At 31.3% G+C, this 60,431-nt stretch overlaps 8 protein-coding genes across 8 annotated transcripts in view; 1 reads left to right on the forward strand and 7 right to left on the reverse strand.

The window, feature by feature from the left end:
• TRIADDRAFT_61608 (uncharacterized protein) overlaps positions 1-397 on the reverse strand; it is a gene marked incomplete at both ends in the record, with an annotated part of 8,829 nt that extends 8,432 nt beyond the window's left edge. Inside the window, one exon of the mRNA XM_002117551.1 lies at positions 1-397. This exon is cut by the window's left edge and continues 1,305 nt beyond it. Coding sequence (XP_002117587.1) covers positions 1-397 — 397 coding nt within the window.
• A 2,686-nt stretch (positions 398-3,083) lies between these two features.
• On the reverse strand, positions 3,084-14,608 carry TRIADDRAFT_61609 (uncharacterized protein; the record flags this gene model as incomplete). The annotated part of the gene is made up of 9 exons (XM_002117552.1): positions 3,084-3,409; positions 4,360-4,566; positions 5,153-5,329; positions 6,559-6,687; positions 7,279-9,441; positions 9,792-9,887; positions 9,973-10,119; positions 12,118-12,204; positions 12,847-14,608. The coding sequence occupies 9 exons, from the start codon at positions 14,606-14,608 to the stop codon at positions 3,084-3,086; spliced, it is 5,094 nt and encodes a 1,697-aa protein (XP_002117588.1).
• A 2,823-nt stretch (positions 14,609-17,431) lies between these two features.
• On the reverse strand, positions 17,432-19,572 carry TRIADDRAFT_61610 (uncharacterized protein; the record flags this gene model as incomplete). Its single annotated transcript, XM_002117553.1, has 2 exons — positions 17,432-17,460; positions 17,967-19,572. 2 exons carry the CDS (start codon positions 19,570-19,572, stop codon positions 17,432-17,434), a joined length of 1,635 nt encoding a protein of 544 aa, XP_002117589.1.
• A 1,346-nt stretch (positions 19,573-20,918) lies between these two features.
• On the reverse strand, positions 20,919-21,323 carry TRIADDRAFT_32635 (uncharacterized protein; the record flags this gene model as incomplete). The annotated part of the gene is made up of 2 exons (XM_002117554.1): positions 20,919-21,094; positions 21,203-21,323. Coding segments are annotated over 2 exons (297 nt in total), but the record flags the coding sequence as incomplete, so codon positions are not given.
• A 6,425-nt stretch (positions 21,324-27,748) lies between these two features.
• On the reverse strand, positions 27,749-29,993 carry TRIADDRAFT_61611 (uncharacterized protein; the record flags this gene model as incomplete). Its single annotated transcript, XM_002117555.1, has 4 exons — positions 27,749-28,101; positions 28,777-28,854; positions 29,447-29,650; positions 29,972-29,993. 4 exons carry the CDS (start codon positions 29,991-29,993, stop codon positions 27,749-27,751), a joined length of 657 nt encoding a protein of 218 aa, XP_002117591.1.
• A 413-nt stretch (positions 29,994-30,406) lies between these two features.
• TRIADDRAFT_61612 (uncharacterized protein) lies at positions 30,407-36,596 on the reverse strand (the record flags this gene model as incomplete). Its single annotated transcript, XM_002117556.1, has 11 exons — positions 30,407-30,522; positions 30,829-31,914; positions 32,260-32,355; positions 32,510-32,620; positions 32,916-32,975; positions 33,047-33,110; positions 33,321-33,349; positions 34,135-34,245; positions 34,861-34,950; positions 35,559-35,762; positions 35,912-36,596. The coding sequence occupies 11 exons, from the start codon at positions 36,594-36,596 to the stop codon at positions 30,407-30,409; spliced, it is 2,652 nt and encodes an 883-aa protein (XP_002117592.1).
• A 1,556-nt stretch (positions 36,597-38,152) lies between these two features.
• Positions 38,153-40,365, forward strand: TRIADDRAFT_61613 (uncharacterized protein; the record flags this gene model as incomplete). Its single annotated transcript, XM_002117507.1, has 3 exons — positions 38,153-38,465; positions 40,125-40,316; positions 40,352-40,365. The coding sequence occupies 3 exons, from the start codon at positions 38,153-38,155 to the stop codon at positions 40,363-40,365; spliced, it is 519 nt and encodes a 172-aa protein (XP_002117543.1).
• A 9,060-nt stretch (positions 40,366-49,425) lies between these two features.
• TRIADDRAFT_61614 (uncharacterized protein) lies at positions 49,426-59,673 on the reverse strand (the record flags this gene model as incomplete). Its single annotated transcript, XM_002117557.1, has 8 exons — positions 49,426-49,841; positions 50,262-50,411; positions 50,683-50,755; positions 51,541-51,689; positions 53,158-55,317; positions 55,668-55,763; positions 55,849-55,995; positions 57,906-59,673. The coding sequence occupies 8 exons, from the start codon at positions 59,671-59,673 to the stop codon at positions 49,426-49,428; spliced, it is 4,959 nt and encodes a 1,652-aa protein (XP_002117593.1).
• Between the last annotated feature and the right edge of the window lie 758 nt (positions 59,674-60,431).

Here is a 60,431-nt window from a genome sequence, read left to right on the forward strand (position 1 = left end):
GGTCACAATCTAAATGTTCAATCGCATCTTTAAATTCTCTTATAGCTTCATTATGCTGTTCCTTTTTTAAGAAAACATTACCCATTATATAAGAGGATTCAGCACGTAGAGACCGCGAAAGATTGGTATTTGGAGGCAATATATCTCTCAAATCTTTGAAAAGGTTTATGACTTCATGAAGTTTATGCAGCTGAAATTTAGACTTCATTAAACCAATTAGACTTCTGTATGTAAGAGTCATGAATTTGTCAATATTCCTAACTTCCAATCTACCCTTGATACACTCGCCTACATCATCATAATTCTTTATGGCATGATCATAGCTTCCATTGTCATAGAATTTGTCTCCTTCGTCAAGTTTTTTTATCAATTCTTCGTGTAGTAAATTATCCGCCATTTTGGCTGTTTTATCTTGCATAAATTAAAACAATTTCTTAATTTAGCAAGAAGAATATGCGATAGTACTGTATGTATGATAGGATTCCTTACCAAACATACTAAATCATTCAATCATAATTTAGTCCTAGCACCCCCCCCCCTTTCAATTTGGCTGTATACGCTAAGAGCAATGTAGACATACTCGCTACAGGATAACGGAAATCAATTTTTTCCTTTAACTATAAGCATGCTTCCCGCCTTTTATTTATTTAATTAATTAATAACGGAAGAGCCCACAACAGCACAATCTACGCGTGCGTCACCCTTTTGTGTTAAGGTTTGGATCGAAATTGAACTTTGTATTGTAGCAATGTAATTTTCTAACTCAATTTTAACTCTCAATTCACTTTTTTAATGATTTTGATTGCAATATTTCAATTCTAATTCATCTAAGGCATCGATTGATAGCGAATTGATATCTCATCAAGTTGAAAAGTTAGGTTTTGATATCTTATTTTCAAATGCCAGGAAATACAGTACTGTACTTTCAGTATTCACATTACAGTGGAATACTGTATACCGTACGCTACAATATACTGTACTGTACTGTACTGTACTCAGTGTACAGTACTGTACTGTATATCGTCAAACAAGAAACCTTGTCAGATGGACGGACGTTTCTTACCAACTGAGGCCATCTAGAGCGATAAATGTCTACTTACAAAGTTGCAGTAGTATGGATATTCTGTGCCTGTCCTTTAAATCACGGCACTAATTGAAATCACATCGAATAATCTTATATAACTGTTTCCAAGCGGAAATTGGTGACGAATAATGAGATTCAACGTAGTATTACTTAATTTAGTAAAAAATTAGTCAATTTAAAATCGACAGTGCATAACCAAAGAACTTTCATAACGAAATTGTTCAGTCGGGTGTTCTTCTAGTAGTCCATGACTATATATACTATAAAATGGCATGGATTACTAGATACTATACCTACAGTGGTGGTCTTTGACCGAGGTTAGTTCTAGTGCATGGTAGATCACTTTATTAAATATGCATGCGAAAATAATATGGCGGCGTATTTACTTCTTTAGTATAGCGTTTATAGATTTTCATGGAATAAGTTGTTAATATCAAGACTTTCGCACGTCTAAAGGCGATGATGACCTTATAAATTTACTGCTTGCGCTAAGTAATTCTTTTTGTCCGATATACCGTATGACATACAATTTTACACGTTTTAGAGAAGCTACTCGTTTGAATTCGATAGACGACGGCCAGAACGATTTATGTTAAATTATATTTGATTATTCTGCTCGCGTACATGCAAGTGTAAAAAAACAAGTGTAATTTGCAATAGAGGACGCAGCAATAGTTCTTATGCAATCAAAAAATCACTGGATGTTACTTAGTGACATGTGAGGACTAAAAATATAATTTCTAGATGTCAGAGAGGTTTATTCGCTACTTTTTATCTAGCATTATAAGAATACAGTATGTGTCGAATCAAATGCATCATTTGCTAACATCGTACCTCATAAATAGCTAGTTATATTTAACAACTCTAACTGAATCACCAAACTGTACAACTTCATAAAATAATTGGTCATGCCATCCATCACTTCAGTACTAAATCCTAAGGTGCTATAGAGTAAGCAATAATTAAAACATTTCCACTAATTGCACTAATTCAGATCGATTCTACCTTATTATTCACTTTGGTTAACAAAAATTTATCTGATTATTTATGTCACTATTAAGATGATATCCAGTAATATCATATTAACCGAATATTTAAAAGAATGTGTACATTAAGTATGTGAGACATGTATAATTGCACCGTATGTGCCGAAAACAAAGATCAAGTAACATTATTAAATCCATACTCGGATATGGTGGTATTGCGATCTAAATTTGTTACGTGAGAAAAAATTACTACGGCAAACTAACACTACAACTTTACCATCAGGCTTGTCTTTCCCGACATCTACGTATATTATGATTCTAAATGACGACGATAGCTGATTTTTAGGAGGCACAGTAGCGCCTTTATTCTCTTTAGGCAAAACGGAATCGAACTTTATCGATAAAACAGTCAATTTTAAGTTCAATTTCATCAATTTACGTATCTATGCACTTATCTATTAAAAACACGCAAGACGTCATAGATAAATTAATGCCAACATAATCCTAGATGAGCAACCTTATCGAAAATATATTACAGAAGCCATGATCAAGTTACTTCGTAACAGGTTATCGAGTTCACTTTACGCATCCATTTAATTATAAGTTATTTTCCTCCGTAATCAAGAAAAAAAACAGACTATGGCTGCAATTATTACACAAATCCAAAGTTATTAACTTCATCATGGCATCATTCAAGTAACGTAGATGAAATTTTCTGCTACGTAACTTATGTAGATGAATTCTAAGAGCTAACCTTCATTAAGCTACATAGGTACTGTTGTGTATTACTATCTAGAGTTAATACTAACAACCGTATTGAATGTTCGTACTACTCTCAATAAGCATCGAAGACAAGAGGTTGTACAGTGTACATGTAGTTGAAGTTATTGTAAAATTAACAACTAACTCCTATTCTCTCTTTATTGTACTGAAAAGCGACGACTTATATACCTACGCCGTTCACACTTACAAGGCATTATAATTACAGGTTTGAATAAGCAGGTAATATTATTTCAACACTTGAATTCTTCGAACTTACGTTTCATTCTTTTTCCTAAAGTGTTTAATGAACGTGCAGGGGATATTTCTAATGCGTCACAAACTACTAAAAAATCGTAATCGTCACGAGTTAAAAGGATTTCCATTAAAGCTACAGATCGATCAGCTGGATTTTGCATTCCATTTATATTCTCAATTTTTGCCGATGTTAAGACACTCTCGCGTCGTAAAATTTGCTTGATTTCGTCATATGGATTTTTTCTCTCAAAATCTTTACGACAATACTCTAGTGCAAGCCGAGTTGCGCCGCAAAAAGAGTGTGGACTATAAGGATTTTCATCTAGAAATATTACAGTAGACTAGTAAGATGAATTTTATACATGCCTTGTGAGAATTTAGCTAGTAACTTTAGCTATCAGCTCAACTATAAAAATGTAACTATTGCTAATCGTAATTTTTTAAGACTTGGAGAAAGAGAATGACCGCACCAGCTAGTTTGCTTATAAAGGTGTGAATAAATGTCTTACGTCATTATATACTGTGTCACAAATCCCACTTGTGATTTGGTTAGGTCAGGTGCTATAGTAATTGTGTATGTCTTCCACTAACTTGGAAGTCTTCTTCTCAGGGAAAACTAACTCTTTCCTCACAGTCACACAACTACTCAGGTTTCTTTCAGACCACTAGCACTTTTTATTCACCAGTCATTTGGTTCCTAGTCTCTACTAGTTCGTCCTAGCCCGGAGCGACTACTGCCGGCAGATGGCAATTCGCTCGGCCTTTTATACAATCCCCACTCGTTTGTGGGGCATACTAGTAAATTGCTCCTTCCACAAATTGTATAAGTTACTATAGGGAATTATTCCCAGACAATTAACATGACTTAGTAGGAGCTTGGATAGTAAACAACACTAATGAAAAACAGCCAATTAGCGAGCCTGAGCTCAGCACCAATACAAGTAATTAATTATTGGAGCAGTTATAACAACTACCATAACGATCGAAAAGAAAAAAAAGCTCTGATCTTGATTTAGTCTATAACAATCGCTGTAACTAATCTATAACTATCACATATAGAATTATTGAAATAAAGGCAATGTACTATCTAAACTAAAAAATTAATGTCGTAAAGTTCTGGACTGATATCAATAAGATGCATATTTAATTTCCGTTGTAATTCAGAATATTGGATATGGAATAACAACAGAAATTAAACTCATTTTTTTAGCACTAAAACGTATCCTAGCTTTTACGGACTGCGATCAAAACGTTTGTAGCAACTGCACTAACCATTCGTGGAATCTAATCGTTCAAGAGATGGCTTGGAATCCTTTAGAAATCTCCAACAATCCTCCCTTAAAGCCTCAGATCGATAAGTTGTATTTTGTTTTCCATTTATATTCTCAGCTTCTGCCGGAATTAAGACAAACTCGCGTCGCAAAGTTTGCCTTGTTTCGTCATATGAATTTTTTCTTTCAAATTCTGCACGACAATACTCTAATGCAAGAGGTGTTACGTTGCTTATAAGAGGGTGGGCTATCTCAATTTTCATCTAGAAATATTACAGTAGACGGATAAGATATATCTTATACATGCCCTATGAGAATTTAGCTTGCAATTTTAGCTATCAGCTTCATCTACAAAAATGTGACTATTGCAAATCATAATTCTTTAAGACTTGTAGAAAGAGAATGACAGTACCAGCTAGTTCGCTCAAAAAAAAGTATAAACAAATGTCTTACGTTAATATACACCGATAAAATACTTCTTTATAACAACTACCATAACGATCGAAAAAAAAAACACAAAGCGGTAATCTTGACTTAGTCTATAACAATCGCTGTAAAATATGTAGGACCACCACATATAAAATTATGGAAATGAAGGCAATGTACTATCTAAATTGAAAAATTAAAGTCGTAAATTTCGCTATTTATATCAATAAGATGCTTTTTTAATTTCTGTTGTAATTCATAATGTTGGACATGGAATAACAACAGAAATTAAACTCATTTTTTTAGCACTAAAACGTATCCTAACTATTATGGGCCGCGATCAAAACGTTTGTGGTAACTGTACTAACCATTCGTGGAGTCTAATCGTCCACGAGCTGCCTTGGAATCCTCTGATGAAGAATCAAGCTGATTTCGCTTCCTTTTAGTACCACAAAATGGTGATGTTGATTTTAAATTTTCGCCGCTATTTTGCTGTAAAGAGCTGTCAGCGATGGAATCGTAATCAGACTGATTTTCGTCTTCTCCTGTAATACAGGTTCATTTAGATATTATTATATTATCATTATCCCCGTAATTATTAAATAAAATTAAAGACGAAAGAATAGTTGAAACGAACATACGTCTATGAAAGCAAACAATAAATAGTATTTGTTACGGAGTTAGACTCATACGAATATAGAATATATGACTTTCACTTTCATATATTTGGCTCTCTAGCAATTAGGCGTTTATTATGATGTATTCAGTAAATATTTAATTCATAAATGAATTAGATATTATTTTAATGATCTATGGAGTATTAGATAATGATACTTTATAAAGAAAAGGTTGAGAGATTGAAACATGTAGTAGAAAATAGCTAGAAATTTCTTCCGATTTTTATCCAAACAAAAATAACTCTTTGTTGAATGAAATTACCGATTCATATCAAATTGCGACCAATTATTAGAAAGCGTTTAATTACAGTTATGACATACGCGTATGTGTAAATTTGTAATAATTGGTGAGAGTTGTGACGTATAAGTGAACTTGCAAATAATTGTAACTGTAGTGCAGCCCCAAATGTAACTTAGATACTATTATAAGACTGTACGAGAATAACTTAACTTGTAAGCTAGAGTGTAAGATTGTGTAATAGTCTATTTGTAGAAGATGTTTACAGTATGTATTGTAGCGAATCTATTAAGATGTTTATATAAAGATCTGAGATATAAATAGATTTGCGCTAAGTATGTTAGTACTGTAAGTATTGTATTGTAATGCTTAAAATAGACGCGCGAATTATGAATAGATTGCGCGATAGTAAATTTAGATCTAATCTTGCGACTTAATGGGCAAGATAAGATTTGTTACAGTAAAAGCATTCTGCAACTAATCGTATATAAATCGTGAATTTTGCTGTAATAAGTAGATTGTCAGATAGTCAGATAGTCCTTGGTACTTAGACGAACCTAACTTCTGTAATAAAGTGAAATTTGCAAGAAACTGTAGTTCTTGATTTATTGTTTTGAAGATCACTTTATCACAGTAACTGATGAGAGTTATGATATACGAGTAAATTTATAAAACTCATAACTGATGAAAGTTATCATGTATGAGTAAATTTGCAATAATTATAACTAACGATATTCATGATATTATCTCAATACTCTATATCTGATTGCATGGTTTCAAGAATTAAGCTATGTTCATTCTATTATTGAGGTGCTATTGCTGTTAGAAGAATAATGGATATTGAGTTTTTTGTACATACTATCAGCCGACGATTTAGCAGTATCTTCTGCATCACATGTTGATAATGTTGATGGATCAGGAGAAGTGCTTTCTTGATTCAATAAAGTTGATTTGATGTCGTTACAAGGCAAACGCGACGAAAATAATACTACAGAAAGGTATAGAAATTATAATTAGACATTGTAGATTGGATTCTTCTTGAACTATAAAGCGCCAATTAGCTTAAATATTAACCTTGCAATAGTATCTCATAAGTATATAGTAGAAACTTTTATATTTAATTTTAGTTGCACGATATTGTTTTTGGCTCTGTCTGTAATGTCTAGGTACCAACTGCCTTGATAAAGCATTAGCAATTTGCTAGCTGATACAGGCATTTAATTACAAATAGCACCGAAAACGTACTATTGTCTATGAAGTTATCACACGGCAGCCTAACATACTGCTATAATACACCTACTTCAATATTATTCGGTATGCAGTTTAAAGTAAGTAATAAATTGCCAATTATATTAATTCTCTAAACAGCTACAAACTGATCCTGCAACTTTTCAACCTTCAATCATATTTCATAGAGAAATCGTTTTAAGAAAGAACTTATCAAATTTAGTCTTAATCAAGAACTATAGCACTGCTAGCGATGACCATCTTAATGACTGACAAAAATTTCTTACTATATGAAGGATTTATTATTGAAACCTTCCGTTAACAAAGTTAGGAAACCATTATACGAAATTACCTGAATTCCAGGCTTTCATATCGGCTAACTTAGGTTTGGCAAGGCATTTAACGTTAGTGCATGTGATTATTTGCTCTTCAACATAAATAGGAAAAGGGATCAATTGATCACATTTTAGGCAAGGAAAAAAATATCCACAGTCAATTTCTTGTCGTTCAGGGTGAACATCTTTCACAATTTTCGATAACATTGTTTTAAAATAAACATGTAATTGATCGTTACTTAATAGTTTTGAAATTTCTTCCAGTGTAATCTGGTCATCTTCTTTCGATTCATCTACAGTTTCATAGTAATACTGAATTCTAATATGTGATCCGCTCTTTTCCACTATAATAGTATAATTACGATGTTTTGGTAAATACTTAGCACTATGATAATATAATTCAACATCCAATTCTGATTGGGATGACAGTAAAAACTGATGAAAGATTTGATCTGTAATATATAGAGGTGAGTTTTTATCGAAACCGAGATAAAGCCAAGGTGATTGAAATCCGTATCTTAATTCGCTGTCTGCTTCTTTCTTACGTGATGATAACAAATGAGGAAAAAAATACTGTTCATTCATACTAGCTTTTATGTCCTCCAGATTTCTTGAAGCTTTGTAAATTAAACGATTTCGTTCCATTACTTGTAGCAGAGAATCAATATCTTCTTCCATTAATGCTTCATGACTTATTGCACACTTTACTGAGGCTTTAGTAACGATTCCATAATCCCTAGCCCATTTGCAATATTCCCTGCTCTTGCTACTACTGGCAAGATGACGTTGCTTATAATTATCGACCAATGTAGAAATTTTGCGAAAGTTATCGTAAAACCAACTTAATTCTGTAACTATAAGACTATCAGTCTCACAGTATTGACTAAATATTATTTCTCCTATGCCGTGTAAAAATTTTAGAACGTTTATAATCTCACTCTGCTCCATCCGGTTTCTAGCTTTAGCGTAAACTTGTTCTAGTGTCTGAATATATTGCATACCGGTGGAATTCTGCTTATCTTGAGAATGGCTAATAATCCTATCAGATACTAGTATAGGATTATCGAATAATTCCGCCATTATGTACCATTTAAGTTTAATTTTCTGTTTGAAGAACGGAACGTCTAGGATACAATTTTGAATTTTTTCGCATAATTTGTTCCAGCTACTGCTATTGACCGTCTCCTCTAAATCTTTACTCTGATTTCCACCAACTGTATTGATTATTATTTCCGGAGAATAAAAGTGTGATTTATACTGTGGCATTTTCATATCCAACTCATCCATAAATTGACTTCGTCTAGTCCACTGCGCTTCTTCTGTTAATTTATCATCGCTATTAGTGGCAACAAATAGAATGATTGGCAATGGAATTTCGTCCTCTTGACTATCAATGCTAATATATAACTGATTCTCTTTTGTATTCCAATCAATTGCATTAATCAGCCATTCCTGAAATGAAGTCATATAATCATGGCGACCAACACCGTAATCACTACTGACAATTTTATCCAGTTTGATGCTGACATCAAAAGGAGCAATGTAAACATTATGCTGAAATTTGAAGGGTTGATAGTAAGCGTGATTGTTAAAATTCCAAATTTTAGCAAACTGATTATCATGGTAATATTTACGACTCTGATGGAATTTCTGGAAACATCGCGAGAAAGACGGTGAAGATAAACTTTTAGTAGTTTCATTAAGCAGGCTGATAATATTGTCACTAGCTGTGGTGATTTCGTTATCATTATTATTAACGGGATAGTCTATATCGATGTTGTCAACTATAATTTTATTACTACTAGAAATGGCAATTCTACTTTTATCACTAGGCTGATTGTTGCCTATTTCAAGAGTAGAAGAAAAAATTCTTTGTAATTCAGGGTTTGGTGATATATTCCCCTGCTTTTCTATGACTGATAATACTTTACTATCGATGAAAGATTGTCTGTCCAAAATAATTTTTTCGTCCGAATTACTTGCTTGTTTTATGGTATCCAAGTTGATTAACACCGGAGTAGCATTAGGAGAACTTTCAGGTTGTTTAGTTAGTAATTTATATATAAAAGATTTGTCTTCATGATTTGGTCCAATAAGCATTATATTCGCAAAGTTATTTGAAAATTCACCACGATCAAGCGCTGTTTCAAAGGCTTCTTTAAATTCTCTTATCGCTGTCCCTGATTTGAAATTTCAATATTAGTCAAGAAATAAACGGGCTATCAAAATCGAAGCCCAAGTAGTTGTCTATTTTAGATTTTTAATTAGATTAGCAGTTTATCTAATTTCATTTGAATAATACTGAATAGTATCGCACTTTATTTGATCAGCTAATCATTTAATTAAACAAACTATCATTATTAATGATATTTCTACCGTATTTAAAATTATAACAAGCAGGAATGAAGCTATTTCTATATCAGCCACTTGTATGCTGAACAAAAATTTGTTATATCAAATCAACATGTTGCAAGACCCAATAATTAGTCCATGAACAAAGTGAAATGCGATGAATTGACTTTGTACTCACTAGCTATGATTAAAATAGAGCTTTTGTCCCTAACTTCCACATTGGCGGATTTCCTTGCAGTAGTTTTTTGCTCGGATAATTCACTCTGGCTATGATCTATTGATTAGATAATAAAATACTGATTAACTTTCGTCATAAAATTATACAACCTTCATTAAGTAGTATTAATGAGTTGTATTACCTGATGATGATGAAGTTGCCAATTGTTCAGGTACCTTACTAGGATGGTATTTGCCTTTTGTCTTTAATGATATAAATGTTATACGATTTGCCATTTGCTGCGAATAGCCTTTGTCTTCACTTTCCCTATACGCTTGAATTTTTGTACCTAAATTAAATTTCATTATTTCTAGTTAAATCTTTATACTCGTCATATAAATGCAGATATTTGGCCGGAACTATGAACGGCCAGTTAATAAACATTAGCTATTCTAAATAGTATTTTGAAGTCTCGGCCTCAAATACGTCAGCATATATCGGCAATTATGTCTAATGCATTCGATTAAGTAATATCACTTATTAGCCGTACTATTTTTGTTATTCATAGGTAAAATATCAACTGTGGTATCTTCTATATTAAAACTTTTATTATTTGTTACACTAGTGCTACCTTGCAATTAAAATATTGGTGAGTCATTGTTACAGTGTTATACACTGCAATATCGAGGTAATAGCAGAAACAATTATGTTAGGATAATTTTGTTGATTTACCCTTATATGAAGAGTTTCTAATTTAGATATGTGATATTTAAATGTAGCACTTGCTTTTATGGTGATATATACAGCCTACTGAAATTATTAGTTTTTAATTAGGGAATCGAGAATAATCTTCTTACAATTCAAATCACTGTGATTTTAATTTACTTATGGTAGATTGTAGATTATCGTAGAAATGTTCCGTAATAGGACATTCTGACAATTTTTTATTAGTCATTGGATGTCTACGTTCGCATATACTGTTGTCTTCATTCGGTAGTAGTAGATAAAATTAACCTTTGATTCATTATCAGGTTTAAACGTCAATATGACTAACTAGGATGTCTTTGCGATTGTAAAAGAGTATATAAATGCGATAAATCGTATAATAAAGAGAGTTCTTATGATTAGTGTTTAACGTAAGATACGAGGCGTCTAAGTCTTTTTGTAATCTATTAGTATAGTAAAAGAGTTCATGAAAGAGTAGATACTGCTCCCTGATATGTGGTTCAGGGAATCGACTGATTGATCGTGCATTACGTTATCTTGTAGCAAAGCTGTTTTGTAACAGTAATGACATTCTTTTGAAACATTTTTTCAATTCAAAGAATAGAAATAAGAGAGTTTCTAAAATAATTATATGGAACAAAAATATCCTACAATTAAGCCAAAAAATATTTGTAAGAAAGTTCGCTTCTTCGACTGTATATAATTCTTATCTGAAAATGATGCGGAATATACCTCCTTTCATTTAATGATCGTCGTCAATTTGAGCTACAGAAATTACTGCTAACTCTAGCAGACAAAGTATTCTATTATAGAATTAAACGCTATTTAATTATCTTTGTATATTTATAATCTAGACATCATAAACAAGAGAATTTGAATTATTTCTGCTCGTATTACAATCTATAAGACTTGGTATTCATTTGAAAATTCTAATCTTATGTTTCTGCTTGATGGGAAATATAGACACTTGCTACATCAATATGTTTTAAACGTAAACTCTATTACTAATATAAATATAATTATTTTAATACGTAATTTTACTATCACAATACATTTGAAAGCAATTATTAGTGCTGTAATCTATTGCTACAGCTACCCTTGCAGCACATGAAGCAGCACAGTACTTATAATAAATTTTACTTTAATCTGTAATACTAATTCCTCAGCCTATGGTACAGCAACTAGAATCTTTAGGTTAATACACTAACGAATTGCTAGATATAACGTAACTCTCATACTTTCTATTGTTCACTATCCAAGTTATACACCTATCAGTGGTTATAAATATATTTGTTACGCTATCAGTATTTCTTTGAAAACAATGATATTATTACGATTAAGTTATCATTTACGGATATCTAAAGTAATAAATAATCTCATTCATGTGTTTATCTCGATTACGAGCTCTATCAACTTTATAAATTTCCAATACCTACATGAAACAAATTACTATTCCGCCGTAATATCATAAAGATTTGCTTTATTTTTAACAGAAATGGCTATATAGGCTTTATATTTCTAATAAGTTCGAAGAAAATTTTATCGTAAACTGTAAATTTGTACGTGAGTTATTTTCATGAAGGTGACGTCTATTAAGCAGTGTCGTTAACATTTTACGTACCGTTAGCCATGGAATCTTCTATGATTTTTCCGTCATTTGCATTATTACTATCTATCGCTCTGTTAGTTAGTCTTGTCGATGATAGTGCTAAAAATAATTATGCAATTAAAAAATAGCAGAAAAAGTGGGTTAGGCTACTAAATTATTTTAACCTTTCAAATGAGCGTAAAATAACATAATTTAGAAAGATACGAGTACACTTGTAATTAAAATTTTTAGTTAAGATACTTTTTAGCCTCAGTATATTTATTTAGATCACGATAATAACAATTAAATCTAATCAACTATAGCTTTTATACTGAAATTAGTTACTCATCTATTACTAAATCTCAATTAATATATGTTCATTTAGATTGATCAAAATTTGATATATAATTAGAGTATCTAGCTATTGAATAAGTACCGATTATATTTTATTATTGTAGCCATCTATCATTAAACATAATGTTACTGATGATGCAACGTGGGAATTATTATTGTTAACAGATAATTTTTAATTTCTGACTATAGTTTCGTTAAATTGCTATTCTGATATGTATTGGAAGATCTAAAGGGCAGTTAATTTACTGAGAGCATGACTGACAGATTTTGGTTTAATGTTTTAGTCGTACGAATAATAACCTAAGTAACAAACGTAAACTTAGCTCTAACGCTAATTACTAGTGAAAGTCAAATATGCTACAGAATAATGAACTATACCTTTTAGAATAAGTATCAATTATATATTACCTGGTTGATATGGCGGGTTCTCTGGCTGTTCATTGCAATGATTAAGGGTCCTGCAATTGTTATTTGCCTCACATTTTAACTTTTCTGCTATTTTATCGATTAGTCTTGTCAATCTAGAAACATTTATTTGATTTTTTTCACTTAAACTATTTTGCATATCTAAAGCCTTTTGGTACATTTTCTGTGAACTAAGATAGTCTGAAAATAATCCTAACATTTTGCCAATTTGTTCGTAAATTCTGGCTTGATCTTGTCGTAAAGAATCTTTTTCTGTCATATACTTTTCTGAGCCTAACATTTTATCATCGCTACGTCGATATTTTTCTAGCCTTGTCTCACTATAATAAGAGCTTACAAGGTCTAAATTATTCGATTGGCAAACTCTTTCCCGAAGAATAAAACTCGTCTCGTACCATTCTTGAGCTTCTTCTAATTGATTTTGTTTCTCGTATACTTCTGCTATGCTATCCATAGTATCCGCCCCAAGTATACCGCGATGTCCAGAGATGGTAATTTGAATTTTCAAGGATTTTTCAAACATACTCAAGGCTTGCTTAAATTCCCCTTTTGCTAGATAAACTCTACCAATCCCATACAAAGTTTTACTTAATTCAACTTCATGCTCAGATCTATCGGAAGATGAGTAAAATGTTTTGCTATATTCATAATACGATATTGAAGTGTCATATTCACCTTTCTTGAAACATATTTCCCCTAATACATTTTTTAATTTTGCCTTAAATCTTTCACAGTAATCATTTCTTCCTTTGCAATTTTCTTCAGGTGTTAAGAACTTGTAATGCTTCTCAGCATCATCTAATTGATCAGAAGCAAAGTAAGCCTTGCTTAAATATTCGTTGGAGATTAGTAATAAATAATCTTGACTTTTGAGTATCTTCTCTTTTATTCTGTATGATTTTAGGTATTGGATTATAGCTACTCGATAATTACTCTGCAAATAAAATATATTGCCAGCAGTATCGTACAACAAAGCCAGAAATAGTCTTTTTTTTTCTTTCTCTCGTAGACAATTTTCCACTTTGTTCAATTGATTACTTAGATTCTTTTCACTTATAAGCTGATCTGAATGGACTAAATCAAGACATTCGCTACGCTTAGAGTCTTTCTTCATGAGAGGTGATATGCTTTTTAGCTGGGATTGAAGAGATTGTATATATATATTCCAAGCCTGCTCATATTTATGTTGCAAAATAAGTACTTTAGCCGCATCATGTTCGATTATAGTATACAACGTCAATCCCTCTTTTTGATCTAAGTAAGTAATTGCTTTATCACAATAGTTTAAAGCTTCATCGTACTTTTCTTCTCTTATGCAGATGTTAGCTTTTATATTATAACATTTAGCAATTAAAGATCTTTCACAAATATCTTCAGCATATGACACGGCAGTAGTAAAATATTTATTCGCCTTATCTAATTCATATAATTGAAAGTGGCACGCCATCATACCAGCTGTAGTCCTGAATTTAACTTCCATCAAGTCGTTTTTATCAATAAGGTTTTCCTTTCTGTTATCGATTTGATCCACTTGTGTGTACTCATCTATTGCTTTGATATAACTTCCATTCTCATAGAATTTATCTGCTCTATTGAGCATAGCTTCCAATTTCTTAATCTGAAAATCTCTCTTTCCAACTTCAGATGACAATTTCTTATTTCGTGAATTATTAGCCAAGTTGAACTTCTCACGATAGTGGCTACTTCCTATACAGTCAGATGAAGATATAATTAAGTATGCCATATTATTGTATAATATTGTCACGATATGAACCACCGTGAAGAGTAAATGACTAGATATGAACTAAATTTCATGAAGAGTTATGACTCATCCATGATAGCAGCTGCCGTAGGGTATTTAAGCTCGGCAGATAAGTGAATAAAAGATGAGTTCTATAGTTGTTTAATGTAGAAGCAATGGCGTCTAAATTCTTGTGAGATAGTTAAGAGATACTGAATCCCGGAGACTATGGTAATTTCGAGATTTGTTTTACGTTATCTTTATCACGAAGATGGTTGTGACAAATATGTACTTCAGTATCAATCATACCATATGCAATATTTTACAAAAGTTTGAAATTAGAAGTGCAAGTTCATAACGGATCAAATATAGTATATGACTACCGTTAGTATGCTTACATGAACGTTGTTAGAATTCAACGACATCAAAATAGCATACAACAATTCTCAATCAATTGTCAAACTCTACGGATCAGAAATACTTTTGTTTATTTACTGCTAGGTAATAATATCAAATTTAACTGCGATTTTGCAATCTCATTGGAAGACTCCGTAGGATTGCTTTGCTAAAGTGTTGAAAGTTGTACATGTACAACTTGTGGATTCTAGAGATTTTAATCAATGGCTCATACTGTATTATAATTTACGATTTATCAAATTAATTTCTCATTAAAACGTATATACGAGCCAGTATAATGCTCAAAGATTATTTTTGAAATCTATTTTAATAAAACCATGAACTTGATTTAATCTGTAAATTAACGTTTCAAATTATCTCAAAAGACATATTTGGCAAGAGCTTCGATTCCTCATTTTCTCCGCTTCATAAACGAATTGACTATTCTACTGAAGAGCATAAGTACCTACCTTTGCTGTCATGATTCTGAACTATTTGAAGACCTAATTATCATTATAACTGCGAGTCCTCCAATCACCACTAATAGCCTAAACATTTTTTCTAGTAACAGCCCACTATCACTATTACTAACAATTTTCACTTATCTATTGTATATACAAGATGCACTATATTCATTCCTGCTGAGACGAATATTGGGTGCATCATGTCATTGTGGATCAATGAAGCTATAATAACTTCTTCGTGGCATGTCGATACTACCGGCAGATTAGAATTACTATTTCTTTAAATCTTTAGAAGAAAACATATTTCCTCTATGTTAATAAAAATGGTAGATGTAATGCTATGAAAAGACATAAAAAAAAACTAATTAATCAATTATTCAGCGTGAAGTAGGTCATTCTAGAAATAGTAGATGGTTGCAATATAAAATATGATTCATGCCGCACAACACTTATAAACCCATTGCAGAAAATTTTATATTCTGGTTAGAATTTTACTATCGCCCACTCGGTCTTAGCTATAGAGACTCGGCACGAATTGTTGTGATGAAGTCTTAGACAATTGCTAATTGATATAGGTAATTATCAAATAGTATATTGATTAGTGGTGTTACTTCTTAAGACTCTTTGTGACAGTTTCAAAGCAACCTTACCATACTAGTAACGATAGGATGAATTACAAATGTAATGAAAGTTAATTTTCAGAATTCTTCTAGAAGATTTGCATTCTAATAAAATTATGTAAGCATCGCAATTTTTTTAATTTAACTGATTTAGCTTACTTACAGTACATTTCATTTGCCTCTTCCTAAATTATGAATCCAATTGTAAGTACTTAATTGGGGTTATTATACATGGATACTAGAGAGTATAAACATTGTAATTATTAATTGTTAAAAAAACTGTAATTTAGCCAAATTAATTCGGTTTTTATTAATAACACATTTCCTCTAATGTGATATTTCGCGTACTCGATTTACTGAGTATGTTGTTTCAGTCTATACTGTGCAGTGTATGCCAGTGTAATTCAATGTTCTATAGATCATGTTTTAAACTATGATAAAGTCTTAAACTTGTATAGCCCAAAAAAAAATTTCAAAAAACTATATTACTTCATCATCAATTACGACGGGAATCCGAATATTTCGATCTGAGCTCTACTTTAAGCATGGAAACCTGTGTTAGTGATATTTAGTTAAGTGGTGTATACTGTCGAACGGTAAGGAATTGATATGATCTGTAGAATGTTAATTATATCACGAGAGAATCACTTTTTGACGGCGTGATTGACTTAAAGAGTTTCTCTACCCTTTTAGTAATTCTTTTAGTTGATTTGCAAGTGTGCTGTTAAAGTTATAATATGTCGCGACTGCGAGATAACTGCTGACAGATAATATTGTTGTTAAAGATTGATACCTACAGAAATGCTCAAGTTCGTTTAGCAAGTTATCTTGAAAGTACGATAACGTATCAATGATGTTACTGGAAAGTTTATAAGGTAGTTATAAGAGGTATTCGTGATACGGTATTGCAAGAATGTTACAATTGTTAAAGGTTAAAATAAAGGTATCGGTATTGGTACCAATGGTTTTTAGTATTTAAGGAGAGTTTTTTCTCAACGAGATTATGAGAGAAACATAGTAGATAGATTCTTGCGCTCGTTGTGAGTTGAAGGAAAATAAAGAAAACATTTGCTCGCATACCCCGTGAAGAAATTAATCTGTCGCTGACTCAGGATATCCCTCCGCACGCTTCCCTCCATAATCAGGACTGAATCAGCACATAATAAACTATCATCTTTTCTATGTTTTAGCTCAAGTTGAATTCAAAGCAGTGATTAGTTACAAAAAATACTCATTCATTACAGTAATTATTACTCCTATGCAAAAATTTATTCTATTACCAATAAAATGCGAATGAAAGTTTAAAAATTGGATTGATTGAATCACGAATGATTTATACTATATTATCAATGAATAGATTTATGTGGATTTGGCTCTGATGAATTGACATAATATTTCGTATTAAAATCTTACATCCTGTACTTCGATAATACTTTTAGAAGTATCCTTCTACTAATAACTATCGTAGTGCTTATTCTTGGATTTTTCTGAAATTTTGTATGATCCTGAAATCGCTCTTCTAAACATTTTGTAATTCGTATTGAAATATCCATAATATACGATACAGTAGACTCTTGATTTTCAAAGATATTCCTCATAAAAGCTTTATACACTACAATCACTGATTTTCTCATAACTAAAATACGATTGTTCTAAAATATGATTCGTTCTTTTACTATCGTACGTCTTCATCTCTTAATATTCGTTATTAATCTGTGATAATTATTTTTTCGAAGTTAAAAATTTTAAATCTAGTTTCTGATTGATGTCATAAATCATTAGGCTAATCTTATTAATACGAATAACTCGCACCTGGTTGGTCATATGAATTATTTGACGGAATATAGGTATTTATATTTGTAATATTCGCGTTATCATTACCTAATGATCTTTTCTTAGCTGCGTCTATCTTATCAATTTCGTCATTCAGCCATTTAAAATTTTCCATATTTTGTCCTTTTAAACATTTTTGGTGATGTGCAGCGGTTTGGTGATTCTCAAATGATTTTGTATGATTGGAAAATAAGTTATACATCTTGTTAAGTTTAGCATAAACTTCATCTATTTCATTGCATAGCTTTTTCTTGTTTAAGTCTATTAAAATTCTATCATTCCTGGATATATATTTTTCCCATCTTGTCTCACTGTAATAGGATCTCACGAAATCGATATCATATTCATCACAGATATCTTTCCTAAACTGTAAACTTTCCTTGTACTCCTTTATAGAGGTATCAATTTCTTGACGAAGCCAATACAACTCTGCAATTTGATCTCGAATATCTGCAATCAACAGGCGGTGATGGCTTGATATTCCCTTTAGAATTTTCATGGACGCTTCCAAATGTTTCTTTGCTGCTTCAAATTGCGAACTTCCTAATTTTGCTTTTCCAATCCCGTAATAGGCTTTACTCAATTCAATTTTATCTCCTTTCTTATCTTTGGCAAATTTGACAGCTTCTTCGAAATATTTTATTGACTCCTTTAAAGGATCTTTCTTGTCATTTCTAAGCGTAGTTTTTCTAGTTCTGAAACAAATTTCACCCAAAATGTTGTTAATTTTCGCTTGTAATTGATAATCTACGAATCCTGTATTCTTTATGATTTTTTGTATTATTTTGAAATATTTCTTAGCATTATCTAATTGATCTGAAGCAAAGTATGCATTTCCTAAATATTCCACCGAATCTGCTCTATGCCAACTGTTTTCTTTGAATCTATTCTTTTTGATATTATATGACTTCATGAAGTAGTTTATAGCTCCTAGATAATCACCCTGCATATAAAATACCTTGCCAATGGTATCGTAAAGTAAAGCAAACTTAACAGTCTTTTTCATTTTTGCAGATAACGAAGAATTGAGTTTTTGCAAAATGCGATTGGCATAACTTTCACTTAGTAGTAATTCATTATCGGACAAGTCTAGAAGTGTAACACGTTTAGCCGTTTTCTCAATACTATTTTGTATGATTCGTAATTGTTTTGCTAACAACTTCAGAAAAACAGATCGAGCATTTTCAAATTCTTTCCGCAACATATAGATACTAGCTTTACCATATTGAGCCAAAGTTAACAAATCATCTTCTTCATTTGAATTTAAAAATTGAATTGCAGCTTTAAAATGATCGAAAGCACTATTATACTCTCCATTTTTTATATAAACATTGCCCATTATATAATAAGCTTCAGCTAGTAGAGAACTTGGAGATTTATTTAGGAAATGTGATATTTTTTCAGAAAAATCTTTCTTAGCTTCATCAAGTAGATGCAGCTGAAATTTAGACTTCATTAAACCAATCCAACTTCTGCAAGTAAGTCTGATATAATCTTTGTCATCTAGGTAATCGTACATGAATTTTTCCTGAATCTGCTTGTTCGCCTGATCATAACTAGTTATTGCATCATTATAGCTCCCATTATCATAGCAAAGCTCAGCTTGATCAAGTTTAGATGTTAGTAATTGTTCATTTGATAGCATATCGTCCATGTTTACCAAATCTCCTCAAGGTAGTGTGTCTTCTTCTTGTATCAATTAGTGAAAATTAATTATAAGTGTGATTGTAAAGCAATATCTAACGTATTTATCGAACAAAATAGATTGAAATTCAGTATAACCTCTGCCAATTTGCTTTTACAGAAATAATAATTTTGTCTAGGAAGGGCCTTGCTATGACGAAAAATTCAACTGCACTAGTATAAGCTTAGTAACAGTCTATAAAATTAAAATTAGAAAAGCAGCCATTAATTCATTTTGGTAATAAAGCGGTAAACAAAGACATGCAAAATTTTAAATTTAAGACTTTTAAGCATAGAAAAAAGTCGTTGAGTTTAAAATTCCTCCTACTATTGTACAGCGTAGTATCGAAAACTGACGGGAAATATATTTGTACTGCAGTAAACCAAAATAGACGTAACAATTTTTATCGTAATATAAGTGCATATTCCTATAGCATATCTTAAATTCAGTTAATCTATCAACATAATGCAGTGTTTTTATTTGAAATAGTGACGATAATTTTGTTTATAATTTTGTTATTATATGATTGTATATGCTGTATATGCAGAATGGCTTATGTTCCTTACCACTTCATTGACCTATTATCATCTGCTACTTAGCACGGCAAGCAAAACACCATATTCACTGCACTTATAAAAAAGCCTTATTTACATCTAACAGTTGCTAAACTTGTATGGATTAGACAGCCATTCTTGCACTTAATCTTGTGTTAACGCAGGTTATCGAACCCAGCTCACTGCGAAGAAATAATCTACATGCATCTAGACTTTTAAATTAATATACTAACCATGAACTAACGCTTATCGAACTCAGCCCACTACGGAAAAAAGCTTTTATTTTATATCTTAATCAACAATATGTAAAATAAGTAATTGTAGTTAACAGTAGGAGGATTAATCACAAGATAATATTCTTGTATTAGGTACTTTCGGTGATAAAGAGTAAATAGCGTACTACACATTGTGCCGTTGCTTAGCAACGGATATTGTATTATGTATTTAAAAAGAATCTGCATAGGCCATTATTAACGGTAATTATTAGACGCGGAAGTTATACAAAGCGTTATCATTTTAAAAATTTGCTATACTGTGAGTCACAAAATCAGATTTAAATTTATTATCGCGTTCTGTCCACAATTTATTCTATCATTTGAAGCGTCAAAATACAGATCTCTTATTATTCTTACACTCAGCGAAATCTATTGACTATACAGTATATTCGAAATCTTAATATAAATGTCTCAATAGAATTTTTATAATACGTACCACAATCGTCTTCTACAAAAAGACACTTACACAATCTTAATCTTAGCTTATTTAGAGTTGCTTCACAGAAACCAATTTAATACTAGTATTAACATGATTCAAACTTACAGTAACAGTATCTTCACTTTGAAGACTACTGAAATCGTTACCAATGAATTGAATACTCCAGGACTTACCATTAGGCACATAAGTGCTCGATTTGGCGCAATTATATTTAGTGTGTCTCTCTAAGATTATAATTCATCATAAATTATTGCAAGCAGCAGCAAAAGAGATGTAATAAAGAATTATTTCTTTAAGAAATTATCATCGTTTGAAAAATAAACTTTGCTAACTTACTGCATACTGCATGGTTCTTGCATAATACGACGGTATCCATAAATCAGCCGAACTAGAGTCAAAAATGACTTTAAATTCCTGAAGTGGCTTACCAATGAAAATTTTACCATAGTATTGCTTCTAATAGTTGATGCCAACAATTTAGCAGGACTATCCTTATGTTGTAAATCCTATTAAATGTGGGCGTGCAACATTACTCTGTTCTCTATGTAGATACTAACAAATTTAAATTTATTAATATTACCAGAAAATAATATGAGCAAAAAATATTTGTATTTAAATTAGAAAGTTAACAGGACAGTTTCGATAAAATCGACAAATCTTCTACCTAATCTTCAGTTATAAGCCTTTTGACGCATTTCCTGTCGGATAATAAAATATGACGGATGCTTTTCATCTATTATAACTTGATCCTACAAATTTAAAAGCAGTAATTAAAACTGCATGTTTCATATCAATGGTAGCATAGCCTACTGCTGTTGCAATGTCATTTGTATAACTATATATTAGTGATCCTAGCTAGTTATAAAGCTGCTGCTATTCACTTTACAGAATATTATGGTTGACTAAATTTTTTAGCAAGATTAATTTGCTTAAATTAAGTATTAATAATATCAGAAACTCCTTATCAAAATATTACCAAGTAACAACATAAAATTATTACAGTCTCTCAAACATGGTTCTCTCTTTTTTAGACTTTATTCGAAGTAATTTTTGATACCTTCGTATTCTACCGATATATTAATAAAATTTACTGGGAAAATACTAAAATATATTCATCTAAGTACTCTACATAAATTATTCTATTCTTCAATAACCGTACATATATATCATAGCTGCTTATTCCCATCGCTAGATACCGCAGGGATGCATAGATGTAAGAGTAGCATAGCTATTATAAAGATAAAAGACAAATCTTTTTTTGAATTTTTTTGAATTTTTTTGAATTTTCGGATCAGATTTGGAGTTGGAATATGCGTTTCACAGAACTTAAAACTATAGCATGAAAGCCTCAGAGGAAAAGTTTATCGAGAACTAGACTTCCTTTGTTCGTCAACATCGATTTGCATTGAAGACTCGTAACAGCATGTATTAGCGTAGCTTTTGCTCCGATGTAATTTCAATTATATGCTATCATAAAATTAGGATATTTCAAGAAAGTCTGTATACCAATTTCGTCTATTAATAGGTATCAGGCAAACTGTCATGGCAATTTGATAGCTACAAGTCATGATATCACATGAATGAATTGTACTCTGCTTTAATGTTGAGATACCTTATGTAACGAAACTTGGTATTGTGATTGTAAGCTTTTAGCTATATTTAGTAAGATGTACGGAAGCGCAACTTTCTATATTTATCTTAAGACGTATTTGGTAGCTTGCTACTATGGACTGTAATGGCAAATTCTATACTACAGTACCGGTGACTATATATAGTAAGGTGTTGAGTTATGACTATATATAATAAGGTGTTGAGTTACTATTAAGGCTGAAGGTAAAAATAGAACTGTAATTCATAAATTAGGATATGCTTAGTTTACCGAACTTTGACTGCTAAGAATAATATCTACAGAAATACTGCAGTCGTTTCCATATCGAATTAATGATGGATGATCCTCCTTAAAATGTTGTTACTAATAATAATTTGACTATGTGTAATTAAATTAAGGTAGAATGTTGCTATGCTGATTGCGGCTGTGACTGCTACGAAATGTATATACTATATAAGCTGGCAACTTTAGACTATTCAGTTAGTTATTTCTAGAAGTCTTTCAGTAGTTGCATCCGGCTAGAGTAGAGCTGTGTATAGCTAGTCTTTGTATTAGATCTAATTAACTTCTAATTTTCTATAACTTGGAATATTCTTGATCTGACTTTATAACTCTTTAGTAAGTGAGCACTGCAAGAATGTGTGGCCGCAAGAACTAGGATTAGTGATAATATTTTGCTTAGCTTCTTTCTGTAAACTGGTGATAAGTTACTTTTAAAGCAAAAATTGTAATGTGATGCTGTTAAAAAATAGCGATCTTAGGTAAATGTCTACTAAAGCCTTGGCCAGCGAAAATTAAACTGATAATACAAAATCTATAAGGAAAAGAAATTCGAGTAATCATTGAGCTATTTATAGCATGCAGTGAGAGAAAATGTCAACGCATGCGTTGGAAATCGTACACGTATACCATAATCACGAATAATTGGTCGCTAAATTAAAGTAGAAGTGGACTATAGCCTTTAAATTATCCTAAATATAAGACGGAGTATCATCTGTAACGAAGATACATTGCCGAATCACATTTATATTGTGAGAATCAGTCATAATGTTACCGTACTTGGGCATTTCGCGAATTGACTGGATTTCGTACTTGGATGGTAACGATAATACTAGATATAAGTAAAAAAATAATATTTCAATAATTGCAACGCGCAGTTATTTTGCTCTTTTAACCATGTTTGACGGATTTAGCTTTTAGTTTTTTAATTAGTTCAATAGGTATAATAGCTTGTTTATAGTCTAGCTCTATTTAGTAATGTTACTTAACTAAACTTGCCTAATCTAAACTAATTAGATTACCCTAGATAAGTAACAATAACTGAGAAATGCACTTTCGGAATCTTCTAACTATATCTTTATTCTAAAAAATGCAAGTCTAATTTAATATTCAAAATCAATCATTTATATAGCTTTTCTAGCCATAAAACCGGTTTACGATGTGTGATATATTTCGACCAATAAAACTTCGCGAATATATTAAATTATTCCTAGTCTATTCCAACGAATTAGTAATATTACTATAGATTAACTTTATGTTTTCTCTGGCTTATAATTAACAGGATTTATATTGAATTTACCATTGACAATTCATATACCATATTTAGTATAATTTAACCTGTATTAGGAACAGGTTTGTATCGGCTATATTAAGTCATAAATAATTCATGCACATATCCAAATTAATAACTATCTTGACATGATACATATACATGTCTAAATTAAGTAAGTTATCTTCCATCACGGTAGATTCACTACCGTGACAAGTAACAATTAGGTTAACCTTTTTTCTTTAGTGCTAATCGATAAACCTAGCGATAAGCAACCAGGTACTATTTCCTATCGATCAATTTGTTGGGGCTTCTATAGACAAGATATCTTAATAAAGTTTACAAGGATACGCATATTGCACCGGTGCAGTATTGCAATGTAACTACTTACTCAAGATATATTTCTGTTTATTACTGAACTTTAATTGCATATGCTGATATTAGACGGTAAAAAGTACTGCTATCAGCAACAAATAAACTATTACATTGTATTAGTATGTACATTTTATTTGTAGTGTACATACGAGAACCTATTGTCTATGAGTTGACCATGATTCAATGGGATTTTCACCGGTTTTGCAAGTCAAGATTTATTTAAGTCCATTATTAGGTATTACGTGATTAAAATTTCAATCTTTTCTATATTATTGACACAATACCTCTCTTCTACCTCTGATTGCAACTACCGTAGAAGAAAGATGCACAAAAGGAACCGTGTGTTAAATCATGCAATCATTCTAATGTCATTCAAGCATATTTTTAGACTAATAGAAATCGGACAAAAAGATCCTCGCAAGTTACTAGTATAGGAATATGTGACAAACAATGTTTATCTACGTTCAATAAATTGATCGATTATGAATCCATACTTAATAATTCAGATATAGTAATACAACTACTTTTGAAGGACAATCATACGATCCAGCTCTTCCTTCTCACAATATACTATCTAGCCTATATTGTGAGAGTATTGCAGCTTACTTTAAAATGTTTGATCCGTAATTTATACATGGATTTAATAATTTGCTCAAGCATAATTTACTTTCATATAGAAATTACTTGATCGATTACCTGGGCTATACAATCATATTTAAAACGGTTTCTATCCAGGCAATTTAAAAATAAATGAATCATATACAGTAATTCAAATTTAACCCTTTCATCTAAAAATATGATTATTCCAATACTATATTTAAACTAATGAAGAATCCTTGCTACCTAAACTATCAGTATATGATATGGGTTTTTTCCTTGAAAAACAGAGAATTATTTTAATATGAAATATAAATTTTGCAAGGTTTTAGTATACAGCAGTTTAACAGCAAATCTTCGTCTTAATTCTGCAGCTGTCTGAATTAGACAATCATTCTATAGAAATCACCAAAAATCAATTTACCTGGATTATAAGCTATTGATGTTGCCATTCGGCTAAGAGATTTATAATCAAATGCTATGCTAGTATTTATAAAACCCTGTTCCATATTAATGTACATCCAAGGCAAGGCTATTAGGTAATGATAGACCCTCACTTTAAGCTTCGATGATACTAGCATCAATCTTTTATTGAATCAAAGGTCTGATTTTACTTTAATTACCAATAGGTATATTCAATAAATATTACTATAAAAGCTGATAAAGTAATATCAGAAATGAATTATGACGATGGATCTAGTAAATATAATTTACTAGATCCATTTTCTATCATAATTGAAGTATTATTACAGCAGCTAATATATACGCTATTGCTTAAATTACAACATGACAAATAGAATTCTTAACAAAAATGTTTTAACGAATATTGTTAAATTCTAAACCGGATAATATAGTTTTTGTAGTGGTGGACTAAAAGTGGAGTCTTTCATAGCTTTAAGTATGAAACTATTATTGTTTTACTATAGAAAATACCTACAAAATGATAGATTCTTTAAGTTTTATCCTACCAAATCATGATGTCACCATCTTTACTTCTACGCTATTTTACAAGGTTTTATATAGATTTCTATAGGGATGACCTAAGAAGCAATCGCTTGATCCAAAGAGGGGGTGTTTAATAGTCTATTGGGATTGTAAATGAATTAGACTCAGTAACATAGTCCTATGCATAGAGAAAGGGGATTTAAAATATGACAGTAAAGAACTGTAATGTACGCCACAATCGTACAATTTCCGTACAATTTCGTGCTAAAACTACAACTGTCAAAACTAGCGTCAGAAAGGTAGTTATGGTTGTCTGTCACAATTTCACTCCAGCGACAAGGTAACGTACAGTAAAAGTCTATAAGTAACTACTGACTTAAACGCCCTTTTACTTAATGTTAAACACACACAACAAAATAATGTATAGATGAAACTTTATTAGCAAAGATACATCTACAACTTTTTACCACACCGCTCAACTCAAATGTTCCCCTTTATATAGGAACCGTCTAATTTGTAAATGGCAACAGTATTATTATTATACCTTACTAGGAGAAACATCTCGAACTAAGATGTTCCTTACATAGCTTTTCTATCAGAAAATATTTTGAATCTCTTACTCATACTTAATCTTAATATAAGCTCGTAGATTGTCTAATTCAACTATCTTCAACTAGAATTTGAATCATCTTACTGCTATCTATCACACAATAACAATCAATATCAAAAAAATAATGAACTATCACAAACAATATCCACGTTAAGGCATTACTTATCTTACCTAGCACTATAAATATGGATATTCTCCGTACTAGCTACTACCGTACTTATTAAACTATCCTAAAGACAAGGCAACACCGTAACATTGTTATATAAAATTTTTTGATAATTCAGCCTTTGGGCATATATCTATTAACAATGTTCGTACTAAAAGCTACTCTATTTACACATCTGTCAGATGTAAGTATTATATTTTGTAGCATTGTTCTTATACGTAAAATTATTCGATTTAATCAAAGATTTTCCCACTATTATACCTTCTATAATCTAATTCTTACATAATAAGACTCTCATCAGATGAAATTTAAAGATGGCTTCCAATGCATACTTGGCAATAGTAGGGCAAATAATTAATTAACTAGAACAAGTTTCTAATCTAAAATATCCTGAGATCAAAAGAACTGAATCCTATTCTGCTCCAAGCTTATTTCTGTAATTCTTATATATATTTTATACATTATATTTTAATGCATTTACAGCAACATATTTATCTACAATCAGGATTGAATCATCAAAATAAATACTTTACTTAAATAGTTCATCAAGATGTTTTACAGCACAAATCAACCTTCTAATAATATCGAAACTCATTAATTAATATCTATCATAAGGTGCTGGACATCTTCACAATTACAGTGTATGGAGCTACGCAGATCTATTTACCATGTTTAGCTAGCCGCCTAATACTAGTAAGTAGCAATTTCTAACTTAGTAATAAGTAATCATCTAATATTAGCATCAAGAAAATATCTATTTTTAAAAGTAAAATCAAATATGGGGTGTATTACTACATCTATATTATCAAAATAAATTTATAATCTGTCAGTTAATTAATGAAATGCATTAAATTCGACGAAATACGTCAATAAATATTCAAAGATGTTAGTTAACAAATTGAAACAATTTTACAAATTTTAATAGTAGTGGTATGTTTTGTAAACAAGCTGAGAGTCTCTATCTAAGCAATTTACGTAAAATATCATCCATAGCGGGATAGATCAAGCTAGATGCATATCTTGTATATCAATCAGAATTTGGTTTAATAACATTATTCTTACCCATTTTTTCTAAATCTTCTCCAAATTCTACTATAGCTTCAACGTCATGTTCATGTTCTTTTAACATATAGCAAAACTTAAAAAAATCTTTATCTCTACGTTGGTCTCGAAGAACATTCCATAGCTTATCATTTTGATCTTTTGTGTTTGCTAAAGATTTCCATTTACTAACTGTGCTTGTGGCTAAGATTCGCTGTGATGTTAAATTTGTCCACAAGTCCTCAATAGGGACAACGTTTATAAATTCTTGGTGATAGAAGTCTAATGCTTTCTGGATGCCAAAACTAAGTGAACGTTTCTTTGGACTGTTTACTGCATCTATTAAATAACCAATGGAACATATTTTTAGCTTTCCGAATATTCTTGTTCAACACTTCATGCAAGTATATATAAAGCTACTTATAGAAGAATAAATATTTATTTGATAGTATTCCTAGTATAATTCGATAGAAGATACACGCCTAGAGTAAGAAGCATCTACGGTAATTTGTCGTGCAATTATCAAACACGATTTTCAGGTAGAAGGATATTATACATGGTGACGCATCCGTACACATCTGGGGTACCATGATATAAGTATAAATATCATGTGAGACAATATTTCATTAATAAAAGATATAACCATCTGATATTAATCTATCAATGACTAAATAATTATATATCGAACATATATACGTATGTTTATACAGTTTTTCTCAAAATATTCATCGCTCTATAATAATCATGCAATGCACAACTATATTAATGATCTAAGTTATCACTAAGCAAACAATCGTGCAACTATTAATTGAATACTGTAATAATGTACTCGTATATAGAATGGATCTTAGAGCTAAATGTAGTAAAGAAATGCTATTATATTCCATAAATTACTATTTCGCTGATCACATAATAGAAGTACTGTAATTTTATGGTCTTTTATAATTTTGTTACGTTGCTCTCTTTTTCGCTTGCTTCCTATCGAACTTTTTGATAAGAATTCTTCTCCATTACTTTTCTCATTGTCCGAATTATTTGAAATTTCCTTAATATCCGTGCACTTTTCTAATTCTCGGCAGCCTTCATGTTCATCTATATTTCCGAAATATAACCAATATTAAACTAGTATTAACTTTAAAGGCAAACGAAACTAGAAGCCAATAAAAAATAAGCTTTTAGTGCTGGAGAAGGATAAATTTATATTTTAATTTAATCACTCAGTTGAATTTGTGCAATATTTATTAATGGCTCATATTTAATCTATAACTTGGCCGATTATTATAAAGTATCTCAAACAATATAATATCACCTTTGATTTATTACTGTTTTAATTCCATGCACGAATTATCTGTTTAAATAAGAACTATGATATTTGCCTCAATCTTTGCAATGATCGACTTATATTTTTCCATATTCAAAACGATAATACAACCATCAACTTTTAATTCTCTCTATCCTACCATTATCTTGCAATCAAAAACTGTTGGAAATTATGATATTAGTATCTTCAACTATAAAATTGATAAAACCAAATTTATAAGATCACTACATACTGCTACTATATATGTTCCTCGATTATCTAATCGTATTTCTCAGATTGATGGTATAACGTTATAACAACCAACAGTCACATAGATTATTAGTAATAGCCAGAGAAAATCACATAGCAGTCTATATCACTAACCCATTTCACTTGTTTTTCGTTTACGGGAGGTGCTATTGCTGTTAGAAAGATAATAGGTATTGAGTTTTTTCTTCACACTATCAGTCGATGATTTAAGAACATCTTTTTCACATGTTGATACTGTTGATAGATCAGGGGAAGTAATAGCTTGATTTGACGGTATTGATTTGATATCCTTACTAGGTAAGGGCGACGAAAACCATGCTATAGAAAGGTATAACAATTATAATTAGACATTGTAAATTGGATTTTTTTCTATCCGGAAAGCATTAATTAGCTTTAATAGTAATCTTGCAATACTACACTATAAAATACAGAATGATTACAAAAACTTTCACAGTTCATTTCGGTTGTAAGGTATTATTTTAGGTTCCGCCTGTAATATCTAGGCAGCAATTGCCTTGATAAAGCATTCGAAACTTGCTAATCGATAGAGGCACTTAACTATATTATCGAATGATATAGTACAGTAATATAGTATGCGTACTAATGCTTCTTAAGTTATCTCATAACAACCTTACATACCGCTATCCGACATCCACTTCATTATTATTCGGTACACAGTCTACAGTAAGTAATTGATAGCCTACTAAATTTATTTACTTTCGAAATAGCTATAACTAATCCTGCAACTTTTTCAAATCTTTAATCATGTTTCGTGGCGAAAGTGTTTTATTAAGACAGAACATATCAAATTGTAATGTAACTAGTATTGTGATTGTAGACTATTAGCCATGTGTAGTATAATGTACGGTAGATATTTATCCTAAGAGATATTTGGTAGCTATAACTATAGACTGTAGTGGTAGAGACTTTATGCTAGAGTACAGATGACTATATACAGTAACGTGTTGAGTTACTAATAAGCTATAGGTAAAAATAGAACTGTAAATCATATATTAGGATATGGTTAATTTATTGTACTTTGGCTGGTGTGAATAATGTCTACGTAAGTACTGTCTAGTCGTATCCATATTGGATAAATGATGGTCCGCAGTAGAATAGTCTTACTAAGAATAATTTAACTATGAGTAAAATAAGGTAAAAGGTTGCCATACGGATTGTAGCTGCGAATGCTACGGAAAGTATAAAAGCATGCAACTTTAGATTATTCTGTTAGTTCGTTGTAGAAGTCTTTAGTAGTAGTATTCGGCTAAAGTAGAGCTGTGTGTAGTTGATCTTTGTATAAGATTCAATAAAGCCCTTATTTTTCTAAAATTTGGAATTTCGTGATTGGTATATATCACACAAATTTAGCCTTAATCAATAACTATAGCGCCAGTGATGTTCATCGTCATCATTGGCGAAATTTTCTTCTACATTAAGGTTTTATCATTGAAGATTTCGGTAATCAAAGTTGGGAAACCAATAAACGAAATTACCTGAATTCCAACCTTTCATGTCTGCTAATTTATTCTTGGCACGGCATTTAGTGTTGGCGCATTTGATTATTTGCGCTACAGAATTACTAGGCCAAGGTATTAATTGATCACATTTTAGGCAGGGAAAAAAATATTCGCAGTCAATTTCTTGTTGCTCAGGATGAGCATCTTTCACAATTTTCGATAACAGCGTTTTAAAATGAATGCATAATTGATCATTGCTTGGCAATTCTGAAATTTCCTCCGTTGCAATCTGGTCATTTTCTTTCGATTCATCTATATCTTCATAGTAATACTGAATTCTAATGTGTGATCCACTCTTTTCTACTATAATATCATAATTCTGTTTTGACGAGTACTTCGCTCTATGATAATGTACAGCACTATAATCATCAATGTCAATTTCATCCTGTTTGAAACTGACATCAAAAGGTGCAATGTAAACATTATACTGAAATTTGAAGGGTTGATAGTATGAATGATTGTCAAAATTCCAAATTTTAGCAAAACGATTATCATGGTAATATTTACTCCTCTGATAGAATTTCTGGAAACATCGCGAGAAAGACGGTGAAGATAAATGTTTAGCAGTTTCCTTAAGTAAGCTGATAATATTATTATCAGTATAGTTAGTTCTGGTGATTTCGTTATCATTATCATTAAGGTGATAGCCTATATCGATGTTATCAACTGAAACTTTATCACTACTTGGAACGGTTATTCTACTTTTATCACTAGGCTGATCGTTGCCTTTTTCAAGAGCAGTAAAAAATATCCTTTGCAATTCGGAATTTCTTGATATATTTCCCTGCTTTTCTATGACTGATAGTACTTTACTATCAATGAAAGATTGTATGTCAAAAATAATTTTTTCGTCCGAATTACTAGCTTGTTTTATACTATCCAAGTTGATTAACACCGGTGCCCCATTAGAAGAACTTTCTGGCTGTTTAGTTAGGGATTTATAAATAAAAGATTTCCCATCGTGATTTGGCCCAATGAGCATAATATTAGCAAAGTTATTTAAGCATTCACCGCCATCAAATGCTGTTTCATAGGCTTCTTGAAATTCTTTAATAGCTGTCCCTTATTTTGAAATTTCAGTATTAGTCAAGAAATAAATCTTCTATTAAAATCGAAGCCTGAGCAGTTGTCCGTTATAAGTTTTTAATTTAATTAGTAGTTTATCCAATTTCAATTGAATAATACAGTATCATACATTATTTAATCAGCCAATTATTTAATTAAGCAATTTATCATTATTCATGGTATTTCTACCCTTTTCAAAATTACAACAAGCAGACACGAAGCTAATTCTATATCAGCTACATATTCGCATAAGAAAAAGTTACCATATCAAATCGATATGTTGCAAGACCTAAAAATTAGTCAATGGAAAGCTGTAATGAGATAGGCTGACTTTGTACTCACTGGCTATGGTTAAAACAGAGCTTTCGTCCCTATTTTTCATACTAACGAATTTCCTTGCAGTAGTTTTTGGCTCAGATAATTTACTCTGGCTATGACCTATTGACCAGATAATAAATTGCTAATTAACTTTCGTAATAAAGTTATACAACCTTGATAAGACAATTTTGTTTACCGTTGTTCGGTAGTAAACTTCTAACATTACTACAGTAGAGGAAAACTATTAAACTGATGAATAGGTATCGATACAAACCAGTTTTAATAGAGTTTAAACCGTTGATTTCAGGTTCAGATGCATTTAAATTCTTGTTACTTGCATTTGGTGGAGCCAATTCGCTCCTACTCTCTGACAGTCTGGCTGTATCTGTTGGTAGTTTTAATAATTTTAATTTAATTCAGCGAATTCGCAGTTTTTCTTACGTTTCATAATCATCAAATGTAAAGCATAAATAAACATTACTCCTTTCAAAAACTGTAGTCAAGGTTATGATGATCATAATCCTGCAATTTTTTTATCATAAATTTAAATGCAACTTTGCACCTAACAGCCTAATAAAACGTTAGCCGTAGTCATTGAACTTCAATCACAGCAAAAATGATATTTAGACCATTTAAAATCATTTATTTTCCCACCGCTCACATTTTTGAAACTCACTTACCAGTTATTACTTTACTGGTTAATAGCTTCTCATTAGCGATTCTTTCACCTCTTTCTACAGCTTACCATTTATAGATAGAAAACGATGATTAATAAACAAGTACCGAGCTCTACAGTTGACAATTGACGTACTTAGCAGTTGATTCACGAAGCACATTGCTAGTTTGGCGTTCTTGTCTGGAATGAAATAGTTCATCTAAAAGATAAATCGATCAGAAGATGAAAAATTTCTATACATTATTTGCTAACAACTTCTTATTTCGCCGGAGTTGTACATTAATAATTCTACAATTTTTCTGTAGTTAGGAAACGTAGCCTAGAAACCGTAACTGATATTGCATAGCGACTGAAATGATTAAGCTAGATCATTGCAACGGATATGAAGAACATACCAGAAGATAAAAACCTGATCTTCGTTGTCATCAAATTCGAAATCTTCAATATCAATAATGAGATTAATAAAACTTAGCTTTAAGCTGCCCTTTCATATCAAATTAGGTGAGCTTAAGTAAAATTAACTTATTTCTAGAATTAGGGTTAGGGTTAAAAATAAAATTTGGTACTACCGCTTATATTTTAATTGCTAATATGCTACAATCATGTAGTCTATCTAAAAATGGTTGCCGGGTTATGATCAGGTCCAGTTTACGAAAGCATGCACGTATTTCAATTCAAATTCACAACAATTGAATTATATGTCACTCTTAAGCCTGTCTCTTTTTTCCAAAGTGTTCTTGATAAATACCCCGCTTAAAGCCAAAACATTTTCTTAAACACTACACTGTCCAAATTACCTTATGTAACATCTATGCATGATCAAATATTGTAGCTACGTCATAGGTGCCGTATACTACTCTTATGCTATAGAGATCAGCATTATGATTTGTAACGAATTATGATAGGTAAAACGTAATAATCTAGACAAGTGCAATCAGTTTACCATATCATGATAAAGATAAGACATGCCTATTTCGCGTTAAGCTTGCTATTGCTGTCAGTGAAAATTATATAGAAATATTCGAGGAATATTAAAACGGTTACCACTAAATACAATTCTCTTTGACCAATCAATAGGCTAGGTTTCTCTTAACGTACGATATTTTACGCTGTGTAGATCGTAAAACTATTTCAAATGGCATTTACCAGACAATAAACGAAAAATTATTAAAATAACATTGGATTAATGACATATTGGATATAAATCCATTGAATAGACTTACGTGAAAAAGAATCTGATAAATCGATATAGCTTATACTTCGGTGCATTACATCCTGCTTTTGCGAAATTGGGACAAAAGTTTTGGAAGTCGCCGTCTTCTGGTAATTATCGTCTTAAATTTATAATCATTAATTTTTTAAGCTTAAATTGCATAAGTTAGCCGGCAGGTGTAGTTAATGACATAAATTTTTTACTAGTTGACTTCCGCTGAGAATGGTCTTTATCGTTACTTTCGTTATACCCTCGAATTCTTTTATCTAAAGTAAATTGTATTATTTCTAGTTGGGTCATAATATTCTTCTAATAAATATGGATATTTGACCAGAACTGTGAAAAGCCAGTTAATGCTCTTAAGCTATTGTGATTAAGTGTCTTCTCAAAAATATAACAAGAACTACAGTTTCTTGTAAGCTTCACTTTATTACAAAAGATTAGGTTCGTCTCACAACTATCAAGGACTATCTAACTGCACTCAGACTATCTCTGGACTATCTAAATTATTACAGCAATATTCACTATTTATATACTGTACAATAAGTTACACAATGATTCTCTTTCAAATACAATCACATCTTACCAGTTAAGTTACAAGTCCATATCTATATTTACTATCACGCTATCAATTCCTAATTTGCACTTCTAATTAAAGCGTCGTAATACAAATCTCATTTGGGGCTTCACTACAGCTATGTACTTCTAAAGCATTCGATTTAGTATTACTACTTACTAGTCTTACTATTTCTGTTCTTCACAGGTGAGATATTGGCCGTGGTATCTTTCATATTTGACTTTTTATTGTTTATTCCACTGGTAATACCTTTTAATTAAAAATCAAGGATATGTTAGATCATAATGAAATTCTTTTCCGGAATTTTTTTCAATTTAAGTGGCAGAAAGGTGATACTTTCTAAATTAATTCTATGGAAGATAAATATCCTGCAAATAAACTAAATAATATTTGTATGAACGTCTGCTTCCAAGATAGCACGCAATTCTTGTCTACAATAACACGGAATACATCGTATTGTACATGTTTGGGTCACAAATAAGAGTTTCAAATCATTTTTGGTTTTATTACAACCTAGAAGACTTGTTATCCAGTACAAAATTCTAATCTTATATTTCCACTTGATTGTAAATCAAGATTCAAACTACCTGTGTATGATCTAAGCGTATTCTCCGTTACCAACATAAATTAAGTTATTTTAATACGTAACTTCATTGTCATAACACATTTTTAAGCAATTATCAGAGCTGTAACCTATTGCTACAGATGCCCTTGCGGCATTTAAAACAACACAATACTTATAGAAATTTTGTAGTGTAGTCAAACACAGCTTATTACTCGTGCATAAACTAACATACAATTTGTAATCGAGTGCGAAAAATTATTTGGTTTATCTTCTTAATACAACTATGTTGTACCTGGGTGATCGCTTGAATTATCAGACAGTATCCTGACATTTGTCTCCCCATCGTTACCTTTATTACTACTTAATGGTTCCTCTATGAATTTAGCTATCTTATCAATTTCGTCCTTCAACCACTGAAAGTCTTCTATATCTTGTTCATTGCAACTATTTCCATTATTTCCACTATTTTCGCGATTTATCAATGAATATGGACGGCCTGAAAGTAATTTATATATCTTGCGTAGTTTATGATAAGTTGTCTTCATTTCTTCATATGGCTTTTTTTCTTTATATCTACTAAGCCGCTTCTATCTAATGCTAGAATGCTATCGCTACTGCGTATATATTTTTCCCATCTAGTCTCACTATAATAGGATCTCACAAAATCGATTTTATGCTTATCGCAGATTTCTTTCCGAAATTTTAAACTTTCCATGTACTCTTTCTTAGAGGCGTCTAACTTATTAAGACTCTTATATAATTTTGCAATTTCATCTCGAATATCTGCAATCAACAGGCGGCGATGGTTTGATATTCCATTTAGAATTTCCTTGGATTTTTCTAAATTTTCCTTTACTGTTTCGAATCTGGATTTTTTAAAATTTTCCTTTGCTGTTTTGAATCTGGATTTTTCTAAGTGTGCTTTTCCGATCCCATAGAAAGCTTTACTCAATTCAACTTTATTTCTATACGTATCTTCTGGGACATTAACAACCCTTTTGTAAAAGCACTTTGACCCTCTAAAAGAATTATAATCACTTTCCCTGTCTTTCTTACGCTTGACTTTTCTAGTTCTGAGAGATATTTCACCCAAAATGTTATTAATTTTTGCCCAAAATTGATAATCTTTGTATTCTTCATAATCTTTATTTTTTTTTATTACTATTTTGAACCAGTATTTAGCTTCTTTTAATTGATCTATAGCAAAGTAAGCTTTTCCTAAATATTCCGCTGAATCTATTCTGTGCCAACTATTATCTTTAAAGTTTTTCTTCTTGATTCTATATGACCGCCAAAAGCAATCTATAGCTCGAAGATAATCACCCTGCATATAAAATAGATTGCCAATGGTATCATTAAGTAAGGCCAACTTGACTGTTACCTTATTAAAGATTGGTATGTTTTTGTTTAAAGATTATAACTATTTCTGTTAAGTTAGAAGTAATGCTTTACCGATTAGATAGAATTATTAACAATGCGTATCACATCACATTGTCGTTGCAGGCATATATAGCTTATTAGATTGTAGTGAATGGGTTCTGTAACCCATAAATATGCAATCTACTAACGTCAATTAAGATATTAGATTTGAATAAATCCCTAATGTGGCAAAAATAGTCCGGCATCGCATTTAATTTTTGTGGTATTATTTAACGATAGAACGTCTGGTAGAGAAGAATTTACCTATCTTTTCTCAAATAGCAATCGAAAGTAATTCAAGAATATAACAAGAACTACAGTTTCTTGCAAACTTCACTTTATTACATAAGATTATGTTCGTCTTACTACTACCAAGGACTATCGAACTGCAATCAGACTATCTCTGGACTATCTAAATTATCACAGCTATATTCCTGATTTAAATACAATTCGTCACACTATGGTTTTCCTTCAATCACAATCATATCTTACAAATTAAGTTACAAGATCATATCTAAATTTACTATCGCGCGATCAACTCATATTTTGCACTTCTAATGAAAGTATCACAATACAAATCTCACAGTACTCACATACTTAGCGCAACCTATTGTAATCTCAGATCTTTATATAAACATCTCAATATAGCCGCTACAATACGAACTGTAAACGCCTTCTACAAATAGTCACTAAAGACAATCTTACACTCTAGCGTACAGATCAGCCTATTCTCGTAAATCTTAAATCGTAATCTAAGCTACATTCAGGGCTTTTTTTACAGATACTTATTAAGCTATCCTACTAAGATATTTCCTCTAAACTTAGGAATGGTACTTTGAACCTTAACAACCTTGAAAGTGATAGATACAATTTAGTTTGGCTAGCTGGCAATTACTATTTTAATCTATCTAGTCCTAAACTACTGTAAGGTTATCAACTGTTAAACACTAAAGTTCCAATTCAGGAGACCATAATACATTTCTTAAACATAGACATATATAGCACGTAACGTAGAAATAAGGTGCAATTCACGAAGTCTGCTTTCGTGAAATATCTCAGTTGTGCTGCAATTTGACCAATCTTTCGGATATTAAAACTTACGCTCTTAATATTACAACAAGTTTTAAATTCACTCATATAACTAAATCAATTCAATTCATACAGCACCTATCTAATACTACAATAGCACAATAAACATAGTTATCTGCAAGATAAAATTTATCCTGTAAGCAATGATATAGTAATCAATTTCAATTCAAAATATTATTGTAATGCTATAAAGGACTATAACTGCTGTGCCTGACTAAAACTAAAAGATATCCTTAAATTCAGCATTTTATTTTAGCTATAGCTAATTTCAATCCACAGTCGGTATATGCTGTATGTACATAAAATATACTTAGATCGCAATCTATCTAAAATTTGATCTTGGATATTTTCCATGTAGGAGCAACAACTACATATATAATGGTTGTAAGCAAATGTATTAAAGAAGTTATTGTTAAACATTATTCAGAGATTGCTAAAGACGTCCCCATAGCAGATATATTATATGATTTACGAGCAACAGCAATATTGTCTAATGAAGAAGTCAGCAAATTGAGAGATCACTGTAAATCTGACCAAGATCGCGCCTTTAAATTCCTAAAAGTACTAGAATCAAGAAGCGATAGGAATTTTTATCAATTTTGTACAATATTACAACACAGCGATATTAAAAATGTGCAAAATCTTGGTAACAAACTGGAAAGAGCAGCTACCGCAGTTGTGCAGAAACAAAGTAAGTCCATTGCTTGACAACATAAATATTTTGTCAAGACATTAGAAAATTGCCCTTAAGATTTGATTGAAGATTTATATTGTTAGATTTTTAAATTTAGATTGAAAAAAAATAGTAATGAGTTTTTAGATAGTTCATCTTGGCGTCTAAAAATAATGAATGGCCCTGAATATTCTTTTGTTATCACTGAATGATAACTTATAAAATTCAGTACAATTTTGTCTTTCTTAGGCTAAGGATAACTTGTAGCGTTTTTATAATGTTACATTGGGTAATATTAGTTACCCAAATATTATACTGAATGCAGTGCGCTGAAAATTATACTATACCGTGGCTATCAAAGACTGTACGTCTTCGTTATTATTAGTCAAGCAAAATAGAATTTATTGCACATATCTAGAAATTTTTATTACAATTTATTGGTATCAAAATAACAGTATAGAATACATCCACAAGCATTATAATCAGTCTTAATCACTTACTGTTTAATTAAAAATAATTGATCATTACGTCGAACATTTTTTAAAGAAGTTTATACAATTGAATCGATCATTCAGTAAGCTTTTTATTCCTTATTTACGAAATGTAATCTTAGTTAGTGATGGGAACTGTCATGTGACTTTCCCTGGCTATCAGCAACGATCTGTACGGCGGATTAATAGTTAGAGCGTTATCATCCATAAGAAGACTTTAATTAAAATATCTAGAAACATTTATAGTAGCAGTATGATATGATTTAATAAAATTTATCGGCGTCAGTTATGCAGCAAAGCATATCAATATTATAATTTCAAATAATTTTTGCTTGCGCTACAATGCTGCAGCACGGTGTATTAACAGACAATGGTTTCACTTTCGTTTAGAATATAAAATAGTATAAGTTGATCATTGTAGATGGAGACATAAATACCATAGCCCCTCGTTAAATTGATAACATATGTATGAGGTCAAGACAGAAAGAAATTAAAAGTTGATGTCACATCATTTGAGAAATTTAATGGTAAATAGCAGATGATAGATTAAATTTGGATTAGATCTCATAACCTTAGTGTGAAATAGTAATCATTGCACACGATATTGGATTTATAAATGTTTTATAATAAGTAGTTCATAAATATTACATAACTTAGACTGAGCCATTAAATCAAAGGATAAATTTATCTTTCTCCTAAATTGAAATTTTTTCTTCAGTGGCTTTTAGTTCAGGTTACTTTTTTAGTTAGTATTAATTGATATTTACTGTCTTGTTTCGGATATAAATGAGAATGAAAGCTTTCAAAAATCAGAAAATAGCACTGAAAATAAGGTAATTTCATTTCATCCAGGCAATGAGAAAATTAGTGAAGAACAACTTTTACAACAAAGCAAGATCGGGAACAAGCGAAAAAAGACCTAGGTAAAAAAATAATGGATCATTTTAGGATAATTCTTAGCAGCTACAACATCGCATTTGCTGATAAGCTATAGTTTATATCGTTGATCTGATCCTTCATCAAATTTATTATATCCTATTTACGAAATGTAATCTTAACTCGAACAGATTTAAATAGAATATAATTTATTATTTGCTTCGGAAATTCTTACATTTTTAATTTTATTAAATAATTACTGGCATAATGATAACTAATACAAGGCTGTCCAAATGTACTTTTGTTATAGGAAGTGAAGACGAAAATGAGTCTGATCAATTTGATTCTGCACCTGGTAGTCCTGAAGAGACGAGTAGTAGCGAAAAATTAGAGTCAACATCATCAGTCTTTGCTGATAGAAATAAAAGGAAGCGATATTCCTCTTATCATTTATCAGAGGCTTTAAGTCCAGCTCACAAGCGATCAAATGACTCTGATAATGGTAAGTGAGTTTGCTAAATACTTTTTTAATGATAGCCCTTAAAAGTTAGGATATATTTTAGTGTCAAAAATAAATTTAATTTCCATGTTATTTCCATATCTAAATTTATTATATGGAAATAACAAACAATATTTAACGTGCACTCTATTAATAGAATAATGGTAGCTCACCGCATTCATTTTTAATTTGGATTAGTATTTTACGTTTATGTCATGGATTATTACTGCAGTTGTAATATAGAAGCCTTTCTACTGCTGTATGATAAGTGAAGAAATTTACTTTTTCTTTTGTGAGGAAACTAGCTGGTGCTGTCGTTCTCGTACTAAATGTTGCAAATTATGATTTGTGACTGTCGTAGTCAGCCCACGACAGGGAGACCTGGGCCTTTGAAGTTGTATGAATGCTAGAGCTACAACAGCCAAGTATGCCCCAACGGGCTAAGCATATACTAGTCTTAGACTTTTAAAATAGTTTTATTGAGTGAAGGTAGTCTTGCCATCCAAGACTACTCTGACCCCACGGTCAACCGACAACTGAACTCACGGTCAATCGACAACTGTCCTGCTAGTGAGAGCGCTGGGCTTTATATACCCTAGCTCGGTTGCACTCGGTGCACAGCTTAGGTAAACAACTCTAAAACATACAGCTTTTGTATAGCCGACTGTCTATATAGTTTAGTATGGCAGACGGCGTAAACAACACTAATGAGTTATGAACTAATTAAGGGCCAATTAACAACCAAAGGCTCAGCACAAAGTAACAGAAATTACTATTGTGTGAATATTACTTATCACCTCTGTAAATACATTGCTCTGCACAGTCTACAACAAGTATAACTAGACTACTAATAATGTTACAATTATCCCATAGCTAATAAATAAATGTTATTAACAATTAATAAAATCTTAATTACTAATTACTAATTACTAAGGCTAATGCCACAATTAATTGACGGAGTCTATACTCCGTCATAGTCAGTGATTTAACCTCTTTGATTATTCAATTGATCTAACGTTTTAATTCCGACTTCCTGTGTCTATAGGTAGAATATACTTATGAAATGGGCAAGAATTGCGTCAAATTTTGATAACGTTAATAGCAATGCATAAACCTAACATCCTTACAAAGAAATCTAAATTTATGAACTAAATTGTATTAAAAGTAGCTGGAATCAAATAATAGCGTAAACCAAAATGATTGATCAAACCTCCATCGCTATATCAGACATTCTTCTTGAGCAGTCGAAGGACTAAATAGAAATATAAAATACAGGAAATGATTACATAATTTGACTAAAAATAATTTAGATCAAAATAATAAATCTTAACAATTTATTTATTTTGCAACTGAAGAAGATAGTGTAAATTAAAGATAGAGCTAAACAGTGTCAGAAAAGCCTTTGTACAGATAAGCTTGCCTACACTCTTTGCTATTGCATATCTGAAATCAGCAATTTATTCAACATTATAAAATATTATTATTCAAAATATTGGCGATAAGTTTATTTGAATTTGTTATTATATAAATGTACATGTGTTACGGTTCATCATTACCGTAAATAAAAAAAAAGATATTTATTCATATTTTTTCTAATGTAGAGTTGTGATATGTTAAGTTGTTAATGGATTTTCATTAATGAATGTGTGATAAAGATTGTCACACTTGATTAGTGAGTTGTTAAGTAACAAGTCTAGTTGATTTGTTAATTGGAGTAAGAGTGGCAAACACTCAATATTAATTTACATATATTTATTCTATACTGACTATCATAAATACTTATATGTTATACAAAATCAAGTATATTGTAAATAGAATTATGCCGATAGAAACTGGCACAGGTATATAAGAGCGTGCCTTTAATCATAGAAGGAGTTCTTATATTACATTGCCTAGTAGTATATTCTATCGTTCGAATAAAGAGGATTTATGAAGTTATCTGGATATTCTTACTGCTAAATAAGGTCTTATACTGAGCTGGTCGAGTTAGTGAAGCTTATTGGCAACGGTATATTACGGTAGAGCGGTTACGCTAGAAATAATTAGTTACTTAAGCCACAAATGACGTTAAGACAGCATGTAAAAACACAATAACTGACTGCCCTTATGAAAACACCTAATAAATTACTAACAGTTGCGAAACTTATGCGTATCCTACTACCATTTCTATACCTTCAGTACTATAGCTACCCCCATCATCATGGTGGTGCATCACACGAACATGCATCACTCTGATCCTTGTACTAACGCTTGCTGAAAGCAGCTCACAACGAAGAAATGTTCTATTTATATCTTGATCTAAGATATCTAAATAAGTAATCGGAGTTAACCATAGGAGAGTTCATCACAAAGTAAGATGCTGGATAAAGTGCTTTCAATGGTAAAGAGCAAATTGTTAATGGAGCAAGCTACATAGCTAAGAAATTTAATCATATTCTACGAATCACCTCTTTAGCTGATCATATAACAGATTTTCAGGTGATTTTACTGTCTTCGACATTATTATTACTTCATTCTCTTTTTCGCTTGTTGCCTTTCCTACTTTATCGTAACTGTTATTCCCTTTCCCTTTTTCCATTGCCCTAATCACGCATAATATCCCTATTATCAATGCTATTTTCTGATTTCTGGGAGATTCCATGTTCACCTACGAGTACATATCCGATATAATACAGCAAATATTAAATTAATACTGGCTTCTAAACAAACTTAATTAGGAGGCGTTGAAGAAAAGGGTTTTAATTTAGAAGAAGGATTAATTTATGCTTTAGTTTAATCGCACAGCCATTACAGAATTATATAAGACCCATTTGTGAGAAAATGTGTTCTTTATTGCGTAGCATAAATCCTATAAGATTAAAATTAATTATTGGTACTTTAGATCAGCGTGTAAGCTGTTACAAAGGACATTAGCTAAGAAAGTGGAAGAAATAAATAATATAGCTGCAAAAATAGTCAAAATGCGAAGTTTTTATTAAAATTCAACATTAAAAATTTTATGGAGGTATTTAGGGCACAATAAAACTGTTTGCAAATATCTCTAGGCAAATAACTTTTGCGCCAAGTTTTGTCTAAGTATAGCCACATAAAGATATTACTTATGTCGCTTTTACAAAGCAGCTCCATTATATACCGTGCATTATCTTTTTTAAATGCTAAAGCTACTTATTAATCCACAAAAAATAACCGAATAAATTTCAATTTACTGAAAAGAAGAATAAAGCTTGGATTAAGGATGAGTTATTTCCTCAAGCTTTCTTGTCAAATTACGTTAACAAAATTAACTGGCGTAACCTGTTAAAGCCTAAATCTAAAAGGCAATTTCGACTGGACATTGCAATCATGAACAAAATTAATTACTTACTGTATAAGCCCGTATTCTTGAAACTTTAATGAATTCGTTCGAAATTTTGTCATAAAATCTACTTGCTACTGGTTACAAAAAATAAAATCTTGAAACTTGCCACAATGTATATTCCGTACACTGAATCCCCTCTGATAATATATTTTCAAAAAATAATTATCATAAAATAATTATGCTTTGGCATAATTTAAACTTTGTAATAAAAATACGTAAAGTAAACAGACTTTTAAGTAGGTACTGATTTAAACCCTCTATTACTGAAAGTCAAATATACTCAGGTAGGTACCTTGCAGATAGAATTCTTGTTATCACAGAAACATCTACAAATTCACACAGCTCAACTTAAGTCAACTCTAAATGTTCCCTTTATATAGGAACCATTTACCTTGCAAACAACATTGATATTATTATTCTACCTTAATTTCAAGGTAACACGATAACATGTCTGTACCGCTAAGCATTATTACGAGGGCTAGTAAATTTGACTTCACTATTCTTTAATTTGGGATTGTTTTAAAATAGTGCTTAAGTGCAGCTCCAAATAAGTTTAAGACTAAGATTAAAAGAAAGCATATAATCAACTGCAGTGAACTATAACATCTACGTTATCTTCGCCCTGAATTTTTAGGTCGATCTCTGGAGCTAGATTATACAACTTTATAGCATAATCATATCTTTTCAGTAAGTGATAGATGTTCCCTATGTCATAGTATGTTCTAGAAATATGAAGATTATTAGGATTTAATATGGCTAACCGAGTTCGTAAGTAGTTCTGATCCATAGAAAGGGCTTCAAAATACAGGCTCTGTTTTCAGCACACGTATCCAAGTCAGGCATAGAAAAATGACACATCTAGGCTTTCCTCTCCTAGAGCTTACTGGCGAATTATTAAGGATTTCTAGTATAGAACTGTTGCTTTCTGATTGCATTGTTAAAAAGCATAAATTTCTGCCATATTGTAATAAGATCAGAAAGAATCAACAAAATTCACTCCAACTACAAGCAAGCGGATTTTCTGGGATTTCATAAACATAAATAGGGCTGCATCTAAGCGACATTGAGCCTTATAGACAATACCGATATTGTCTAAGCAGTATGCAACATCTGTACTACTTTGGCCAAAGTTGATCAGAGGAATTTGAAGCGATTTTTGATACTTAACAAGAGCTTTGTCAAATTGACCTTCCATCTAATGCGAGTACGGTAAGCAATGTAATACTAAGATCTTTCTGCATATAAACTATACTCTTTTAGTAATTTCAACCGCATATCTAATGATTTTGCAAAGATCTTTCTATCTAGTTTGTATCTTCTTGTAATACTAAGATCTTTCTGCATATAAACTATACTCTTTTAGTAATTTCAACCGCATATCTAATGATTTTGCAAAGATCTTTCTATCTAGTTTGTATCTTCTTTGATATGCGATTACTAATCCAATATCATCGTGAGACATGGAAACTAATAAGTTAGTTACTTCTACTAATTTAAACCAAAAATTAAGCAGTTTTCGCAGCATTTGCAAGGAATGATCATATTCCTTATTTCTCCGATACATAATGCCTAAGTTACGGTAAGCTTCTACCGTATCCAAGTGATACTCGCCTAAAATCTGAATCAGCATAAAATATGCACTATTACTTATAGTAGTAGATTGATACCAAAGACATTTCAAACCGAATAATGGAGCTAAATGACCTAAGCATCTAGCCGTTCGTAAGTCATTCTGTAGTTCTTCAGATAAAATTTTAGTTTGCATACAATAATGCATGGCTTCTTGGTATTTTCCTAGTTGTGGAGAGATTTTCGATATATCGAGATATATATCGCATGCTAGCAGATGATTTGGATTTGTATTTGATGGACAATCTAAATAGCCAATTGTTGCTACCACTTAGAGATATGTCGATAACGCGCCTTGAAAATTTCCTAGACAATCTCTAGCCAAGCTAGCGGATCGAAGCTTTTTCATTCAAGTCAGATTATTCAAAAAGAAGCAGGATTTTTGCTCGTAGTAATTACCCCTAAGATCAACCGAACTATTCATCTGCATGTTAATTCGTATACATGGTTTACTTATTCGTCAGCTATCCCAATTTAGATTTATATATTATTTTCTTCAACAAAATGCTCAGTAACTGAAATGTACACAAGTTTAGTAAATGTAGGGTATCGTAAATTTTCTGAATGGGTTACTTATATAGCCTTTAGTGGTGTAGTGATCAAAACTAATTGCTTTTGCACTACGAACATAGCAGTACTATACTTGAATGGCATCATCGAATTTTCAATTATGCCTAAAGTAATTGCTCTAGAACTTTAAATTTACTAATGAATTATATAATATAATATAAACACTTACTACAGCAATTAAGTTTTAAAAGTATCAGTAAACTGGCAGTAACAATCACAGCAGGTGATACGATAATGAATTTCTGTGATGAGAAAATTTGGCAAAATGAGTTAGCATGCACTCTACCAACTTAAAATCGTACTATATTCCGTGGAATTTCCATGTGTTTCGCTAATTATTGATTAATAAGGCTAAATTAATATGAAGCTTTAATTGCTTAGAAAGAGATTTCAGCGCCGTAATAATCAAATAAAGTGCAAAATAAGAAAGTAATTCCATCGTATCGTCTAATGAAAAGCTTATTACCAGCATTATCATTATTCTTTTCCCCTGCACAAAGGTAACGTCTCTAGTTACATAATGACGCATCCCAATAAAAGTAATGTTTCGTTATAAGAATTCTATGACCAACCTTACTTGCAAAGGGATCAAACCACAAATTTTTTAGCTTGTAATGGATTTCAAAAGCCAATATATGATAAATACATAGGCGTAATACCGGTACATAAATGACATACTACACTAAGGACTAAAAAGTTCAACATCTTACATAGCGTAATGTAGAGTTCGATAAGTCAACGGTGGTAGATTTAATTGCTACGTAGAGAATAACACTAAGATCTTAGTAGAAGAAAATACTTCATTGTAGACTATAATTGCGTATAATGTGTAGACATGATGAAGCAGCACGTAAACTGCTCGCGAAATAATATGAGAAAATAATAGCAGTGTGACTATTACAACTAACAAAATCTGTAGTATTATAGCTTAGAGACAGTAGGAGATAAAACACGTACAGAGAACTAAAATTCAGGACTAGACGCAGCTTTTACTATAAAAGATTACGTAACGATAAATACTTGCAGAAAATAGCAAAGACGGTAAGTGCTATAAATAATAAAATGCAGCAAGCTATATTTGAATATATCTGGTAGCTAATAGACTGCAAAGATATCGATATTCAACAATACAGAGCACAAAATGTCTATAAATAAGAGAATACGACAGCTTTAGTACGACCTAAATACATAGACATAGAACACCGTAAAGTAGAATGAATTATTACTTTCCAGTTATTTTTAATTTTAGCGTTCACTGTAATACCTATATATTACAGTAGTTTAGCGCATCAATCATATATTCTCATTGGTCGATGTATTCATAGCATGAGATATTTTTTATATAGACTTTCAATTAATTTTCATCACCAGCAGTAAACTTTTTTTCCAATTTTTCTATTATATTTCCAAGTTGGCAACTACTTAAGATTTTGATTAAACGATCCAACTTCGCTTTTTTAGGATATCTACCATACCATTCGTCTAATAATTTCATGCAATTTGAGAATCTTCCATCCATGCTGTCAATAATATCTTCAACATCTGCTGAATGAAATTCCTACTTATAAGCAAATTGTTTCAACTTCTTTCTGGTGATAATTCGGCAATAATCTCAAAGCATTCTCTTCTCTTTTCATCTGAAATGCAAATGGGATAGCATTAAGTTATGGAGCGTAACAGTGTTAGAGTATGAAGTACTACTAAACTGAAATAGCTAGCACACCACATTAGCTATTCTTCTAGATCTCATATCGCAGTTATTGTTATATCAAAATCTATTCTGGGAACACACATACTCTGAAATCTAAGCTGGAATAGCATCTGAAATTTTTTTCTTATTTTCCGCACTAAGTCGCTATTTCAAGCTGTGGTGTGCTTTAGAAACTACGCGTAATTGAGACGAATTGACTATTATTGCTAATTTACCATCTTATAATGCCATCTTAGTAGCTATTTCTCCTTGCCGAAAAGTATTAGATTCTTGTATAATAGGTTCAGTATCTATCAGTTTGTGTTAATAGAAACAGGTCATATACATATGTCGATATGCAATTATAGCAGATATTATAGCATTGTTCTAGTTATAACAGAGCTCTAAATTTAATTTTGCGTAAATAAAAGAGAATGAAATCGTACAGATTAAATTACTTCCACAGATTCTATCAATCTGCTGAATTTAAGCAACTTTGCTTTATCATAACACTATTCTTAATGCATAAATGAGATCTACGTTTAAGCTCTTATCACTACTTGATCAATAGCGACGGTATTAACGAAATGATATAGTATAATTACGATAGTCCGTTAACTATTTTAAATTATATTTTTTTAGTATTGTCATGCAATTGTAAGTCACAAATTATAGAAATCTAGTAAGAATTCGGTATAGGACATAATACGTATCTGATAAATGAATTACAAGAGAGTACTTTTCTAAGAATTTAGTAACATTAGTTAAAAGCCATCAACGACGAATCAAAGACCATACCAATTTTTCCGTAAGACTCTACCTACAAATTAATCACCTTGTTTGTCAGATTCTTTTCTTATCTTATATTCTAGATTTACTTGTAGTGATTGAACTAAATAATCAATATTTTATCAAACGGAATTCTTTAATACAGCTAATCGCGATTTTCCATTAGCGAATGCGGTACATGATATAGTATTAATTTGATAAACGTAATTATCCCTTAGATATATGATCGTAGTTCAATAATTACAAGGAATAACATATAAGTCATGAAATTTTTTGTGTAAACCTGACTAAGTCGCCTATTGACCAAATAGAACAGAATTTTCTTATTATCAATGTTATTTTGTGATCTTAAAAGCCTCTGTACTCATTTATAGGCGAATAATATAGCAAATATTAAATAAATATAAACTTCAAAAGTAAACTGAAAAAGAAGCCTCTGAAAAATGATTTTTAATATTGTAGAAAGATAAATTTATGCTTTAGCTCAGTCGCTCAACTTAAGTTTTACGATGTTTACTTGCTCATCATAAAGCATTTATCAGCTAATATCCTATAGAAAGATTATAATTTCGCATTACAGTTATAAGATCTAATCCAAATTTAATCTATAGATTGCCATTTATTTTTAAGTATCTCCAATGCTTGACAGCGACTTAGATTTCTTACCGTAGTGTCTTAATCCCTTGTATGAATTATCTATTTCACTAAGGACTGCAGTATTTGCATCTATCCTTGCGAAGATCAACTTATACTATTTTATATTCTACACGATAGTACAATCATCATTATTAATACTTGAAACAATTACGACATAGCGCATACAGATTTGTTTGAAATTGTAATGTTGATATCCTTAAAGGTACTGCAAAAGTAACAAAGCTAATTTTATTAGATAATATAGTACAAGATTAACGTAACATATCGTAAAGTTACAGTAAATAGCAGAATAAAAACGGAAATTAAACTTGCTTTTCGTCGAAGTTATGCTATAATAATGCTACAGTATGGTACTTTCCGGAAACAGGAAATAGTTTTGACGTCACAATTGATATCATTTAAAAATTGTAACGTTCATACTAGGTCATTACAACGAATATGAAGGACTTACTGGGAAGTAAATTTTGATCTTTCTCGACATCAATGTTACATTCTTGGATTTTTCTTGACTTTTCTTTAATTTCATCTGCCATATGTTTCATTTTTTCTCCCAATTTTTGTAATGAATTCAAAGAATGCCTTGCTAATAGATCGCAAACCTTATAAATATCTCGATCACTACAACCTAAAAGGATATCCAACAAAGCTGCAGAACGTTCAGCTTTTATTTGTTGTCCATTCATAAAATCAATATCTTCAGGCATTAAGATACCCATTCGTAGCAAAAAATGCTTAATATGATCATATGGCTCCGCGCTCTTAAAGTCTTGACGATAATGCCATAACACTTTACGTATATTGTCGCTTAAAGCTGGCAGACTTTGTGAATCTAAAGCTAGAAACGTTCAAATAGACCCATAAGATAAATCTTGATCATGCTTACTATGCTTATAATATTGTAGATGTAATATATTTGGATTTCACCAACAACATGCTTCTTTTTAGCAACTGTGGTAATGTTGAAAACGAGAACATAAAACGTGAAACATAATTTAATCTACATGTATAACAATAGCATTAATAAATCCACAAGGTATATAGCTATAGAAATAAAGGTAATATCTTATCTAAACAGAAAATTTGATGAAATAAAGTACCGCTATTCTGTTAACAGAATGGATGTTTAATTTCTTTGTTACTTCAACAACATAAACTAAAATAATGGAATAGCAACGGAAATTAAACTTATTCTCCCGACAATAAAACGTATCCTATTCAGGACGGCAATTAAAACTTATTTAGTAAACTCACTAACCATTTGTGTAATCTAATTGCTTGCTAGCTGCCTTGGAACGTTTTCTTTTAATTCCAGAAACTGGTGACATTAGCTCTGAATATTCGCGGCTATTATGCATTGAAGGCATATCAGCAACAGTTTCGCAGTCAGACTCATTTTCGTCTTCTTCTATAATACAAGTACATTTGAACTTTATTATATTATCATTACAATCGTAATTGTTATATAAAATTGAAGATGGAAGAATTCCTAAACTAGAACTTTATTTCTGAAAGCAAACGATAAATAATTAATAAAAGCGTCAGTTTTAAGGTTACATCGTATGTTGGACATTACAAGGTTGCTGAAAGATCAGATCAACTGTATGAACTTTAGTTTATCAATAAATGCGACACTATAACTACGAAGAATTATCCAAAAATGATTCATAATTTTTTACCTCGCTCTCGTTTTCGCCGGTCCTCTATCCGACTTTGTGGTAAGTATTGCTCTCCATTAATTTTTCTCATTGCCTGAATTGAACAGAAAGATCTAATTATCAATGTTATTTGTTGATTCTCGGAAGATTTTATACTCATCTATATTTGAAATAATATTGCAAATATGAATCAATCTTAACCTCCGAAACAGACTGAACTAAAAGCTATGAAGAAAAATATTTAAATTTTGGAGTAGAATAAATTTATACTTTACTTTAATAACCCTGTTTACGTTGTACAATATTTATTAATTGCTCATCGTAAAATATTTATAAATCAATATTGCATGCAAAAGCTACTATTTCACATTAAAGTTATAAAATCTTATAACAAATATAATCTATCAATTATCACTTATTATGAGGTATCTAAAATAATGTAAGAGCTACTCTGATTCCTTTACTATCTTAATTCCATCCATGAATTATTTGTTTAATTAAAGACTAAATTATTTATGTCTATCTTTGCAATGATCAACTTATATTATTTAATATTCTAAACGATAGTATAATCATGAACTTTTAATTCTACACATTTAACACTATATCGTATTCAAAAACTGTTTAAAATTATAATATTAATATCTTTTACTATGTAACTAATGGTGCTAAATTTTATTAGATCATCTCATACTGCTACTATAAAAGTTCCTTGATTCTCTAATCGTATTTCTATTGATGAAATAACGTCATGATTACCAATTGTCATATAGTTAGTTACTTATAGCCAGAGAAAATCGCTTAACAATCTCAATTACTAAACCATTTCACTTGCATTTCCTTTATGAGAGCTGCTATGCCGTTAGAGCGATAATATACCTTGGAATATGTCTTCGCATTATCAGCCGACGATGTTAGAGTATCTTCTTTACCACACGTTGATAGTTTTGATGGATTAGAGAAAGTAACAACTTGATCTGATGATGTTGATTTGATACCTTTACAGGGCGAACGCGACGAAAAGAGTACTATGGAAAGACATACAAATTATAATTAGAAATTGTAGATTGGATTCCTTTCTGTAATATAAAAATTTTGTATTATACCGAATATAGATAGCTTTGCAGTCTGTTTCTACTATACTCAAATATAGTTTGTTATGTTTAGTTATTTATAGCACCTGCAGTCTTCATTGTTTCCTACAATCATTTGCTATTACTTTGTCTGTTTATGGCAAATATCATATCCAATTCTACAATCCTGTTCTCTGCGTGAGTTCTATCTCTTAATTTATAAGTACTGATGATTTATGCCATAGATTCGCCAGTTGAACTAGCCGCAATAGTAGTACTTCCTCACGTTACTTCACGACAGCTCATATGCTGATCTACCGTAACTACCGCATTGTATCTCCGCTATTGTCTACAACACAGTATCCACTTTTATTAAAACCCTTTCCATAATTTCTGAGAATAGCTACCAAATCCGCAGCCGCTGACTCTCCGAACCCTCCATCACACTTTTAAACTATAAAGTGCCAATTAGTTTTAATATCAATCTTGTAATACTGCTCTATAAAGTAAAATTGCAGAAACTTATATATTTCATTTTGAGTTGTAAGGTATTATTTTTGGCTCTATCTGTAGGATCTAGGTAAAAACTGCCTTGATAAAGTATTAGAAATCTGCTAATTGATACAAGCAATTAATTATTAAAGAGTGCCGTATGCGTGCTAACGCTTCTGAAGATACTTCACTGCAGACTTATATACTGCTATATGGCACCTACTTCATTATCATTTGGTGTACAGTTTGCATTAAGTTATCGATTACCTTCTGTAAGACAGTATAATATTGTATTCTAAGTTGATGATATATTTAGTAATGTCTACCGTAGGTGTTGTGTTCAATATGTGATAGATATTCTCGTTAGAGGCTTAAGTATTAAAGATAGCTAGCTTAGTAACTGTAATCCTTTTGAAGAGGAGCGCTACAGTGCTCACACTAGAGCTTCACATGAAAGGTGTAAACTATCCTGTATTTGAGATGCTAATACTAAAGTGTGTAGTAAGTAAGGTGCTAAGACTGTAAACGCGGAAAGGTATATAAGCAAGTAGTTTACTATAGTAAGATAGTTCTTTCTTGTTAATAGAAGACCTCAGCTAATCGATTACGTTGTATCTTCGTAAAGGAGGTTTTGTTCGATAAATCTTAATTTTGTAAAGTTTTGAAGATTCTTGATCTATCAACCTCACACCTTCTAAATTCAAGTATTCTCTAAATAGCTATAAGCTGATCTTGCAACTCTTTCGAGCTATTAATCACATTCATGGAGAAAGTATTTTAAGAAAGAACATATCAAAATCAGTCTTAATCAAGAACTATGGCGCTACTAACTATGATCATCGTAATCGGTGACAAAATTTTCATACTATATGGAGGATTTATTATTGAAACCTTCCGTTAACAGCGTTAGAAAACCAATACACGAAATTACCTGAATCCCAACCTTTCATGTTTGCTAGCTTATGCTTGGTACGGCATTTAGCGTTAGTGCATTTGATTATTCGTGCTGCAACATGACTAGAATAAGCCATTAATTGATCACATTTTAGGCAAGGAAAAAAATATCCGCAGTCAAATTCTTGTCGCTCAGGGTAAACATCCTTCACGATTTTCGATAGCATTGTTTTAAAATAAACATATAATTGATCGTTGCTTAATGCTGAAATTGCTTTCGTTTTAATCTGATAATCTTCTTTCGGTTCGCCTATAATTTCGTAGCAATACTGAATTCTAATATGTGATGCACTCTTTCCAACTATTATAGTATAATTACCATGTTTTGGTAAGTATTTAGCGCTATGATAATATAATTCAACATCCAATTCTGATTGGGATGACAGTAAAAACTGATGAAAGATTTGATCTGTAATATATAGAGGTGAGTGTTTGTCGTAACCTAGATAAAGCCAAGACGATTGAAATCCGCATTTTAATTCGTTGCCTGTTTCTTTCTTACGTAAAGATAATAAATACGGGAGAAAATACTGTTCATATGTACTAGCTTTTATATCCTCCAGATTTCTTGAAGCTTTGTAAATTAAACGATTTTGTTCCATTACTTGTAGCAGAGAATCAATATCTTCTTCCAATAATGCTTCATGACTTATTGCACACTTTACGGAGGCTTTAGTAACGATTCCATAGTCCCTAGCCCATTTGCAATATTCTCTGCTCTTGCTACTGCTGGCAAGACGACGTTGCTTATAATTATCGACCAATGTAGAAATTTTGCGAAAGTTATCGTAAAACCAACTTAATTCTGTAACTATAAGACTATCAGTCTCACTGTATTGACTAAATATTATTTCTCCTATGCCGTGTAAAAATTTTAGAACGTTTATAATCTCACTCTGCTCCATTCTGTTTGTAGCTTTAGTGTAAACTTGTTCTAGTGTCTGAATATATTGCATACCGGTGGAATTCTGCTTATCTAGAGTATGGCTAATATTCCTATCAGATACTAGTATAGGATTATCGAATAATTCCGCCATTATGTACCATTTAAGTTTAATTTTCTGTTTGAAGAACGGAACGTCTAGGATACAATTTTGAATTTTTTCGCATAATTTGTTCCAGCTACTGCTATTGACCGTCTCCTCTAAATCTTTACTCTGATTTCCATCAACTGTATTGATTATTATTTCCGGAGAATAAAAGTGTGATTTATACTGTGGCATTTTCATATCCAACTCATCCATAAATTGACTTCGTCTAGTCCATTGCGCTTCTTCTGTTAATTTATCATCGCTATTAGTGGCAACAAATAGAATGATTGGCAATGGAATTTCGTCCTCTTGACTATCAATGCTAATATATGACTGATTCTCTTTTGTATTCCAATCAATTGCATTAATCAGCCATTCCTGAAATGAAGTCATATAATCATGGCGACCAACACCGTAATCACTACTGACAATTTTATCCAGTTTGACACTGACATCAAAAGGAGCAATGTAAACATTATGCTGAAATTTGAAGGGTTGATAGTAAGCGTGATTGTTAAAATTCCAAATTTTAGCAAACTGATTAGCATGGTAATATTTACGCCTCTGATGGAATTTCTGGAAACATCGCGAGAAAGACGGTGAAGATAAACTTTTAGTAGTTTCATTAAGCAGGCTGATAATATTGTCACTAGCTGTGGTGATTTCGTTATCATTATTATTAACGGGATAGTCTATATCGATTTTGTCATCTATAATTTTATCACTACTCGAAATGGCAATTCTACTTTTATCACTAGACTGATTGTTGCCTATTTCAAGAGCAGCGGAAAAAATTCTTTGTAACTCAGGGTTTGGTGATATATTCCCCTGCTTTTCTATGACTGATAATACTTTATTATCGATGAAAGATTGTCTATCAAAAATAATTTTTTCGTCCGAATTACTTGCTTGTTTTATGGTATCCAAGTTGATTAACACCGTTGTAGCATTAGGAGAACTTTCAGGTTGTTTGGTTAGTAATTTATATATAAAAGATTTGTCTTCATGATTTGGTCCAATAAGCATTATATTTGCAAAGTTATTTGAAAATTCACCACGAACAAGCGCTGTTTCAAAGGCTTCTTTAAATTCTCTTATAGCTGTCCCTGATTTGAAATTTCAATATTAGTCAAGAAATAAACGGTCTATCAAAATCGAAGCCTAAGCAGCTGTCTATTTGAGATTTTTATTTCAATTAGTAGTTTATCTAATTTCATTTGAATAATACTGTATAGCATCGCACGTTATTTGATCAGCTAATCATTTAATTAAGCAAACTATCATTATTAATGATCTTTCTACCGTATTTAAAATTATAACAAGTAGGAATGAAGCTATTTCTATATCAGCTACTTATATGCTGAAGAAATAATTGCTATATCAAATCAACATGTTGCAAGACCCAATAATTATTCCATGAACAAAGTGAAGTGCGATAAATTGACTTTGTACTCACTAGCTATGGTTAAAATAGAGCTTTTGTCCCTAACTTTTACACTAACAGATTTCCTTGCAGTAGTTTTTTGCTCGGATAATTCACTCTCGCTATAATCTATTAATAAGATAATAAAATACTGATTAACTTTCGTCATAAAATTATACAATCTTCATTAAGTAGTATTAATGAGCTGTACTACCTGATGATGATGAAGTTAGCAATAGTCCAGTCACCGCACATTGACGGTATTTGCGTTTTGTCTTTGATGATATAAATATTTTACGACTTGCCATTTGCTGCGAATAGCCTTCATCGTCACTTTCGCTATACGCTCGAATTCTTATACCTAAATTAAATTTCAATATTTCTAGTTAAATCTTTATACTCGTCATATAAATACGGATATTTGACCGGAACTATGAACGGCCAGTTAATAAACATTAGCTATTTTAAATAGTATTCGGAAGTCTCGGTCTCAAATACGTCAGCAAATATCGACAATTATGTCTAATGCATTCGATTAAGCAATACCACTTATTAGTCGTACTATTTTTGCTATTCATAGGTAAAATATCAACTGTAGTATCCTCTATATTAAAACTCTTATTATTTGTTACACTAGTGCTACCTGGCAATTAAAAATTAAGAAAATATTGGTACGTCATTGTTACAGAGTTATACACTTTAGTATCGAGGTAATAGCAGAAACAATTATGTTAGGATAATTTTGTTGATTTACCCCTATATGAAGAGTTTCTGATTTAGTTATGTAATATTTAAATGTAACTCTAGCTTTTATGGTGATACATACAGCCTACTGAAATTATTAGCTTAATTAGGGAATCGAGAATAATCTTCTTACAATTCAAATCACTGTGATTTTAATTTACTTATGGTAGATTGTAGATTATCGTAGAAATGTTCCGTGATAGACGATTTTGTAATCTGACGATTTTTGATTAGTCAATGGATATCTATGTTCGTAAATACTGTTATCTTAATTAGGTAGCAGTAGATAAAATTAGCGTTTGATTCATTATCAGGTTTAAACGTCAATATCACTAACTAGGGTGTCTTTGCGATTGTAAAAGAGTCTATAAATACGATAAATCGTATAATAAAGTGAGTTCTTATGATTAGTGTTTAAGATAAGATACGAGGCGTCTAAGTCTTTTTGTAGTCTGCTAGTATAGGAAAACAGTTCATGAAAGAGTAGATACTGCTCCCTGATATGTGCTTCAGGGAATCGACTGATTGATCGTGCATTACGTTATCTTGTAGCAAAGCTGTTTTGTAACAGTAATGACATTCTTTTGAAATATTTTTTCAATTAAAAGAATAGAAATGAGAGTTTCTAAAAGGATTATATGGAACAAAAATATCCTGCAATTAAGCCAAAAAATATTCGTAAGAAAGTTCGCTTCTTTGACTGTACATAATTCTTATCTCTAATGATGCGGAATATACCACGTTTCATTTAATAATCGTCATCAATTTGAGCTACAGAAATTACTGCTAACTCTAGCAAACAAAGTATTCTATTATAGAATTAAAGGCTATTTAATTACCTTTATATATTAATAATCTAGACATCATAAACAAGAGAATTTGAATTATTTCTGCTCGTATTACAATCTATAAGACTTGATATTCATTTGAAAATTCTCATCTTATGTTTCTACTTGATGGAAAATCTAGATACTTACTACATCAGTATGGTTTAAACGTAAACTCTGTTACTAATATAAATATAAATATTTTAATACGTAATTTTACTGTCACAATATATTTGAAAGCAATTATTAGTGCTGTAATCTATTGCTACAGCTACCCTTACGGTACATGAAGCAGCACAGTACTTGTAATAAATTTTACTTTAACCTGTAAGATTAATTCCTCAGCCTATGGTACAGCAACTAGAATCTTTAGGTTAATGCACTAACGAATGGCTCGATATAACGTAACTCTCATACTTTTTATTGTTCATTATCCAAGTTATGCAATCTATCAGTCGTTATAAATATATTTGTTACGCTATCAGTATTTCTTTGAAAACAATGATATAACACATTTGTAAGCAATTATCAGAGCTGAAATCTATTGCTACAAGTACCCTTGCGACATATAAAACAACACAATACTTATAGAAATTTTGTAGTATAGTCAAACACAGCTTATTACTCGTGCATAAACTAACATACAAAATCGAGTGCGAAAAATTATTTGGTTTATCTTCTTAATACAACTATTTTGTACCTGGGTGATCGCTTGAATTATCAGACAGTATCCTGACATTTGTCTCCCCATCGTTACCTTCATTACTACTTAATGGTTCCTCTATGAATTTAGCTATCTTATCAATTTCGTCCTTCAACCACTGAAAGTCTTCTATATCTTGTTCATTGCAACTATTTCCATTATTTCCATTATTTTCGCGATTTATCAATGAATATGGACGGCCTGAAAGTAATTTATATATCTTGCGTAGTTTATGATAAGCTGTCTTCATTTCTTTATATGGCTTTTGTTTCTTTATATCTACTAAGCAGCTTCTATCTAATGCTAGAATGCTATCGCTACTGCGTATATATTTTTCCCATCTAGTCTCACTATAATAGGATCTCACAAAATCGATTTTATGCTTATCGCAGATTTCTTTCCGAAATTTTAAACTTTCCATGTACTCTTTTTTAGAGGCGTCTAACATATTAAGACTCTTATATAATTTTGCAATTTCATCTCGAATATCTGCAATCAACAGGCGGCGATGGTTTGATATTCCATTTAGAATTTCCTTGGATTTTATTAAATTTTCCTTTGCTGTTTTGAATCTGGATTTTTCTAAGTGTGCTTTTCCGATCCCATAGAAAGCTTTACTCAATTCAACTTTATTTCTATACGTATCTTCTGGGACATTAACAACCCTGTTGTAAAAGAGCGTTGACACTTTAAAAGAATTATAATCACTTTCCCTGTCTTTCTTACGCTTGACTTTTCTCATTCTGAGAGATATTTCACCCAAAATGTTATTAATTTTTGCCCAAAATTGATAATCGTTGTATTCTTCATAATCCTTATTTTTTTTTATTACTATTTTGAACCAGCTATTAGCTTCTTTTAATTTATCTATAGCAAAGTAAGCTTTTCCTAAATATTCCGCTGAATCTATTATGTGCCAACTATTATCTTTAAAGTTTTTCTTCTTGATTCTATATGACCGCCGAAAGCAATCTATAGCTCGAAGATAATCACCCTGCATATAAAATAGATTGCCAATGGTATCATTAAGTAAAGCCAACTTGACAGTCATTTTTATATCCGACGGCAATGAAGATTTTAATTTATCCAAAAGTGTCTTAGATAAATTTGAAGGTGTTGAGTTTACAGTTGTTTCCTCAAAAATTTTTTGTATGCTTCGTAGTACTGTTATTGACTTCTTGACATTTTGAGGTTTACAGTTTTCAGTCGTTTTCTCAGTTTTCTCGTTTTCAATCATTTTCTCAATGCTGTTTTGCATGCTTCTTGATTGTTCTCTTACAGACTTCAGAATAACAGATCGAGCCATGTCATATTTATATTGTAACATATAAACACTTGCTTTACCACCTTGAACCAAAGTTAGTAAATTATTGGGTTCATTCGAATTTAAATTTCGAATAGCAACTTCAAAATTACGTAAAGCTTCATCATACTCTCCATTTTTGATACTTACATTGCCCATTATATACTGAGCTTCAGCAAGTAAAGAATTTAGAAATTTTTCTTTGAAATGTGACTTTTTTGCCTCAAAGTCTTTCTTAACTTTATCAAGTTGATGAAGCTGAAATTTAGACTTCATTAAACCAATCCAACTTCTACAAGTAAATCTGGTATAATCTTTATCATCAATGCACTCCAACTGCTCCGCATCCTTGTTCGTCTCATTATAACACTTTATTGCATTGTAATAGCTTCCATTATCGTAGTAATCGTCTGCTTGATCAAGTGTAGATATTAATTTTTCATTTAATGGTTTATTATCCATGTTTACTAAATTTTCTCAAGGCAGTATGTCTTTTTCATGCATCAGGTAGTAAAAATGTGATTACGCGTATAATTAACTATACGACAATATCTAACGTACTACTAAAATAAAATATGCCTGGATTGAAATCATTATAACCGCTCCCAATTTGCCTTTACAGCTATAATAACTTTGTGCATTGATGATCATGATATGGCGACGAATGCAACTGCATGAGTATTAAAAATAGTCACAGTCTGTAAAACTTGAAATTTAGAAAAACAACCGTCAATTATTCACTTTGAATTTAAATTATAGCCTTTGCTGCTTAGTAACGTAACTCGGAAATTCCCGCCATTGGCTCTCCTTTGTTAAGATGGCGAAACTAATTCTAGTTGCCCCACCTACTGATTAATTTCCATCGCTTATATATATGGCAAATACTAACATAAAAGGTTATTTCACGATACGTCTACAAACGCTCCTGTCAATTTACCGATTATTTGTTTATTTTATTGATATTAGACACTTATTTCAACTCCTTCACAACAATAAAGTCCTAAAAAAGCCTTAATGGATATAAGCCTGGCAGTATACTTCGTTAGTATGTCTCATCATAGGAATAGCGTGATAAACAAAGACATACAAAATTTAAAATTCATGGCTATCGAGCATAGAAAGCACCAGAAACTCACGACATACCCATACTGTGGGAAACCAAAATGGATATAACAGTTTTTGTCATAATATAAACGCATTTTCCTATTGCGTATCTGAAA

Source organism: Trichoplax adhaerens, genomic scaffold (assembly GCF_000150275.1).
Source record: "Trichoplax adhaerens TRIADscaffold_25 genomic scaffold, whole genome shotgun sequence".
Taxonomy (NCBI): Eukaryota; Metazoa; Placozoa; class Uniplacotomia; order Trichoplacea; family Trichoplacidae; genus Trichoplax; species Trichoplax adhaerens.